At 29.8% G+C, this 72089-nt stretch overlaps 2 protein-coding genes and 4 long non-coding RNA genes across 8 annotated transcripts in view; 3 read left to right on the top strand and 3 right to left on the bottom strand.

Moving 5' to 3' along the window:
* Window positions 1–1952: 1952 nt before the first annotated feature.
* Window positions 1953–2408, bottom strand: LOC126265523 (uncharacterized). Its single transcript, XR_007548013.1, has 3 exons — window positions 2389–2408; window positions 2106–2325; window positions 1953–2054 (listed from the first exon to the last, which is right to left on the bottom strand). It is a non-coding gene; the product is annotated as an uncharacterized LOC126265523 (long non-coding RNA).
* A 15466-nt stretch (window positions 2409–17874) lies between these two features.
* On the bottom strand, window positions 17875–21010 carry LOC109607459 (uncharacterized). 2 transcript variants are annotated; one of them, XR_002192190.2, is made up of 5 exons: window positions 20791–21010; window positions 20657–20738; window positions 20520–20590; window positions 18558–18743; window positions 17875–18118 (listed from the first exon to the last, which is right to left on the bottom strand). It is a non-coding gene; the product is annotated as an uncharacterized LOC109607459 (long non-coding RNA). The 2 variants fall into 2 exon arrangements; XR_007548003.1 differs by having other exon boundaries at window positions 17877–18118; window positions 20520–20603.
* A 2938-nt stretch (window positions 21011–23948) lies between these two features.
* LOC126265583 (E3 ubiquitin-protein ligase SIAH1A-like) lies at window positions 23949–24939 on the top strand. Its single transcript, XM_049967468.1, has 2 exons — window positions 23949–24540; window positions 24905–24939. Exons 1-2 carry the CDS (start codon window positions 23949–23951, stop codon window positions 24937–24939), a joined length of 627 nt encoding a protein of 208 aa, XP_049823425.1.
* Window positions 24940–25554: 615 nt separating this feature from the next.
* LOC126265517 (uncharacterized) lies at window positions 25555–35261 on the top strand. Of its 2 annotated transcripts, XR_007548004.1 has the most exons (5): window positions 25555–25624; window positions 25676–25738; window positions 30304–30501; window positions 30706–30896; window positions 30952–35261. It is a non-coding gene; the product is annotated as an uncharacterized LOC126265517 (long non-coding RNA). The 2 variants fall into 2 exon arrangements; XR_007548005.1 differs by lacking the exons at window positions 25555–25624; window positions 25676–25738 and adding an exon at window positions 28840–29042.
* A 6835-nt stretch (window positions 35262–42096) lies between these two features.
* On the top strand, window positions 42097–51423 carry LOC126265533 (uncharacterized). The gene is made up of 3 exons (XR_007548026.1): window positions 42097–42209; window positions 50165–50380; window positions 51283–51423. It is a non-coding gene; the product is annotated as an uncharacterized LOC126265533 (long non-coding RNA).
* A 20407-nt stretch (window positions 51424–71830) lies between these two features.
* LOC126265581 (uncharacterized) overlaps window positions 71831–72089 on the bottom strand; it is a 1131-nt gene continuing 872 nt past the window's right edge. The window contains exon 1 of the mRNA XM_049967464.1: window positions 71831–72089. This exon is cut by the window's right edge and continues 872 nt beyond it. Coding sequence (XP_049823421.1) covers window positions 71831–72089 — 259 coding nt within the window.

The raw sequence follows: 72089 nt of genomic DNA, 5'->3' as shown, positions 1-72089 counted from the left end.
GAACAAAATGATATATCAATATGTTTCGTTCGATTATGAACTCGTGAACTCTCTGACAACAATTTTGCCCCAATATTATCGCAAAATATTGTTTTGTTACTTAGGCTATCAAAACCTATTTCCTTTAGGAATTGACTTAAGTAAATGCTTTCCTTTACTGCTTCTGTCAATGCCATGTATTCGGTTTCGGTGCTGGACGTTGCCACAGTAGCTTTGTTTCTTTGCCTTCCAGCTAATGGCAGTTCCATTCACTAAGAATACGTACCCAGTGTAGGATTTTCTGTCTGTCAAGTCACTTCTCCAATCTGCATCCACATAACCTGTCAATTTCTGTTGTCCTTTTTAAGTATCTTTGACCTTCAATTTCTCAGCTAATTCTCTCATAATTTGATTAAACAGTTTATCAGAGTTTGACAGGATGAGTATGTTGTCTACGTACATTGTGATCAGAATTATCTTTCCATCCCCCTTTGCTTGGAACACGTATCCGTCCGAAGTTGTCCGTAATAATCCTATTTCTTCTACAACCTCTGTTAATTTCTTGTACCTCAATCTCCCATATTGTTTTAGCCCATAAATTGCCTTTTGAATTTTGCATTCGCAGTTTCCATCCTTTAATGCTTCAAGAATTTCCATTGCTCTTTGACGGGTAATGGAGTCTTTAGTAAACTTTATAACTTCTTTAATATATTCGTCTAACCTCTCCGAGCATTGCACATACAGTTCTTCATCGATATCACTGTTGAGATACGCTTTACGTCCAACAAATAGAATTGCAAATTTTCCAAATGTAACCGGATGCATTGACTGTACCTTCGTCCCTATAAAAAACCCAGGGGGGCCCCATGCAGAACTCTTTCGCAACAGAAAACGCACTTTTTCGATTAACGTCCAAATAGGAGGTGGTCCTAATTTGGAGGTTTACAATATTGTCGCTCGGTATCAATTAAGTTACCACGACAGTCACATTTTTAATAGGAGTTCTGTTAAAGGTATGTTTCAGAGAAGAGAACACCCTGGGTATTTATTGGGAGACGGGGGGATATCCTTGTTTACCATATCTGTTGACGCTCTCTCTCCCAAAAAACTAGGTAACAAAATATAGACGTTTTGCTCTATTATTGTTGCCTGTGCAGTCTTGTATAATATAGCAATTATTCATCAGCGTGATGTTATTGACGATTTGGATGACATGAATGATATACATAATGATGATATAGACGTCAGAGAATATGCAAGGAAGTGCAGTAATTTATACAACCAATTAATTGAAACACAAAAGATTAATCAACAAAAAGACAGCTACTACTGAGTTCTTGAGCTGTTTCTCTCAAACTAAACTCTCACTGTTTTTGATCACCAAGGTAACCTTGGTCGCCTTCATTTGTCAGTTGTTGTTTTAACATACTTAATTCTATTTTATTGTTTATATTAACAAGACGTACCTATGCCCGTACCAAACGATGGTTTAGGTAATTTATTTAGACAAAATGTTGTAAATAATTACTTTAACTAGAACTTTTAATTCTAGTGAATTATAATTATAATTTGTTCAATCAATTACTTAGAAAATAAAATATATATTAATTTTAAATTTTATTTTGTTAATTTACTAATTACCAATTTTTATCTAGCCTACGTTTTGCCTCCTCCAAAGTTAACCTCGTCTCCTCCATTCTAAACGTTGCCTCCTCTAGTAATATTTTTTTTTATATTTTTTGCTTCCTGAAAACTGTATGAGGCCTCCTCTGCTTTTGTCTTTGTCTCCTCCAACCTGTACTTGGCCTCGCTCAACCGTGCTTTATTTAATTCTTGAAGTTCTTCATTCTCCAGTGCAATGATCTTCATTTGTTCATTAGTTAAAAGTTGATAACATTTTTGGTTCTCCGCGTTTCAGGAATTGAAAAAACAATTTATTTAAAATTTACCCAAAAACAATGAATTTATTAATAAATTACCTCTATGTTTCCTACTGGATGATCCAACACCACTGCCCGTTGATGTTTCACAGTCCTTGGAAACTTCTCTGCTGGTACTACAAGTTGTCCCATCTTCTAAAATTATTTTGATATAATTTAATGATTAAATATAAATAATTTACATACCATACGAAATTTGACTTAAAACTAAGCCATCGGAATCATATGGATTTGAAATTTCGAAATCCATATGAGAGAGGAGATTGTCAATTTCTGGCTGAGGTTTCGGAGACAATGAGGCTCCTCCACCGCCTGTAGCCATTAATTCCCTCCTTTCCTCCGCCAATTCACTCTTTTTTTTCCTCTTAACTTTATCCCACAACCTCTTCAATTGAATGATTGTTCTCTGTAAATATTTTAATTTAATAAGTTACCATCGATTTATAATAATAATATATATATTACTTACCTATTCATCGGCCGCCGCATCTTCGGGCAGTCCCGCTCCACAAGCCAGTGGTGGCGGGAGGCCGACGGATCAACTGCAAGCCCAATCCTCACCCAGGGAGGTTCTAGGACCTTCCTCAGATTGGGCTTGTTCTTCCGGGAACCAGTTGACAGGGGGCTGGCATCTTTGTCAGTCCCGTCTTCTGGTTCAACTTCACCCGTGTATGTATATACACGCCCTTTCCCCCATATGTGCTAGCACATATGGTTTCCAATTGGTTATGATCTCCGGATCGGTGCCCGGAGGGGGGTTTACACTTTCCCCTCTCTGTCCCCAGAAAAAAAAAAAAAGGCCGCCGCAATAAACTCTTGTTCAATTTTTGCCCATGCCTTTTTTTTCTTTCAATATTAAATTGATCGGTTTTTTTATCCTCAATAATGGGATGACTCGCCAAAATCTGGAGAAACAGATCTTTGTCGTGAACTGAATATTTCGTTTACATTTTAAAACTTTATTTTTTATAATTTACACCGCTTAGATGTTAATTTTTCAAAAATTGAGAGACAGAATATAATTAATTTTGGCCTACTGATTCAAGGGGGTTTATATTTAATAAATCCACCCCAAAGTTGATTTTCTTTATTGATGATTTGAAGTGTTTGATTCACGCAGCCATTTTAACTGTCTTAATTGCAAAAAGGCCGACACATTTTTCGGGGTCATTGTCTATGCTCTCATTGGCTGCTGGTCACGTGCTCTTGTACAGCTGTACCGGCAGTACTTCGTATACAATGTATAATATTTTTCTCTGTTGTTGTGAGCACATGTTATAAAAATTTATTTAAATTGTAACAATTATTAGTTACAGAATATATGGTAAAAATGCATGACAGCGGCCTAAGATTAAGTTGGCAATTCTGGAACCTCGAAATTGGATTTGAACGTTGCCGCTGTGACTTTTTATATTTTCATTCAATATTTCATTTCTAACCTGTGTTCGTGTTTGGTATTATATTAAATTTGTTGGTAAGTAAAAAATTAATTTAATTATATATTATATTATTAATCTTATTTCAACTATTTCCGATTGTGCTATAGCTTTAGTTTAGTATTTTTAAGTATTCATATTTTTATTTTAATTAAAATATTAGCTATGAATAATAATTTTGAAACGAAATTGATTAGTTTTTTTAAGGATTTGAATATAATGGCGCCAACAGAAATTGTTGACGAAGTCCTCACTATTGAGGAAATTAAAATTGAAAATCATAGATTAAGAGATTACCCCGAATCAAAAAAAGAAATGATGGCGTGGTTGGCCAGAAACTGGATTTTTTTTACTGAATCTTATTGTAAATTATTAATAATTTTTATTTAGACATGGCTCATTTTTTGCTAACAGCAAACTTAGTTTGCTGCAATCAATGATTATCATTTATTGTTGGGGCATAGAAATGCCACACGAAGACATTAAGAGGGAGGCACACCTTGGATCAAATTCCACCCACACGATAGTGTGGACTGGTGTTCGTTTTGCCGGGAAATTTGTGAGGTGGACCTCATAAATAATCCGGATGTTATTGGGGGTTTTGATGAGGAAACACTCGAGCCCAAAACGGTGGAGATTGATGAATCTAAGTTTTTCCACCTCAAATATAATAGAGGTCGGTGGATTGACGGAAAGAGGGGGTATTTGGAGGAATTGAAAGAGGGACAGGGAAATGTTTCCTTGTTGAAATTCCTGATAGGACAACTGCAACCCTCCACGAAATGATTCAGAGGTTTGAATGTATTTCTGATTAGGGCTTTGGAAATAGCTTAAAATTGATGAATGCATGCTCATTTCCAAATAAATCGCAGATTTTCCATGGAACTTTCTCGATTTATAAGGAAAATTGCACTGTAGTTACTATTTTTAGACAAAACAACACAATTTATGATAAGTGATGTTTTAAACAAATGCCAAGCCAGGAAGATGACAGGTAACACGTTAATAGTATTAAGATTTTAACATTTATGTTTTATTATTATTTTACAAAATACCTTTTGAGTTTATTTTATTATTATCTTACAGAATACCTTTTGAGTTATTTTTATTTATAGTTTCCTTTTTAAAATTAAAAGTGTCATGATTTAATATCTATATTTTACCCGGATGCGTATTTACATTCTATACGATTATACAGAAGAATACCGTTCTGTAACGTAGTATGATTTGTATATGAGACACACGCATTTGTATACTCCAAGTCATACTACGATACAGATGGACGTTATTCTATAACATAGTAGGATACGAAGTTACGATTCGTGCATATTTATACTCCAAATCATACCGCGATACAAAATTAATAACTACACAATCAAATAAAATAATTTAATTTTATTTTCTATAATCTATAACAAGGTATATTTCAGAAAACAAAACATATATAAAACTTAATGCGATTTTTGATTAGTTTGATTCAATCCAATATTCGCTTCTAGATTTCTCAAACATTTTCTTTTTTTAACGATGCCGCTTTCAAATATAATATAATATCTTTACACGATAAAAGGGGAGCTGTTTTAAAAATAATACCAAACTGATTCTCAACGCCGCATAAATGTTTACAAAACTTTCCTCCTTGACCATAGAGACAATCGCAAGTGGGGGTGTCTACATGTACAGTGTAAACATATTCTTCGGAAGAGACAGCAAGGGTGACATTATCACACTGCTTGACAATTAGATTTTTAGCTTTAAGGCAATGTTGGTTATAGATGATTTTATGTTTTGATTTTCTACAGTTTGAAAATGACAATATGTGACGTCTATGGTATGACTCAAACACTTTGCAAACAAAATCTACCAATGCGCAAGTGTTAAATGCCTTGCATCTCTGAAGAACTACGTCTTTAAAGATTCTTATCGACGCTTCTACAAAGTTATTTGTGTTATGTCCTCTGTTTAAAATGTTTTGCCTAAAGCAGATAGCCCATTCTTCTCGTCTATCCCATAAAGAATTCATATAGTTTTGAAGCTTATCATAAGATAAAACTACCTTATCCCTAAAGAATTCTTCATAAGCTTGATTCGTTTCTATCTCAGAATGCGCAAATAATATTTTTTGAAACTGTCTCATAATATATGATTTGTTTTTTGTTGCTATTCCATGGGTACTGTCCCATAGCCAGCGCCAAAATGCCTGACATAAATGAAAGGCACACAACAGAACAGTCGAATTTCCAAATACAATTTTCAAAGCGTTTCTTTCGGCTTTTGAGTCGTCGTCCAAATCCCTCTACTCCAGGGCTTCTTTTAACATACTGAAAACCAGCGTGTAGTTTGCTTCTGTCTGCTCAGGATGCAAAATGCAAGCCAGAGGTAATGCGCCAATTTTTGAGGCTGTGAATAAAAATGTGACACACGAACTGGTTTGATCACAGGAACCGCTAGAGTCAACGAAGACAATTTCATGTGAAAATTCGCGTTTATGCGTTCTTAACATGATGGGCGTCAATATAATAAAAACGAGAGGATTTTCTATTGCTATGATTTTCATACCGAGACCTTCATATATTTTCAATTTTTCCTGCAACACTGTTTGTCCCTTCCACCAAAATTAATTTGCCTATAGCAAGGAAACTCTGTTAAAACGTTATTAATAAATCGAATTTAGAACTTACCTCCATTGATCGTATAGATGATAAATCTGACGATCCGTAGGGTTCAACTGTGCGTTTGCTAATACTTCAAAAATGTTTGAATAATCATTTTCGTTTTCTAGCATAAGTTCGTGGTAGTTTTTTGCGGAAGATGGGGACATTCCTTCATCAAAATATTGAATAAATATTTCTTTGGTATGCTGACTCATGCGTAAGTAACTGTATGTCTCGGCAATTTTCAATTTGTGACTGTGTTTAAAATCGATCTGAAATGGATAAAAAATCGAAAATATTTTGACACTCAAATAATAAATTATCTCTTACTGTGATTACAATGTTGTATCCAACTTTCAAATGCGGGTCATTTTTTATAGTATTTGGATTCAATTTCTTAAAAAGAAATACAATTTTGGCATCACATCCTTTGTTCCTTATTCGGGTCAAAGATTTTTTCAATTCTGCGACTTTGTTGAAATTATTGTGATGACACTTAAACACTTTCTTGTACTCAAATTTTTTCAGTGATGGATATGTATATCTAACAATCCAGTTTGTTGTGGTGCCAGCGCTAAAATTGCGAATCCAGTCATCACACCATTCACTATTTGTCTTATTTTGATCTTGATTCTTGCTTCTTATAATAACACTATAGTCGTTGCAACTAACATAATTCAATTACATCGTTTTTATGGATAATGTCCTTCAAGGCATTCAGGTTTGCTTCCATCTCTAATTGCGATTTCAGAAATTTTTATATTCACTCAATTATTAAAATTGGTAACAATAAATGTAGCAAACTAAAACACACGTGACTCGCTCAAAGACTGTGTCCAAATTTTGTTTACATTAATAAAAACTGGAAAGCGCGTGCGTTCGTTCTGCTTTCCGTTGTATAGCGTTGCAAGAGCTCTGTATCGCGGTGTGATTTGGAATATAAATACGCACGTATCGTAACTTCGTATCCTACTATGTTATAGAATAACGTCTATCTGTATCGTGGTATGACTTGGAGTATACAAATGCGTGTGTCTCATATACAAATCATACTACGTTACAGAATGGTATTCTTCTGTATAATAGTATAGAATGTAAATACGCGTACCGGCGTGGTGTATGGTGATTCCTCGTACGTTCTCCTCCCACAACAACCATTGTAAAGCGATAACCGATTGATTATCAGCCAGTCGGTAACCACCACGGGGAATAACGGCGATTGTATCGGCTTCCAGATAGTTTCGAGCAAACACCTTATTACACGCTGATACTATTGTTGTTGCTTCGGTGAATGGACAAACCTTACACTCGTTAAGAAGCATCGACCTAATGAAAGACAGGCTCACATTAGTATTTCCACGTCCGACTTGCAATATGCGACGATTTCCTCCTGGAAATTAAAAACATCATTCTGATGCTCTTGATGCCAGTTTAAAAATGTATGTCGGTCCTCGGGTTTCATTTGATTCGGACCGTAAAATTCAGCAGATGATAAAGGACCCACGTATTGCTGATTTTCCAGGGTATTAAACAAGTGTGGAAAATACCCCTTCTTAAAGTTTCCAGCAAGACCGAAAGCTTTAGGTAGCTTTGCCAGAGCCATTGGAAAATAATTCAGCGAGTCCAAAAATCGCACATTTCCCACCTCAGCCAAAATAATTTTTGTCCTCCGCATAATTAAGTTTGGCTTGATGTCTGTTTTGGTGAGAATATAGTTCAGGATGAACTGATGCGCAATCACAGTCACTCTTTTGAAAATTTTCCTTTGATTCAGCACAAAGTTCATAAAATTTTCAATAGGGTTGTTGATAATTACGTGGGTCCTTACGCCGCATTTCCGTAATGACTTGCTACCAGGTTTTATGTCGACCGATTTTAAAACCTTTTTATCGATTTTGTCAACAATGTCTTTCTTGAATGAAATTTTTGATTGGTGTTGTGTACGATGGCCCATTCCGAGCTTCCTTTTTATTTTCATTCCCGTTGTTACAAGCCACGCGGCTGCTTTTTCACTCAAATTAGCGTTCTTGGATTTTACACGGTTCCACGCCTCGTTTTCCACAACCAAGTTTGCCTTGTGTCTGTCCTGCAACGATTTATTTTCCTCGTAGGCAATGTCGTGTCGTTTACAGGCTTTGTCCAACTCGTTGATACCTGTATCACCTCTCGCAAGTCGTTTTTACAATTTCGTACCAGGATCACAGTACTGATAAAATGGTAGATGTAATTGTAACATTGAAATGAAATTTCAGCACTCTGTACATCATATTTATCACCGATGTTTCCAAACAGTGAGGTAATTGGAAAAAAAAATTATTTGTAGCGTATATTTTTAATATTAATTTTTTTTTCTCAATACAATATAAATAATAAATAAAATATTATTTATTTCGTCTTTTTGCATCGAGGACTTAGCCACCGCCTCTGCTGCCACCACCTCTGCGTCCTCCGCTGCCGCATCTGCTTCCGCCTCCCTCCTTAATCTTTGGTGACGTTCACCCTCGCGACGTCTAAAGGCCTTTCTTTCCCCACGGTGGATACCGGATGATCGGCAGATTCTCCGTCCTTGTGTAAAAATCGGTGTCAAAAAAGGAAGGGCCGCCGCAATCGTCCCAATTTTCCTATACAAGAAAATATATGTTTAATAAGTAAATTGTAATAATATAATAAGCTAAAAACTCACCTCAATCAAGTTTGTCCTGGCTGCCATATTGCCAATGATTTTAAGAATTAAATAAAAATCGTAGACTGACTAATTTCAGTGCTATTTGAGTTTAGTGTGATTTAGAAGTAAGTTATTTGTATTAATATTTATGTTAGATATAGTTTGTATATTAGTTAAGCAGTAATCTTATTTTTCTAGTGGTTCAGGCATGGTAATGTTTTCGTTCACTAATTAAGAGTATCTCTTAATGGGGTTTATGTAAACATTCCCTATTTTAAATGGGCCCATCCAAAAGGGTGGACAGCACTCACTTTTTCACGAGAGGCCGAGCTGAGTGGATCACCAAAGAGGACACCCCCAGGAATACCAAACAGCTAACCAAGTGAAAACCGTGAATAAAAAAGCGATTCAAAGTCGATGTGCAAACATCAGCCTAAAAAACGCACTCCATAAAATAGTATAACCAGCGTGCGTACTTCAGACCTACGCGCCTTGTAATCAGCACACGTGCGGGCACAATAAACGCCTCCTGTGCAATATTTAACACACATACTAACTCAAAAGATAATCCTAGACTAAAAACCACTAACAAGTAGCAGTACTTAACAATTACACACGAATAGACACACAGAAAGAGCAAAAAGGACGCGTTAGCACAATCCGCGATACACGTGGCCTGTGCGCGCGAACCCAAAAAGCGCCCATCTGTGGTAACGGTACTTCGTGCCCCCTTTTCTCCCTCACAGCCCAAGCAATCAACGTAAATCCATCACACCACCACAAAAGAAACAGTGTGGCGTCAGCCACACGCAAGATAACCCCGAAAAACAACGCATAACCCCAAAAAGTCCGCCACGTGGCCCGACCACGTGGTAACCATAAAACAAGGCTAACCTCAAAAGGCAAGATGAGTAGCCTAAAAAATCTCTCTGCGCAAGCAGAAAAAACCAAAGCGGAGAGGAAGCTGGAAAGGCAAATCGCGAAGCTGAAAAAAGAATACGAGGAATCGTTCGAAGAAAAACAAAAACAAATCGATGAGCTCATAAAGATGGTGAATGAGCTCAAGGCAGCGCAACAAGAGGCGCAAAGAGTACAACCCCCCGCAACCCTAACCAACTCAGCACTCCCAAAAGAAAACATTCAAAGCGTGGCGTCTCCATCATACGCCAAGGTTACAGCCTCGCCAGCCTACCACCCAAAAATTCCCCCAATTGTGGTGGAAAACAACGAGGACTGGAATAAAACCAGAACCATAATGAAAGAAAATGAAATTAAGGTGGCAAAAGCCAAAAACATTGGCCAAACCACCAAAATTTACGTACAAAGTTCGGAGGACTACAGAAAACTTACCAGAGTTTTACAAAACAAAGGTAAGTCATTCTACACGTACAGACTCCCCGAGGAAAAGCAAATCTACGCAGTCATCAGAGGACTGCCAAAAAATACTGAAACCGAAGAAATCAAAGATGACCTGGCTAAGCAAGGTATCGACGCCCACTCCGTCACCAGGATGACGAACATGAAGACACAACAACCAATGCCGCTGTTCCTAGTCAAGATGAACAGCAAAGAAGTCTTCCAAATAAACAGACTCCTCGACCTAGTGGTAAAGGTCGAGTCAAAAAATAAGTCAACGGTCCCAAGCCAGTGCTACCGGTGCCAAAAGTTTGGACACACTCAGTCCAGATGCACATTCCCGTAGAACGAATGCAAGATGGAAAAAACGCAAGAGGGGAGAAATGCTAAATACATCAACTGTGAGCAGACCGGCCACCCGGCAAACTACAGGGGATGCCCAAAATACCCCTTAAACATCAAAAAAGATATTCCCAAGGAAAAAGGGAACAAAAAAGAATCGCCCACAAAAACCAGGGACCCCCAAAAGAGAGGAACAGACCCTCCAAAACCAAAACCAACAAGTCAACCAAAGAAAAATAAGCAGCCAGAGATGGAGACCATCCTAGCAGAGATCACTCAAGAAATCCTACCGGAAATTCAAAAAATAATCCGGCAAGCCCTGGCCAACAAAATCCAAAATGGAAAATATTCCTGAAAGTATCAACATCAAAATAGCTGTTCCAGGTTACCACACATACAGGTTCGACCGTGACCAGTCTGCCGGAGGAGTGGCCATCCTAATCAAGCCAGAAATGCCCCATAGTTTCCAGGGAACCAGCCAAAACATTTCCATTGACAATGTAACAGTTAAAATCCACACAAGAAATGGACCTATCAACATCACCAGCGTGTACAAGTCGCCACAGCTCCCCCTCATCAGAGAGGAATTACAGGTATTACTGGATCAGGATACCCCCCATCTGATTGTAGGCGACCTCAACTGCATCAATCAACTCAACTGGCCGAATGGACTGAAGCTATGGGCGCAAGGGTGATAGGACCAACGGAATCCACATACATCCCGTACACCACAGGTCGACCTGATGTCTTGGACATAGCTATCGTGCAGAACCTCACAGGAGAAGAACTGGACAGCACTAGATACAAAATGAAAACCAACTGGAAAAACTTCCAACAAGACCTTAACAGGACTCTGAGCAGAATCCCAAAAATCGAAGAAGCTGACGAAATAGACCAGGCAGTAGAAAACTTCCAAAACCAAATCCTTGAGGCTGCCGGAAACAACACCGCCTTACACAGAAGGACCCAACGGAATTTCTACGACACCCCTCAATGCGTCAGAAACCTCATCACCGAAAATCGGAGACTGAGAAGAAGATATGCAAGAAGCCACCGAGAAGAAGACAGAGTTAGCCTAAACGAGCACAGTAGACTCCTCAAGGCGTCTCTCAAGGAATTCGGACAAAATATCTGGGACAAGAGACTTGCCGAACTGCAAACAATAAACCAAACCGCATGGCAAATGCAGAAGGCCCTCAGAAGAGAAAAAACCATGATCCCGCCGATCCACGGCATAAATGGCATAGCTCATGAGGACGACGAGAAAGCAGAATCCTTTAAATTAAATCAAAATAATTTTAGAAGATGGGGCAACTTGTAGTTCGAGCAGAGAAGTTTCCAAGGAGTGTGAAACACCAACAGGAAGTAATTTATTAATAAATTCATTATTTTTTGGTAAATTTTAAATAAATTGTTTTTTCAGTTCCTGAAACGTCAAGAATAAAAAAAGAAAAGTGTTATCAAGTGTTAACAAATGAACGAATGAAGTTCATTGCACTGGAGAATGAAGATCTTCAAGAAATAAATAAAGTACGGTTGAGCGAGGCCAAGTACAGGTTGGAGGAGGCAAAGAGAAAAGCAGATGAGGTGCTCAATTTGGTGCAATCAGTATACCAATCTAATTCGGCTGGCGTGAACACTGAAACTTTTCAGATAAAAGTGACGAATATTAAGATGCCGATGGATATGGGGCGTGCCCAGAAAACAAAATATAATAGTTTCGAAGAAGAATGTGCTGCAAGAAGAGGATTCAGGAGTTGCAAGCCTTCCAGAGGGCTTTACCCAAATACAGAATTACAGTGTTCAAGTACGTTGCCGGTGGACGAGAGGTGATTTTTAAAGGACAAAGTGAAGGACCAACCCTTAATTTACTACTCCACAAAGGACATTACAACGCGATTGTATCGTTAACCTCTGCGTTTTCCTGCGATTACTACTGCGAAGAATGTAATCTCCCATTCAATACACGCGTCAACCATCGTGGCAGTGGAATTTGTCTGTGCTGTCGTGAATCACCACGGTGCGAGGATGAGGAGAAAATAGAGTGTGCGGATTGTCATCGTCACTTCAGGAGCCGGAAATGTTTGGAATGTGCCGACTAGCGAATGTGTCAAAGGTGCTTTAAAACTGTCGATGGAAAACGTAAGCATGAATGTGGTGAAATTTTTTGTAAGATCTGTAAAAAACGCCATCAGATAACTCACCAGTGTTATATTCAGCCAAACACAAAGGAATCCTGCCTTACTGATTTATTATTCATATTTTACGATTTGGAAACACGACAGGACACCATTTAGACCGACGACAGTGCAGTGCATGAAACCACTATGTGTGTATTTAAAGTGTGTTGTTCCAACTGTTTAGATACGGAAGTGGAATTTTGTGAAAAATGCGGCGTAAGGATCCACGTAATTATCAACAATCCTATTGAAAATTTTATGAACTTTGTGCTGAATCAAAGTAAAATTTTCAAAAGAGTGACTGTGATTGCGCATAACGGGCAAACATACGACCATCAGTTCATCCTGAACTATATTCTCACCAAAACAGACATCAAGCCAAACTTAATTATGCGGAGGAAAAAAATTATTTTGGCTGAGGTGGGAAATGTGCGATTTTTGGACTCGTTGAATTATTTTCCAATGGCTCTGGCAAAGCTACCTAAAGCTTTCGGTCTTGCTGGAAACTTTAAGAAGGGGTATTTTCCACACTTGTTTAATACCCTGGAAAATTAGCAATACGTGGGTCCTTTACCATCTGCTGAATTTTACGGTCCGAATCAAATGAAGCTCGAGGACCGACGTACGTTTTTAAAGTGGCATCAAGAGCATCAGAATGATGTTTTTAATTTCCAGGAGGAAATCGTCGCATATTACAAGTCGGACGTGGAAATACTAATGAGAGCCTGTCTTTCATTTAGGTCGATGCTTCTTAACGAGTGTAAGGTTTGTCCATTCACCGAAGCAACAACAATAGCATCAGTGTGTAATAAGGTGTTTGCTCGAAATTATCTGGAAGCTGACACAATCGCCGTTATTCCCCGTGGTGGTTACCGATTGGCTGATAATCGGTTATCGCTTTACAATGGTTATTGTGGGAGGAGAACGTACGAGGAATCACCATACGCCACGTCGGTACAGGTCGAGAACACGTAGTAGGAGGAGGACTCAAAGTTGACGGATTTAATGAGGAGCAGCGGCAGGTATTCGAGTTTCACGGTTGTTACTTCCACGGATACACCAGCTGTTTCAAATTTCACCGAGACACATCGATTGGAAGAGGTAAAACGGATACCATGCGAAATCGTTACGAGGCCACCACCATTAAAACGGCTCGACTTCGCAACTTAGGATTTGAAGTCATCGAAATGTGGGAATGTAGCTTCCGCACATTATTAAAACAGAGTTGTGAAGTGCGTGATTTTGTCGAAAACCATCCCGTGTTGAAAACATCACCATTGAATCCTCGTGACGGTTTTTATGGAGGACGAACCGGAAACACTGTTACATACTACAAATGTAACGAGGGTGAGCGCATCAAATACATCGATGTATGCTCGTTGTACCCTTTCGTGTGCAAGTACGGCCGATTTCCTCTAGGACACCCCACAATTCATGTAGGATCTGCAGCCCAGGACATTGATTTATCCACCGTAGATGACATGGTGAAATGTAAAATTTTACCACCCACGCAGTTGTACCACCCCGTTCTCCCTGTCAGGATGAAGGGAAAGTTAATGTTCGCCCTTTGCAACAGCTGTGGCGAAAGTTCACAACAACGTGAGTGTTGCCATTCGGAGGAAGAACGGTTGTTCACTGGGACATGGGTAATTGCAGAAGTTCTTAAAGCATTGGAAAAAGGCTACAGGATTGTGGAAGTGTTTGAAGTGTGGACATACGAAACGCGTCAATACAACCATGCGGCGGGTCAGCTGGGTTTATTCACAAAAATGATGAATAAATTCATCAAAATTAAACAGGAAGCCTCCGGCTGGTCCGCGAATTGCGTAAACGATGTAGTGAAACAGCAACAATATCTGGTGTTCAGGCCCGCCTGAAGTTGTACGAATATCTAGAGATGTTGGATACTCGTGTTTTATACAACAATACTGATTCCGTCATCTATGTGACAAACAACAGTTCTTCAGATCCTCCAACTGGAAAATTCATTAGGGATATAACCGATAAGCTGGAGACATACGGTATCGGTTCCAGTGCGCAGCACAAAGTTTAAAAGAGAGTTAAGAAATTGCTTAGCTCCCAATAGAGAGGTTTTGAAGGAATTAGAAAAAAAAGGCTACATTCGAAAACCAATGTGAAGAAGAACCAAGTGAGGAAGACATTTTGCCCATTAAGAGAAGACGAGTTAGGCGACTCATGTCTGACAGCGAGGATGAGTGTTGAAAAATAAATAATTTTACAAAAGTTTTCTTGTTTTTGTTGGAAAACAGTCGTTTAGTTTAGTTTTTGTTTCATTTTTTTATCAATCCTTATATGAACTCTTCAATTCAATAAAAATAATTCATAATTTATCTTGTCTTTTGTATTTATTGGTCTCTATATAACGTGGTACGAATATTGTACTCAGTGTTGATTTATCCTTCAAACCGACAATTTGTATTTTGTCTTCATCAAATAAACAGAACACAAATCAGGTTAAGAAAAGCAGCTATAACGAAACTATACCCACTACTATGCAAAAACAGTAAAACGGAGCACTCAGTCAAGCTTCAAATCATTAAAACTGTTTTTTTCCTCTCCTACGCAGAGAACCCCAAGATCAATGGCGTAAACTGTTGTAACGAGTCTTTCAAAAAGACTTCTTGTCCCAGGCTCTGAGAATAAAGTATGTAAGTTGAATAGAGCTGTATATGGCTTAAAGCAATCATCCAGAGCATGGAACAAAAAACCTGACGAGGTCCTCTTAGATCTTAAGTTTAAAAAGTCAGAAAATGAACGGTGTGTTTATATCCAAAGGGAAAATAATCATTTGACCATTATATGTGGCTCATTTTCTGATTTTTTCAAATGATCCAGATAACATCAGGAATGAAGACGCTCAAGAGTCCAAAATAGATGAAGTCGATAAATCTAAATGTTTTCATCGAAAATATCATCGTTGATGATGGACATTACTTCTTGGTGGAAGCTCCTGACAGAACTGCAGAAACCTTATCTGTTTATCCTAGTCCTTTTTTTGTTTATAAGTTTAAAATGGCTATAGATGGAGGGCATATGAAATATCTACCGAATTGGCGGAGGAATTTATCACCACGAAGTGATTATATACAAAAATAACTTTGTGACTCCGAGAATCAACTGATTCACACTCAAAACAACAAAATATGTGGATGAGGACGAAAAGAAAACTCCGCTGCCAATTTGGTACCTCAGAAGATCTATTTCCATCATACCTCCACGAATTTATATGGAGAAACAAATAAAAATCTCAATGTTTATGAGCATTTTAAATTATATCAGGGAAAATTTTATATTTTATATTTATATTTTATATTTTATATTTTATATTTTATATTTTATATTTTATATTTTATATTTTATATTTTATATTTTATATTTTATATTTTATATTTTATATTTTATATTTTATATTTTATATTTTATATTTTATATTTTATATTTTATATTTTATATTTTATATTTTATATTTTATATTTTATATTTTATATTTTATATTTTATATTTTATATTTTATATTTTATATTTTATATTTTATATTTTATATTTTATATTTTATATTTTATATTTTATATTTTATATTTTATATTTTATATTTTATATTTTATATTTTATATTTTATATTTTATATTTTATATTTTATATTTTATATTTTATATTTTATATTTTATATTTTATATTTTATATTTTATATTTTATATTTTATATTTTATATTTTATATTTTATATTTTATATTTTATATTTTATATTTTATATTTTATATTTTATATTTTATATTTTATATTTTATATTTTATATTTTATATTTTATATTTTATATTTTATATTTTATATTTTATATTTTATATTTTATATTTTATATTTTATATTTTATATTTTATATTTTATATTTTATATTTTATATTTTATATTTTATATTTTATATTTTATATTTTATATTTTATATTTTATATTTTATATTTTATATTTTATATTTTATATTTTATATTTTATTTTTTATATAATTGAAAAACATCCTTCAAGAAAGAGGTAAAAGTGGTGGAAAATGTCACAAATGCAACAAGCCAGGGCACTTTATAAAAGACTGTTCAATAATAAAAAGAGAAAACCAAAACAAGGGTCAAGAATCCAACAAGAATAACCACCAGGAAAAATATTATTGGTTTGGAAAAACGTTCAGCGAATGTGGTCACAGTGGAAATAAAAATCATCCTGAAGACAGCTGCTACGGGAAAAAAAAGAAGAAACCACAAAACAAGAAATCTGTGTATTTACTCGAAGTAGAAAAGGAATGTTTTAAAACTGGACAACTTGACAGTAAGTTTGTGGTGAACAGTGGCTGCACCAGTCATCTAACATACGAAGAGGATTTGTTGGTGAATAAAACCAGAACACTACCACAGAATATAAAAGACTCCAACATCCTATTATGCTCTAAACTCAACGTTCAGGTTTATGATGGGTATTCCACTGCAAGTCAAACATGTTATCAACATTTTTCCCATCCAAAAGTTAATTTTGATAAAGAGAATATATTTTTATATATGTTTTATTATGGTTAATACGTGAAATTATGTTTTTGAATATGTTCTATATCCAAAATTACAATAATAAATCCTGTGAGTTTTGATTTTCTTGACAAATTTATAATTTTTCTAAAATTAAAGAAAATATATCAATTCAAATCTCTGATAACGGAAAACTTACGGAATAAGATTAAAATGGAATCTTCAAAAAACTTTGAAAATTGTGCAATTATTCACAAGAAAACTAAATAAGAATAAAATATTCAGTCATTTATGCCGAATTTTGACAAACGGACAAACTCAACAGTTTACCATCCCAAGTATATTTGTTGAATTAGGTAAATGTGATGTTTCAACCAATCCACAAAAAGTAATCTAATTATAAAAGTGAACCTCAGAAATATCCAACGAAATGAAAAAGCAACCATTGGCCAACTCAAATTAATGAATCAACATCAGTCTGCAGGTTTAACATTAAATGAACATTTTAAGACAAACGTCCAAGTTGTAAAAGAACCAATAAAAAATATAGAAAAAGAACATTCTTTCAACAACCTCAAAGAAATTGTCAAATTTATCAACACTAATTTTTTAAATGCAGTAGGTTATAAACCTTAATAAGACAATTATCAATTGTAATTCGATGTACACAAATTTAATAAGCAAAATTCGCAATTTCAGTTGTCTGAGTGTAGAAGGCTGTGATGTGATGTCTTCTTAGTATTTTATCTCCTTGTCTTTTGATCAATTCAATCGATTTTTACCAAAAAAACACCTAAAATTTTATATAGAATAGAATATGTATAGAAACTTCTATACATATAAATAAACAATGCCCAAAGATGTTGGTAAGAAAGTGAGAGGAAAATTTATCTTTGGGTACAAGATATTCGGTCTACATATGGTTTAGAAATGTCCAAAAGAATTAAAATAAAGCATCTGTTTTGTTGTAACTACTTCAACAGATCTCACATTTGAATTGGCAAATCTGGACGCCTTTATTGAATATAATTTCGAAGTACCTAAAACATAAATTAGATTAGGCCAGTTAGTCCAGTAAAAATCAAAATACAAACTAAATTTTATCACATAGATAGTTATAATCAATATTATTTAGTTATACATCCTTTCAAAGACGACAAAGTTAAATAAATTAATTAAAAAAATGTCATATATACAAAGAAATCGTGTATTATCATAATAGTATAATTAAGTGTTTATAAATATAATTTAACATATTAGAAACCAATTCATTTATAATTTCTTTTTTGATCCTTATATTATTTCAAAATTCATCAATTATCTCATTCCAAATAATATCTTTCAATGAGTAAAAAGGACTTTTGACAAATTTTGGCGATGAAGATATAGTTCTGGTCAGAAATATCCAAAAAAATATTTAATTACTAATTTTCACATAAATAAGAGTTTTTATGAATTAAACATTTTGTATATTCTTACCTTCCTTAGTTCTGTTAATGATTTATATCCATATCGAGATACGATTGTTTTGAATTTCTTCTTTCTTCTTTCATTCTTTTATGTTATGTTATATATATTATGTGTTGTTTCCTTACTTCTTTACAGACTGTCCACTCTTCATTAAAATTGAGTCTTAGATCTTCCATTTTAAATATCGTCATCATTCTGTATAAACAAAAATAAATGTTAATACTTCAATAGTTTACAATTGTAACAATACTGTAACAATTAAGCATTTCACTATTTTTAACAACAGTTTGTCTATTATGTATAAAATAATAATAGTAACAAACTCTAGGTAATGCATGGCTTAATATTTCTATTTCAGCAACAAAAAATATATTTATAAAAAAATGTGTATGCTTCTGCATAGAGTAGTAAATAAAATATTATTGATTCTGTATGTCGTATTTAAAATATTTAAAGAATAAAATGAGAAAATCTGCTTTATTCTACTAAAACAATTCAGTCAATTCCAAACTTGTAGAATTATTTATATAATTGTGTAATATTGTAAATTATCTTAAATCTATAAATAAAATATTTTAATAAAAAATATTAAAATTAGACAAAAATTTTCTAATAAGATAAAAAATGTAAAAAATATTAAATTTATTTTAATTAAGTTTATTTAAATTTTTATAATTATAAGAAAAGCATCTAAAAAAGTGCTCCAAAAACTTTTTATATATAATTTTATAATAAATTATCATAAAGCTATAAATAAATAAGATAAAAAATTATTTAAAATATTAAATTTATTTTAATTAAGTTTATTTAAATTTTTATAAATATAAAAAAAGTATCTAAAAAAGTGTTTATAAAAATATTGAGGTGAATACTTTAATGAAATATGAAGTCTTTGTTGCAAAATTGTAGAATTATTTATATATAAAATTAAATATATATATATATATATATATATATATATATATATATATATATATATATATATATATATATATATATATATATATATATATATATATATATATATATATATATATATATATATATATTAATTCTGTAAATAAAACATTTTAATAAAAAATTGAGATTAGTTTATAGATTTCACAAGAAATGGTATAAAAATAAAATTAATTAAATTATTAAACTTAATTTTATGATCTTTTGTCTCTACTTAAATTTTTATAAATAAATATGTAGAAAGGCATCTAAAAATATTTAGGTGAATAATGAATAATGAAGTTTTTACTCAAAAATTGTAGAATTATTTATATAACATATAATTTTATAAAAAATTATCTTACATGTGTAAATATATATTCATAAACAATGGATATATACCTCTCTCAATTTACGTAAGAGACATTATGATACAGATGATAAGAGATTAAAAGTGAGAAATTATTTTAGTTAATCTAGTTTCGAATTTTTGGATTTATAGATTCACTTTTAATATTGATTACTTTGATCCTTCTAGCATTGCACATCTAAATCTTCACCAAACAGTAATTTCAGTTTCCATTAAACATTCTCTCATGAACAATATAAATAAGTATTTAAATAAATACTTCAATAATTAACAGAAAATGACATAAGAAACAACTTAATTCTGAACAACAATTCTCACATAATAATTTAAAATTAGTGAACAAAAATTATGGCACAATATCATAAATAAATTGGTAAAAACTATTAGATGTCTAAAAACACTGCTCTCATCTATGTCTCCAGAAATCTATGCATGAGAAAAACAATCGTATTGTTTCTAAATAAACAATAATAATAATAATAAAATGGTTAAAAAGATTATATGATAGAAATTCAACACAAATTTAACAAAAATGTGCTATGAAAGACATGAAAGATTCAAAATTAAAGAGAAAACTTGACATTTAAACAAATAGAACAAAAACAGATATTATTACAATGGGAAAATTTTTAAACAAGAAATATAATAAATATAAATTTTCATACCCAGATTTTATTACTCTTCTCGATGGTTTATCAGTTCAACAGTTGAAACCAAAGAACAAATTGTACTACTCCTTCAAAGAAAACCTACAAATATAATTTCATCATCTTAACAACATTGACATTATTTATACTAATACCAGTATAAAGAGCTGCTGCATCCAACCCAATTAATACCAACAGACCCTATGGCAAAACTATTCAAACCTAATGATTTAGGGCCTAAAACATTCAAATTATTTATTAATTCTTCGCCTAATTTATTGAAACTTACCCATGAGTGTTTCATTAGATTTTTTAGATCATTCATTACATCTGCTCGACAATTTACTCCAATAAGTGTAGCACTAATTTTATTTACCGTTTATTAATACTATTTTATAAAACAAAACTAAAAAATGATAACCTTTACTGAGAAATGGCGCGCAAATTGTTGAATGGCGAATTTCGTTTGGCATTGTCGCCAACCTTATTTATTTTTCATAGAAAACCTATTTTTTATTTATTTTTTAATACACTAACTTAAGAAAAATACACTACACATTGTATTTATTTATTAAAAAATATTTAATTAATGTTGTAGGTCTAGTGAATTCTTAGTAGTTCATCTGTATGTAGTTCTAATAACATTCAATCACACAATTAATTGTGTGCCATATATTAATTTAAATTATCAAAGTTTAATGTGATTTCATTTATATTTAAGGTAAAGCACATCTCTTAAATATAAGTAAGAAAAATTTCTCATAGATTTGAAACTGAAAGGATTATAAAATTATTATTAATAATATAGTGATATAATGTTTTACATTAGAATTTTAGTTTCTAAGTTAAATTATGTTCAAAATACAATATATTTTATAATCAATCAAGTTTTGTTAAATCTGTTGATTGGAGCTTTACTTATATATTATAACATACTTAATAAACTGCACAATTATATAAAATAAGTTTAGCTAATTAGCTAATGGGATGTTTATAATATTAATTTTAATGTATTCTTTTGGTTATATTGAAGTTAAAAATGCTTCATTCTTTATATTTGATCGAGTGGCAACAAGTAATGATTTAATTATACTTTGTTTGTAATTATTTTCCACTACAAAAAAAAACCTAACAATAAATGTGTGAAATGTTTGTTTAATAATATTACATCTAATTATTTCAATTTCTCACAGATTTGAAACTGAATGGATTATAAAATTATTATTAATAACATAGTGATACATTATTTTACATTACAATTTTAGTTCCTAAGTTAAATTATGTTCAAAATACAATATATTTTATAAACAAATCAAATTTTGTTAAATCTGTTGATTGGAGCTTTACTTATATAACATACTTAATAAACTACACAATTATAACATATAAAACAAGTTTAGCTAATTAGCTAATAGGATGTTTATAATATTAATCTTAATGTATTCTTTCGATTATATTGAAGTTAAAAATGCTTCATTCTTTATATTTGAATGAGTGGCAACAAGGAATGATTTAATTATACTTCGTTTAAGTGTGAAAACTTATTTAATTTGTCTTGTAAATAATAAAAAGAATTATTTGAAGTACCTAAAAAAATATTAATTAATCTGGATTTCCTTAAAATTAAAAGGATATGTAAATACAGTAACTTTAGAGGATTGTCGTTAATATACTTTGTTTTTGGTTACAGTCAGAAGTATCCCATTACATGGTTGTTCTATAGATTTTAAAAGTAACTTAATTATTTAATTAATTTACTTAATACGAATATATAATATTCGTAACCTTGCCATATCTCACTTTTATTTATATAGATAGCTTTGAGATGTATTAATCCTGTAGTTCAGATGTCTGTTATTTAAATAACTCGAGAAAGTTAAATATCAATGCTGATAATTCACAATGCTCTTTCAAATGTGATAAAGCTGGTCTAGACACTAGCATAAATCGATTTCCGGTATGTATTTGTATGCCCTTTCCCTTATACAAACACACGGCTTTATTGCCGACTAAGTTTATTTAAGGAGATTGTGTTACAGCTGTTAACAGATCAAAATGTAAAATATTATTATTAACCTAGCATAAAATAGTTATAAGCATTTATTGATATTTAATAAAATTTCTTAAAAAAATTATATTTCGTTAATGACAATTGATAATAAATGTTGATATGTCTTTGATCCCACATATCTAAATACCCACCAACAGGAATTTTAGTTACAATTTTAATAAAAAATAAAATTATCAAGAAACAAATTAGTATAAAAAAGCAACATTAAAGGACCTTACACCAGGAACTATCACTAATAGTTAAACAATGATCTAAACAGTAAAAAAAATTACTATTACTAATTAATTAAGAAAATATTTTAATAAAACAATGTTTTATATTTCTGGTAAAATTTCTTATTTTACTTAGAAATATCATTAGAATAAGGTTTAAAATTGTTGATTTTTACCTAATTGATTTTAACATATTAACTCATATTTAATGAAACATAATAAATAAAATAAATATAAAATAATAAAAATAAAGGGATATGAAAAAATTATTTATTATTACAAAGATTTAAAGTAAGTTGTTATTGAGTAAGAGTTACTAATGAATAAAATTTATTATGTTCTATGTATACTACAAATTTGTATTAAAAAAAATTATCTGACCTAAATTTGTAGGGCAATCTGTTCCTTCTGGAATTTGATATCGTTCCTGTTTAGGAAAATATACCTACATTTTTATTTATTAACGAGAAATTAATTGGATTCAAGGACCTCTGGTACATTCGGCAATGCAAGGTATTGCTTAACCATCGAAATGGTCTTCTCTGTAGGGGATCAGTGACTAAATTGGAGTTAGGTTATTATCAAGGTAATCCCTCAGCTTCAACTTCTTCTCAACATGGACCTCCAGCAAACAGACTCTCCTATTTTGTTATACACTTCTTAGCGTTTTCTACATTGTCTTGAGACACAAATGCTGTCTAGTCTTAGTTAACAATTTAATGCCCTCCAAATAATTGTGAGAAAGTCACTTCTTAATTTGTTACTAATGTCTTTGACACGTTTAAGGATTGTGCACAAGCGGTATGATTGATGACAACATAACATATTTCTTCCCAGACAATATAATAGTTGTAATCAAATCAAATGGCTTTAGTAAAGGAACATAATCTTTTTGTCAGTATTTCCTAAAATCTCCCTTAGTTCAGAAGCTACTTTTGGTAGTATTTTAGTTTTAACGATAGGTAGTAAATATTTGATGAGATTCATTGTATGAAGCCATGAAACAGGTCACAATAAATAGAATTATTACCGAAGGGTTAACAAAATCCAGAATTAAATGAGATAAATAGGTAAACGTTGACAAATTTGTATATATTAAAGGGAAACAGTATCTGCGACCCAAACGATCAGTCAAAGGAAACATATAAGATATAACTAATCACCATGTCCCAAATTAATTACGATCTGATCTGCGAATTCGAATGCTCCATCTGCTTCAACTACATGCAGCCCCCAATGAACATGTGTCCTAATGGCCACTTATATTGCTGCTCATGTTTCAACAAGATCGACCGATGTCCCATGTGCAGAGGTTGCAAGCAGGGAGCTCGTAATTTGCGTCTGGAGCGACTGTTCGAAAAGTTGTTCTTCCCATGTAAGTATGCGGAGTCGGGATGTACGTTTGAGAGTTTGGGTTCGGTGGTAAAGATGCACGAGGTTGAATGCGTAAGGAAGCAGTTTCCTTGTCCTATTGCTCTTATGTATGAGTGCACGTGGCATGGTTCGCTCTTGCAACTGGAACAACATGCGAGGGACGACCATCGCTTGTTGGATGACTTAACAAGGAGTTACTGGGTACCTATTTTAATTCCAGAGCGTTGCTGGAGAGATATCATCAAATTCGACGAGGCGTTGTTCTTGTTGACGTTCTGTGGAGATGTGGATGTGCTGTATGTAGGAGTGTATGTTTTGACATCTGCCTCAGACAAAACGTACAATTATGAGTTCACATTCAATGGGAACGACAGACAGACGAGTGTGGCTGGGATTTGTTCCAGCTTCAATGAGTTTGCAATACATAAAATTGATATCGATAATCGCATGTCGTTTCCACTTAATGTGCTCAAAAAATTAAAAAATAATGGAAAACTTTTTTATCGTATTAATATTACAAATAAAATGAATTTAATCTAAGTTATATCTAATATATTTTATTATTACCAAACATAATTAATTAGGATTTATTAGACCAAGCGTGCCACATAGAGTTAATACAAACATAGATAAGGCAACGTGTATCTTATACTAATCATCTAATGTCGATATAATAACTGATAAAGTCAGCAAATTTTGTTAGATGTATTCCCCTTTTTGGATAGGTACCATGTCGTTTGTTCCAGATGTGTTTTTCTTTGGGTATGATCCAGACATATAGAGTGACCTAACACTCTACAAGTACAGTTCCTTGTAAAAGAATGAGTATTTTTAGAGAAGCCGATGTAATAACATTTATCTATATTCAGTACCAGACACAAATCAGTGCCACAGGAATCCTTGATACTATTGTATATTATGACATCATCAGCATAGGCCAGTGCAGGACAATTTAACTTAGACAACACGTCATAAATAAAGAGGTTGAAAAGAAGAGGACCAAGGATGGATCTTTGTGGTACTCCAGAACATATCACTTTAAGGAAAGAAAGACATAGTTTTTTCCTCCTTTGAGGTAAGATTCAAAGTATAATGATATGAGGTGAAGTACAGAATCAGCATAAATGTAATCCATCTGAATTCGTCTGTCAAGGGCTTCACAAATGCATTGACAATATAATTGGGAGTATTTAGTTCCAAATTATTGAATGAATATAGTTCCACCGCTTTGAAAGATTAGATTTCATATGTTACCCGGTTTTTTGTACGTTGGCCCTGCATGCTCTAGAAATTAAAGGCTAAGGCTAGAAAATTCAGTATAAAAGAATTACTTAGTACCCCTCTTGCATTATATTGACGCACTACTTAGGCAACCCAGAATACTGATTTATTCAATCATAACCTCCATGTGTCAATAACGGCTTACTGTTATGTCATTCCATCTGATAATATTCTTGTTATAACAGGTTAGTAACTTCTTTATCTTTTTTCAAAAACTTATTTTCATTATGTTGCAGGCATATCTGAAATGGATGAGCATGAAAACGATAAAAACATGATGAAAAACTGTACACCCACACGTAAGTCAGTGTTTAAACAATTATGTTCGTAGCAAAGATTAAATATATACGTTTAAGGAGAAAATATATTTAATCTTTGATCGTAGATAAGTTTTCCTTTGGGCTTATATATTTTATCTTTTTTGTGCAAATTATTTGTCACTTTTGGCTAATTATGTTTTTTAATACCTCTTTCGTTGTTTATTCTATAATTCAAATTAGGTCTAAATAATTACATTTAAATGAAATGGTTATTAGAAAAAAGATTAATTATTTGACATTATTTTTACAATGTTGCAAAACTTATTGCTGTATTTAATTCATGTATAAATAATAATAATAATTCTTTATTACACAACAGACAAACATCAACTTACAGTACATAAATTAAAAGGAAACATTTAAAAACAGTATTATCATAAATAATTATTATCACTTATCAATTACCAAAAGAAATAAAAAATATTTAAATAAAACTTTATAATAAATAAAACTATTAAGACCTTGATTAGTAAGTTGTCGTAGTTATTTCTACAAAATAAAAGCATTTTTAAAATATAAGGAACTAAAGTATTATTAGCATTTAATATTTCTTTAATAATCGAGAGATGCAAATACCACTAAAAAGGGAACACACAACTAATTGGTGAATTTGCTGAAGAGTTTATTCAAGATCTGTGACAATAAATTGTTTTTAAAATTTAGATCTTCCAGCAACCATACTGGGCAGTCAATTAGATAATTTGTGTAAAAATATCAAATAAATGTATATTCTACTCTTATAAAGAGGTGTATGGTTAAATTCAGTTAGTAAAACTTGGTAACCCTGAATTGGATATTAATAATAAACACTTTAGAAATTGAATTTTGAACAGTTCAAATTCTTAATTGTTATGTGGACTGGATAAATTGATAGATCACTCTGTTTGATTATTCCATTGTTTCACATATGATTGTCTTTCAATGTTAGGGAGACTCATATGCTATAAATTTTATCTAAAATAAAACACAATTCATTGCATATTCAAGTTACAATAGATAAGAATATATTTATCATACCGATAACAATTGTTACTTTATTTTTACATTCAATAAAAAATCTTTTTAATGCTTTATTTACACATAATAAATATATAAAATGTTAATAATAATTGAAATTATTAAATAAATAAATTTATTTCATACTATAATATTTTAGACTGAAAATATAAACCATTTTAAAATGTATAAATTATTTTCAAGAGAAAATGAAAATTATTAAAATTTTCTTCATCATTGGACGTGTTCTAACTGCTCCCAAATTTTAATTACCCATTTTAAAGACAATTTTCATAAAGTTTTATGTACAGTAAAATTACATAGTTTGGATGATAAATTTTTTTATGTTTAAAAACACCTAAAGGTACGATAAAATCAATGCTAACATAATCTATAATTATACTTACTAAATTATCGGTACAAAGTTTTTTAAAATAACAATTTAGTAAAAAACAATTCAATTAGAAATGTCTAAAATTTGATATAATAAAGTTGGTATAGACAAATCGATATTTATTTATGTAATAAACAGCTCTTATTAGTGGAATGAAAATGGCAAAATTTTAATTTAAACTATTAATTTATATATTTTCAACAAGAAAATAATTTAGTGAACTTCTTATTGCTTTTATAAATAGTAAATTCATAAAAGTATTGTTGTGTTATTATTATTAATTAATAATTAATGTTTTCTTCCAAATTGTGTAAAGGATGTGAAAAGCTGAATAGTTTTAAAAATATGCAATCCAATCTACTCTACTGTACATTTATGGATAAAGTTGGACATTGAATTGTAAGAATGTATTTTAAGATAATAGGTATCACATTTAAACACAATTGGACCAAATGTTACGGAAATATGAAAAAAATTTAAAATCCAAATTTAAGAGGCTGAAGAAATATAAAAATTGATAATAATAATGATAATGAAAACAGATTTATTCAGATTTTCTTCATTATGGAAGGTGTTCTAACTACTCCCAAATTTTGTACATCTTGTATTATTATATAAATAACTTAACACATTTTTTATCGTTATTATCAAATCTTGAGCTAGAGCAGTATAAAAATGTATATGATATTTAAATATTTGCAAGCTATATGCTATTTATAAAATCGAGACATATTTATTACTTTAGTATTATTTTAGTAAAAAGTTTTACTGTGCTTTTTTGCTATATTTTCACACAATGTAAGGAGATAAAGTAAAGAAAATGCAACAAAACAAAAGTAGCTGTACATGGACAAAGCAAACATTTTACCTGGATTTTTGCTTGGGCCTTTTGTCGGTTGTGGGACTGTAAAGCTGAGGGTAATCTACTCTAAATAGTAAATAATATAATAATAGTAATAATAAAATTATCTGTTTTTTCCAAAAATCAAATTAACATATCAGATTGGATAAAATATTTTAATATTTCTGAAGGTGTTTAAGTAAATAAAACAATTTAGATCCAGATCTTGAGATGGAAACCCAATTTTGAGTTCAGAAAAAGGACAAAAGTGTTTAAATCAATTGAATTAGTTAAATGTTACTAGAAACACACAAATTTATAATCAAATATTTAATTATTCAATTGAATTAGTTGAAAATTACCGTAAAAACATAAATTTATTAGTAAATTATTTAATTTTAAGTTTCAAATATTACCAAAATTTATAATTAATTGAGAAAAAATAATCATTAATTGTCTAATAATGAATTGACAAACAATAGTGTAATAATAATAATACTAATAATTAAAAAAAAATTTTATATTTTCCAAAAATCATATTAACATATCAGATTGATATATTTTTTAATATTTCTGACCGATATAATAACAATATAAATAAAATAAAAAACAAAAATGTTTAAATCAATTGAATTAGTTAAAGATTAGTGCAAAACACATATTTATAAATTTAATTTTGTAAATTGAGTTTAATTTCCAACCGTCCCAACTGACAACCGTGTGGTGTGGGACGCAAGTTCAATTCTCATTGGCTGAAAGCAGACGGTTGGGCACAGACGGTCTGTGACGGACCGCTTTATCCCCCTTTATCTTTATGTTCAGCGCATGGCTTTATATCTTCTCTTAGTAAGGGACCCTTACTCGAGGCCATTTTCATTATTTCTGATGCAGTTTAGAAGGAAGGTTGTCCAAAGTAATCGTAGACTTACAAGGAGCAAGACCATTAGTGTAATGTACCTTTAGTTTGTCAATGTGAGTCAATGTGTAAAAACCACGTGGTCCAACATGTGCCATCTTAAATTAATAAATTGATTTGATCAATAAATTCAAAGGTTAGTAGGTAATATTATTACATTACTATTCAATTTATAGTAAAAACTTTTAACAGTTCATATCTAATACCTGTGTAAAATATTATTTAGCTATTTTAGCGTTAGTTATCGTAAGTTCTTTGCTGTTAATTTCTTATTCTTGGATTATATTTTGATAATTGCTTTTATTATAATGAAACTGAAATAAATCACTGTTAAGGGGGTATTACTACATATGTAAGTGATGTATTTATTTTACTACATAAGAATTGTTTAAAAATTTGTATAATCAATATTACTCAAAATTAATAATGAATAAACCAATGTTACAAAGATTGGCTGAAATTGAATTGTTTTAGAATTTTTAAATAGAGTTTCCTATTTTATTTTTTAAATATTTTGTAGTTTTTCAATTCATATAACACTCTTTTCGATCAGAGATATTGATAAATAAGCTTAATATTTTTAATAATATTTGTCCCTAATTGTTAATACAATCTTCATATTATAAGAAAAGGTATTCAACAATGAGTCTTAAGTATTAAGTTTAGAGACAATAATAAAAATAATTATATTTAATCAAAATGTAAAATTTCCATTAATTTTGAGTAAATATAATTATTAATAACAACAGTAATCAACAAGAAGTATTAGTAAATATTTAGTTTGATAATATTATTTCGCCAAATTTGGATGACCCCCGGTTTAAATTTATATTACCCACCTTTTTTTGCTGATATATATTATAATAATAAATTTTATGTGATATAATACTTAACAAATGTTTCTTTTTTGTAAAATTTATGTTAATTATTTAATATTTAGAGCCCTAAGCTACAAATTTTAAAAATTGGTTGGTTATAAAGGGTAGAACAAAGGAAAATTTTATAGCCACATTAAACCTTCGATTGGCAGATGCAACCCCCAAATTTTTGAGTGAGCAAAAGGGACTTCATTGGTACATCATTTAAAAGGAGTATTTCTTCAAAAATATTTTTAATTTCAAATATGTCGCAAAAATGACATTGAAAATGAAATAAATAACAATTGTCTGATTTCATTTGTAATCTAAAATTTTTTTATAAACTTGCCCAGTGGTAAAATAATGAATTTATTTTATTTGGATGTTCTATATTATCTATTGTAATATACATAACTTTGTTTATTATAATATAGTACTGATAATTTTTTTTAAACCACCTATTTTGTCGTGTTTTTTAAAAATATGAACAGTACTAATAAATATGTTAAGAATTTATTAATTTTTTATTTTTGTTTTTAGGGTAAGGTAAAGACGATATTTAAAATGGAAATCCTTCTAAGTCTACCATTTTATAACTCAATTATAATGAAGAGAGGATCATTATCAAAAAATAAGGAGACAGCACGGATTGAATCCAAGATCACATAGAATATCATTCAGAACAATTTGAAAAGAATCGTGGCTTCTTCATTATGGATATGAACCGTACTAACAAAGGTAAGAATATTTCTTATCTTTTATTATGTATATATGAATGTATAAAATTTCATATTTAATGTGGATCATTTTTACAAAATAAGATATTTTAAAAAAAGTTATACGAAGAAAAAATAAAATATAAAATATAAAATATGAAATAAAGTATAAAATATAAAATATACAATAAATATTCTAATATGTCTAATCTAACCTATGTTTCAGGTGATTCGAAAACGTATCCAATAAAGATGTGAGTTGTCAACTCGGAGTCGAGGACCTATGAAGAATATATATCCAGTTTTTAACAGAAAAATTGCTTCTTTTTCTAGGGTTGGTTGCTGCAAGCCGCAATTTAATAATAATAGACATGTCAATGAAAAAAGATGTTGGAAAACTTTTAATTCTTTTAAGAGGTAAAATTTTCTTTTCTTGATGATGATTCGTAATATTTAATATTAAACGTTGTAGGTTCCTTTTGACATAAGAGAGAAAACTTCCACAAACTGTAATTGACCAATGGACATATTAAGAAGTCTCTTTAAACAACATCACACCACAGGATACCACATCAAATCACATTACCATCACATTCACATGAGATTCAGATCATAAGCATCTTTATATTTTAGTCTACGTTTAGAGATACGAAATTATGATTTCATAATTGTCTTATGAAGGTTTATACCTGCTGCACTGAAAACATTGGTGCTGATAAGTTTGACAATTATGTTGTCTTTAAATAGATAATATGTACATCTAAAAGTTTATATTGTTCAATAGTTTAAACTTGTAACATTATTGTGGTTTACGACAGATGTTCATAGATTTGTTATAGTTAAAAATCAATTTGTTGATAACTGAAATGTTTTCTCTTATGGGAACGAGTGATTATCTAAGGGAGGAATGTATTTTCCGAATTTTTCTCTGATTCACCTCAACAATTGTTTCCTTCAGTCATCCAGTTGATTTGGATTAGATAATAGAACTGAGTTTGAGCTTTAATATCTTCATGATTGTCTTCCTAGTTGTTAATAACTGTTCCCCTATTTACAGGGTCGATTATTTTGAAACAATTTGGAGAATCTTGAGTATTCTCACGTTGCTCATTGTTATATACACATCACCACTTTCGTGACAAATATTTTTTATCGTTATCTATAAAACAATACTCATCCAAATAAGAGAAGGGTGTTCCAGAATGAAGATATACTTCATTTTTCAGTCTATATTTCCAGAAGTACTATGGAAGCTATGTTCAGAATATTCTTATATGCTGTTCCTCCTATGGTGAATATCAGTACTAATCTCTTGACTTTCTCTTTTTGTGTTTCAAGTGATTGGTCCGTAACCGATTGAACTTCCACTTATGTATAACTCAATTGGACTGGATCAAAAATTATCAAAAGCGACTCGTTAGTTAAGACTGTTACCATTTTTAATCCGATATCTTCGTGGGAGGATTTCCACTATATATCGTCTATATAAATAATCACAAGTTCACTTAAAGTTTTGGTGATTCGAGAATCAAATGCAACTGTTAAATACTGGTATTGATAATAAGGTGCAACTAAAGACTATTAAATATGGGTGGACCAGCGTTTGTCGTCTTTTGGTGTGAAGATTTAGGTCAGTCGTCGTTATTACCACAAAAATTTATCTGAATTCTAATCATATAATCCCCGAATAGGTGATTTTCGATAACCAAGAAGATGCTTGACCCTTCAAATCTATCAGGAAACAACCTCCTGTCGGCATTATCCGTAATGCATATATCAGTCGTCAAAATCCAAGCTTGTGTAATTGCACTTTCCCCAACCAGATTAAATTTTGTCGTAGTAATCTAAGTTGGGCGTGGCTTCAGAGCTTGTAGTAGAGCCATGCAGTTTCTGTTTTGCTGTTTAATGCAGCTTTCCTCCTTTCCTACATATGTTCAGAAGCTGCAAAACCTAGAATTCCAAAAATACTATTATATAAGGTGCTTGAATAAGTTCTCGCTGTTATTTTTGTGAAAATCAATGCTTTATTTACGCAATGTGGTGCACAACACGTCACTCAAAGTACAGCCCATCACAAGACACTACTTTTTCCCATCTTTCTGGCAGCAAATGAATGCCTTGTCGAATTCATTCCTAATGCTTTCAAACGTTTGGAAACTGTTGAGTCATCCACTCCTAATGATTTTCCAAATTTTAGTTTAAGTAATGCCAAATATTTTGCCCAAATTTATCTTTCTTGTGAAATCTGCTAAATTACTTCTCACATTAGTGGATTTTTTAATAGCAGTCATTAATGGTGTATTTCCATTTTTATCTTCATCAATTCCACTTATTTTACCTTTATCCAGAGATGATTTAAGTACATAAGTAGTGCCAAATATTTTGCCCTCGTTTATTTTTCTTAAAAATACACACCGTGTTCGATTAAATCATAGCCACCTTCAACTGTCTTCTATCCTTATTCCGTATATATATAGGAAGGAGAAATTGTTGTTAAAGCTATATTTCCGCTCTTAAGAAGTCTATTTAAACTTAAATGATGTCAAATATTTCGTCCTAATTTATTTTTTTTTTGTGAATACTTTTATCACTTTTAACAAATCCACCAGTGTCAATAATACTTCGAGAATATCAGGTTGTATTTGTTAAATAGTATGCACATAAAAATTCAGCATATGTTTTATGTACAAATCGAGGGTTATTGTAATTATCAAACCCAGTTTTTCCGAAATTTAAATGCTTTCTTAAAGAAATAAAATGTCAATTTAATTGTTATTTATGAGAAAGTCGTTTATGTGAGGGAACAGATCAACGACGTGTACTATCTTCAAAGGTACCCTCAGGAGGGATTTTTTAAATGTCTTAATTTTCATAAGACAATTAGCAAAACATAATGGAGTAAAATACAAACCATTACAATTTCCACAAGCGATGGTACTTTGTGTTCTTCTTGAGTTTTCGTATAATAAACGAATACTTTATTAAATTATATATTAGCCGTTCTGGTCCAACACCTTTTGCCATCTTTCTGGTAAAAATAAAATTTTTGGTCTTTGCTGATCGAGGTGGTTTTTGACCTCATTTGAGGTGAACGTTTTACCGTCTCAAAAAATCTTTGAGTGACCGGAACATTATTAGTTCTGGCCCTTTCTGTTGAAATCTATCATTTGGTCCAGCTGATGACAGTAGACGTCCGAATTAATCGTTGTTTTATCCGGTAAAAACTCAAAAAAACGATTCCTTTAAAATCCCACCAAACAGTTACTTCATCATCTGTTTTACTGTTTCTACATAGTAATAGATATAGTTTTCCTATGGCCACTTTTGTCTTCTTCCAGAGTTCCTCGGTGTTCCTCTTCCTGGTCAGCTTAGAGTCCAGTTGGATTCCTAAATATTTGGCCTCGTTGGCCCATTCTACCTTATTTCCTTCGATGATTACGCTGTCTGGGGTTGGTGATCTTCTTTTTTGTGTTTATTTGGATTTTCCATTTGCGACACCATTTGAGTGTGTCTTTCATGGCTGTCTGTAGGAGTCTTTGGATACTTCCTGTGTTCCTGTGGCTTGTTAGAAGTGCAGTGTCGTCGGCGTATTGAGCTATAATTTTGTTAGGTTGTCGTTGTATCCGTATGTTTTCATCTTGTGGATGGGGCTCAACTAATGGTTTCCCCGAGGCGAAGCTCCCACTCCAGTTGGATGTTCACTAGTGGTTCCTCCGATTGTTTCGTCTCCTGGTCTGTCAAGGTCATTTCTATGAGGGTTTGTCCATCGTTCAACATGGGTTGACCGACATTTGTTCTTCTGTGGTTTATTCTGCTTTTACTGTATACGTTAATGGGATTTTCAAGTTTGGTACGGACGTCTTGTATGAATCTTCGCTAGTTCAATATTTAATTGTTTTTGCTGTTTAAAAAATAGTGTCATGGCAGATGAACTTCTTTTAAAAAATGTTACATTCCCTTTAATTTTTTTCAGCGTATTTTAAAGAATTCTGAGCAATAAGGTTTAAGGTATGTGCATAACATCCAAAATGCTGTAACTGAAGTTCTTCTTTTATTGCACTCTTAGTATTAGGAGCGTTTTTCCTGAAATAATCATTAAAATTTTAATTTTTAAATTCCAATCTTCAATAATATTTTTAATAAACTTGGCAAGATTGACACTAGTATGTCTTTCACCAAAAACTTCGCATCCTAGTACTGCATGTTTAATTTCTAAGTTACAATGTTATTTAGAAAATGTGCAGTAACTCCCAAAAAATTGTCTGTTGTAGATGATGTCCAACAATCAGTTGTAAGAGTAACTTTATTTACGTTGTTCATTGCTTCTTTAGTTTTATTATACACTTTTTCATATTTAGCCGGAAGTACGGTACTTGTTATTGTTGTTCTGTTAGGTAATCGGGATGATGGATTAAGTATCTGTACAAACAATTGAAATCCATGATCTTCTACCACCGAAAATGGCTGAAAATCATGGTTAAAAAGTAGCATGAGCATATCATCAATTTTATTTTGCGTAGTTCCTTCAACTTTTTTGTTTTGGCCATTACAATATTTGATCACTCTCCCATTTGGTCATCCCCGAAGTAGATGATAGATAAATCCTATCTAATACAACCCTACAAGAAGAAACTAGAAGCTATTTTAAATATAAAAGAAATATTTTTAATATATGCCATCTTCAATTAGGGCCCCGATTTGGGCTACTTAATGCCGTTGTTGCCGTTGTCAAATGTACTGTACACAAAGTATTTTAAAATAAAAATAAAATTGTTCATAGTATTTCTGTTTTGTTTTATTTATTTATGCTTTAACATTTCAAATTGCTCATAGATTCTTATTTGTGATCATTTATGCTTTAATGATCCATATATAATTTAAATTATTCTTTATCTTCTGAATCATAAAATAACCGTATCATCAGTCTTGACATTCTCTTTTAAAACGAACAATGCTAATCAATATTTACACAACAACAAAATTTTAGTAATTGATCAATTTATTTTTTTTACATTTTAACAAGTTGGAAGTTAAGAATTTAAATATCGTGCTTTGTTTACCTTCTAATATCTTTCATGTACTCACTCATTTGAGTTTAATTTACAAATTAGATCACTATTAATTTACAAATACTATAAATAAAAAATTAAAATTATAAAGGCAGGGAGTTGTAGAGTAATACAATCAATTAAACAACACAGTTTCGGTTACAACATACCAAATAAATGGACGGATTTACCATTATTAAATAGTAATAGTCTGGGAGTAAATTTTCTAAGGTATGTAAAAAATTACAATTTATAAATTTCTCTTAAGTAAAATATGAAAAACTAACAATTTAAATACCTTGTATTATAATTTCATATTTTAGTTCTCTATGAATTAACGAATAAATGGGTACATTCTCTATTTTTGAAATAAAGTATAATTAGCTCTTTTAATACATAATTTTATATTCTATGGTATGTGTATGTACAAATAAGAAAAACTAACAATTTTCTTTTAGTTCTTCATGAATTATCAGTTAGGTGGGAGTAGTTCAAACTTTGAACTTTTTACCTGTGGTATTTTTAATACAATAAACGTTAAATCATTAAAATCGTTTTGAGAGGACAGATTAAGTGAAATGCTTTTTCTTAAATTACCAATGATGTACGATTATAAAATTTCTACCTAATATCTTGAATTTAATATACCTAAACTTTCGTAGCTTTTCTTGGGTAGATCATTGAATTTTTAACACATAATATACACATCTTTCACAAATTTCCTTAAAGTCTGAATATATTTATAGATAGATAATAGGAAAATATAAATTAGGGAAAATCTGATAAAACAATAAAAAGTCAGATTTTTTATAAACTCTGCTTCTAAAAAGGAAATGAATGAAGAACATGGTTGAATGAATCAACAGTTTTTTTTTTATTTCTTTCATTTTCAACACCCATATTACATGGTATTTTAAAAATTAAACTTCAATAATTAATATTAATTATTAAATAATTCAATAATTTATATCCGTTAAAGAGTTATTAAAGTTAAGATATTGATCAAACTGGCGCATTCGCCATTTTTTAATAATAATTACCCGATTGTTTCGATTGTTTTCGAAGGTTTTCTTTCGTAATCGAGTCAAACGGCCAAGTGGACAGTTTGATTCGATTGTGCTGAACCATTGTTACTCAAACAATGATTTTGGAATCCTCGATCTTTATATAAAGTTCTTATTAAAGCAGATTCAAATAAAACTAACCAACATATCACAAATAAGTATAAAATATACTTGTAGTATATGTTTTCAATTATTTTACTCTATTCTTTATTAGCCTTCGTGTCTAAAATTGTGGCTTTTGCTACATCAGTACTAGAAGAACTTCTAGAAGAGTTAGTTTTAACTATTTGTTGGAAAGCATTTCGATATTTCATTTGTTATTTTGATTTGAAGATTTAGGATAAGGGAAACAATTTGTGTTATCAAAATATATAATTTATATTTAACAGATGCTATGCAGATTTTGCTATTTTTTAATATTTTATTAAAGAATACCCAAATTATTAATTATTATCTTTAAAATATGAAACGTTTGGCCCTAGATAAATGGTCAAATTAAATATTAATTATTAGAAACTTTTATTACTATATAAAACTTGAAACCGAAAACAACATTTCATTAAAATATCTTGTATTGTTTGAAAATTTTGTTATTGTTGAAATTTGAAAACTGACAAATAGTGAATCAAAGTAAATTGGGAAATAATATTGAGCATAGAGAAATATATCATAAAATTTGGTATTGATTCTTATGTAATAACAATTTAAATTATTCAAATATAACTATTTGAAATTATTAAAATTAATAAAGTTTTAATATTAAGTGGTTTTATTATTCCATTATTTCATTCTCTATTATGTTATGATAACAATTGATAGTTTACAAAATTATATATAACTTAAAAGAAGCACAAGAATAATATTTCAATAAACTAAATCATAAAACTTGGTACTGATGATCACGTAATAACAATTTAAATTACCCCAATAGTTCATTTCTTATTTTGATTTCACATAAACTGAAATTAATAATCAAAATGAATTTGTATATATTTCATTAAACTCAATGTGGTATTTAAAATCAATTAGTTGTTGGTTTTACATATATTTTACCAAAAAATAATGATTTCAAATTCTTTATCTGTATATAATAAGCATATAAAACTAATTGAATGAATGATATTATTAAAATGCATAAATTATTCATTATTTTATTCTCTATGATTTATGATATGATCACAATTGTTAATTTGTGTACAGTTCAACATAAGAAAATGAAAATAACATTTCATTAAAATATTTTATTTTTGAAAATTTTGTTATAATTAAGATTTGAAAGCTGCCAAATAGTGAATCAAAGTATATTGAGAAATAGTATTGGACATAGAGAAATAAATCAGGAAATTTGGTATTGATTTTTATAAATTATTTTAATATAACTATTTGAAATTATTAAAATTCATAAAGTTTTAATATTAAATGGTTTTATTATTCTATTATTTCATTCTCTATTATGTTATGATAACAATTGTTAGTTTTCAAAAGTATATATAGCTTAAAAGAGGCACAAAAATAATATTTCAATAAAATAAATTATAATATTTGGTACTGATTATCATGTAATAACAATTTAAATTACCCCAAGGCTTCATTTCTTATTTTGTTTTCACATAAACTGGAATTGATAATCAAAATGAATTTGTATATATTTTATTAAACTCAATTTGATATTTAAGATCATTTGTAACAGAGCTAGAAAACCGTTAATAAATGACTTCGTGGGAGAATTTTTAGACCACCACTTTGTTTAGATTCTCACGAATTTTTTCATATTTTTATGGGTTTTCTTAAAATTAATCTTACATTTGGTAATCGTAAAATAGTCGTAAAATACAAAATTTATTTTAAAAATTACTTATCTTAATCTAAACGTTCGTTGATTTTTTTTTAACACATGTGTTCTTTTCGAACCCTTATCTAGTGTCAGGGTGTGGTCGCACAGTGGGTTCGAAGTTTAAATAGTGATATTTCTATGTAGAACTTATTCAGTAATTAAATTAAATTAATTAAAGGAAAATGTAATAATTTACCCCAACAGGAAATTTTAGAGAATTGTAACTTTGTTCTTTTATTTTTGTCTTATTTAAGTTAATGAATTGATTTTTAAAAAAGATTGAAAATGTTTGTAAGTACAATGGTTTTTCCTTATGCAAATAACATCAGAATTGTAATATTATTGAAACAATGAATTGTATTGTATTTTGAATTGCATTAAGGTTTTTTAGACCAAGTACATTATTATTATTTAGATTAGGGTTTCATATAGAAAAACTCTTAAATTAATTTGGCAACAATGTTGAGAAAAGGAACATTTGTTTAGTTCATCTGATTGGTTGAAGTAGGATCGTTGTTGGAGACATTCAGATTCTTAAGGGTCTTAAGTCACCACCTACTTCACCCCTTCCTAGAATCCGAGTTTATAAAACTCTGGGATTCATTTATTTCGGTAGATTTTTACCCGAATTTTTCAAGTGTCGAGATCGAAGTTCTTTTAGTTGTTTTTACTTACTGTTTGTCAAAGTTCAACCTTTTTGCCAAGAATTTAAGTAAATTTAAATCATTCAATTTTTTTCTATTTATATTTATTTGTTTTTGTTTTTCTTATATTTATTTTGTTAATATAGTTAGGTTGATTAAAATTGAGTTTTAATTAATTCCGAACTAGAAATTAAAGAACAATAAAACAGTGAGTAGAAATTATCTAATATTTCGGTTTGGTGAAAGGTGTGAGTATTGAGTGTAATACATCACCTTAGTTGAAGAAGATCTGTTCAACAAAAACAAAGGTTAGTGATATTGAAATTAATTATAGAGTAGGAATTGTATAGTCTAACCTCATCAATATTTTGTGTAAAATTAAATCGCTCCCTTTAACCTGTTGTAACGAGTCTTTCAAAAAGACTTTGGTTATACCAATTGAATTATCATCGGTAACCCGTTACACATTAAAGAAGGCGAAATTGTTATATTTGACTTGTTTTCTATCATAGCTCAGTTTAAAATAAATGATTTTCGACACCTCTGAATTATCAACGTGTGAAATATTTTTTATAAATAATAGTGCCTATGTTTGTTCTGGTTCGTGCCTCTTTGACATCTGATTAACAACTTGGACAATTAATGGAGAAATACAAATCCGAACAAATAAAGAGACTTAAACAATGGTGACAAAAGCTGTATGTAACCTTTACATTATCCAAATTATAAATGGATACCTGGGGCAGAAGAATTTGGAAGACGGCGGAATTAGGAAGGTTCGGGATATTTTTTATGAGATTTAGGCTCCAGGCGGACAGTTTATATTATCCTTATTTTATGTTATCTTTAGGGTGCAGTTTTTAAATATTTTTCTTTGTTCTTTTAATAGATGAACCCTTAGAATATTTATTATTTTCTTTATAAGAATTGTAACCATTTATTATTGTTGTCTAAGTCACCTCTCATAAAAGTAGACAGCCAAGTCGTGTATTCGATTGTCACTTAAATTACAGATTAAGCATTTTAATTTTACTTTAAAATATGTACTGTATACGAAAAATGATTATAATATTGAATATTAACAATAATTTACTGTATGTAGTCAGTCAGAGATACATAGTAATAAATATTTCGTATGACTAATAAAGTATATACTGAATATCTTATTGAAAATAAATAAATTATTATGCAAATTATTCTGAAAATATATTGAAATTAGCGAAAAACTAAAATGAAGTGATAAAAAATCAGTCAATTATAGAAATGGTGAAGATGCACAAATATGTTTTCCATCATAACAAAATAAAATAATATTGATAAATTGGTTATAATATTAAAAAATAACACACACAGTTCCTTTGTAGCTGTGTATTTAAAAAGAAAGTGATATTCCAAAACACTTCGATGTCGATTTCTGAAATAATAATTAGGATTAAAAAAAGGTTTTTTCTTAAAAGTGATGTGTTTTAAAGTTCTTCAATTCTTATATGAAGAATATAATTGAATTAAATAGTAATGTAGTATATTATACAGCGAGTTTCATAATTTATCCGACAAATTTTTATCACATACTCACTGTTGCATAAAAGTCCAACGGAAAACGAGATTTTTTTTTGATAAATTGACATGTAAAAGTGACTGTGTATGACAGATAAGAACGGCCAATGACCATAATGAAATTTCGAGAACATCAGTTGTCTAAGTTATCATTTAGTTGTCAATCAAATGTCAAAGTGACACGTACCAAATCAGACTTCTGAAGATCTCAGCCATTAGTAATAGCGAAAGCCTTATCTTAACTCAAAATGTTTTAATGAAATGTTATTTTCTTCTGTGTAACTGTCTCAATTTTTATCATATAAAATTATAGAGAATGAAAAATAGAATAATATTAAAACTTAATGAATTTTATGTTTATTATGTATAGATAAAAAATTGAAAAGATTTTTTATTGAATGTAAAATTCGTAAATTAAATTTTTAGTAAATTTAAAACCAATAAAGAATTGTTTCTTATACCAAATTTATTTTAATTAAATACATACAAATTCATTTTGAATATTAATTCCATTTTATTCCATTGGAGTAATTTAAATTGTTATTATATAATAATTAATACCAAATTTTATAACTTGTCCAATATTATTTCCTAATTTACTTTGATTTACATAAAAGTCCATCAGGAAAAGAGAAATATTTTTTTTGATAAATTGATTTATTATGTAAAAGTGAGTATGTGGTATTCCGGAACACCCTAATTTTTTTTATATAATATATATTGTATACATTTAATAAAAAATACAACCTAAAAAGGTTACCATCTGTCCCTTTCTTATCTGGTGCCCAAATGTCACCAATGTGTCCCCGTTACAGAAAGACATCTGGACAAGTGGACCTTCTAATAATTTAGCATCTCAAATAAACTTGGTTTAGGTACCACAATTTCCGGTGCACATAGACTTGTATTCTCAGATTCTCATGTAAAATAATTCTGGGTGTTCTAAAATTTGACCTTATGTTAAAATTGGTTGTTACCTATATATAAAGTTAAGTTAAGAAACTATTTTTAATTTACTACTTTGAATTTAAATTTATATAATAAACTTTATTAACTTAATTAATAATTTCAGTCATTCAATTAATTTTAGTATTTTATTTTGTCTACATAAAAAAAATTAAAAGATGTTTTTGTTGAAAGTAAATTTAATTGAAAAAAAATTATTAAACACACAACTTTACTAATTTCAGTTGTTACGTCTGTTTGATTTTATCTATTAATATATATTTGTTAAACAATTTTGTATATTATTTTTCTAATAAAATTAATAAATAAAATTTTATTTTAATAATTAATAGTGAAACATAAATTATTTAATTAAATTTGGATCGTTATACATAAAATTATTTTAACAATTTAAGTGAGAACTTTATATAAATAAATTACAAAATTTCATGTCTGTCCAGTATTGTATTTGACATTTTTTATTGACTTTTTTCTCGCGACGTTTCATGACAGTCACTTTTGTTTGAATTTTTAACAGAAAATTGTCGCATATTTCTGTGGGGGTAATTTTGTTGTCTTATGTTTCAGGGTATCCTTAAAGAAGGGTTAAACTGCGTTTCACGAACTGGCTAATTAAGGTGAGTCCCTTTTAGACATTTACTAACAAAAGTCATATTTATTTTAATGGTAACAAACATTTTTATATACTTATACAAGAAATTCTATTGAGCATCAACAAATGTGAATATTTAATATTTAAAAAATTATTTTAAAATACTTCAATAGTATTTATTTGTCTATCTATCTAACATAAGTAAAAACTTCGTATTTGTTGAATTGTTAAAATATGTAAGTTTAATTAATAAATAAATAAAAAAAGTAAGATAACTTTATGCATATTTCATAAATTTAAAGTATATTATATTATTCAATACCTTTTAGTATGTTTATTACAATTTAAATTTAAATTGATGATTTAAAAGCCATTCTAGAAATAATGATAATAAAAATGATATATTAAGCTTTCGTTCTCGATCATATAAATTTGATTATCAAAGCTATTTAAGTTTGGTCTAATTACTACAATTTAGACGTGATTTTGATCAATTTTGTTTGTTAATTAATTAACAAGGAGATAGATTAACATGAGATATTTCAGTTTTAATGGTTACTTTAATATTCTTTAAGCATTAAAACTCGTTGTGTTGTGAAATACAGTTGTGTTACCCAAAAAAATCAAGAGCACCTTTGTTTAAAAAAGGATTTAGTGGTGTAGAAATTTTTAACAATATGGAAAAAAAAATTATTATATAAAATTTTTCCTTTTAAAATCGTGGTATACAAACAGTTTAAATCAAAGAAAACACGTTATCTGAAATTCTACCTGGGTAGTTTGTCGGTGCATTATGTGGGAGCAGAGGGTTGACTTTTATGGGGTCTCCGAAACGTGACAATAAATAGTTCTTTGAAGAACATGATTAAAAATTTATTTTAAATGGTAAACAATAATAATTTAATTTTAAGTTTCAAATATTAACAGAATTTTAATTAACTGAGAAAAAATTAACATTGTAATTAATGTTAATTACTATTAATTATTTAATTCTTAATTTTACTTTAATTGGATTGTCTAATTATTTCCGTTACCTAGTACTAATTATAAATTTATTTTAAATGGTAAACAATAACAAATAATAGTAATAATAAATTAAAAAAATATAAATTTAATCCAAAGATATTTTTATTAATACATCTGGACGTGTTTAATCTAATAAAAAGAAATTGGATCCGATTCTTGTGATGTGAACCTAATTTTAAAAGATCAGAATTCATCAAATTTATAGTAAATTATTTAATTTTATGCTTCAATTCAATGTAATTCTTAATTTTACTCTAATTGAATTTTCTAATCATTTCTGTTATCTAGTACTGATTATAAATTTATTTTAAATTGCAAACAATAACAAATAATATAGCAATAATAAATTAAAAAAATATAAATTCCAAAAATATAATAACGTATCAGATTGATATTTATGATTCAATAATTCCATTTTCTAATTATTTCTGTTACATATTATAAATTTGTTTATAAATTTATTTTAAATGGTAAACAATAATAAATAATATAATAATATTAATAATAAACTATTTTTTTTAAATCATTTTAAGGTGTCTGATTAATATTTATGATCATATTTCTGATCGCGTTTAAACAAATAACAAAAATTAGATCCGGATCATGCAATGTGCAACTAATTTAAAAAATCCGACATAATTTGAATATATTAAAAAAATGTGTTTCTAACTACTGAATTAGTTAAAGGTTTCTGAAAAAATACAAATTTATAGTAAAAATTGAAAATTAGCGTAGATATTAATAGAAATTCTTAAATTTACTTTTAAATGAATTTATATTGAATATCAATCAATATAATAATAATAATATTAAGTAAAAAAAACTATTGTTATATTTTCCAAAGTTCAAATTAACTTATCAAATTGTTATATTGTTTAATATTTATTAACTTTAGGGTCTTATTATTTAATTCATAATTTTACTTTAATTGGATTGTCTAATTATTTCTGTTACTTAGTACTAATTATAAATTTATTTTAAATGGCAAAAATAACAAATAATAGTAATAATAAATTAAAAAAATATAAATTTATTCCAAAGATTTTTATTAATACATCTGAACGTGTTTAATCTAATAAAAAGAAATTAGATCCGGATCTTGTGATGTGAACCTAATTTTAAAAGATCGGATATAATAATTTAAATATATTAAAAAAGACAAAAGTATTTCCAGCTATTGAATTAATTAAAGGTTATTGTAAAAACACAAATTTATAGTAAATTATTTAATTTTATGCTTCAAATATTAACAAAATTTTTAATTAATTGAGTAACATTTATGAGTCATATTAATAAAAATGTAATTCTTAATCTTACTCTAATTGAATTTTCTAATTATTTCTGTTATCTAGTACTGATTATAAATTTATTTTAAATTGCAAATAATAACAAGTAATATGACAATAGTAATAATAAATTAAAAAAAATATAAATTTGTTCCAAAAATATAATTGACGTATTAGATTGATATTTATGAATCATAATTCAATAATTCAATTTTCTAATGATTTCTGTTACTTAGTACTGATTATAAATCTATTTTAAATGTTAAATAATAATAAATCATATAATAATAATAATAAACTATTTTTTTTTTCAAAAATCAATTTAATCAGTCAGATTAATATTTTTTTCATATTTCTAATCATGCTCAAACAAATAAAAGAAATTAGATACGGATCATGCGATGTGAAACTAAATTAAAAAAATCCGACATAATAATTTAAATATATTTAAAAAAATGTGTTTCTAGCTACTGAATTAGTTAAAGGTTTCTGAAAAAGTACAAATTTACAATAAAAATTGAAAATTAGTATATTAGATATTAATAGAAATTCTTAAATTTACTTTTAAATGAATTTATATTGAATATCGAGTAATAATATGATAATAATATTAATAAGTAAAAAAAAACTATTGTTATATTTTTCACAGTTCAAATTAACTTATCAGATTGTTATATTGTTTAATATTTATTAACGTGCTTGATTAATATTATATATTTCACTTTTAATGTAAAACTGAAATATGTTAAAAACAGTTATGTAAATCAAAATTAATGAAGAAAACTTTTTTTTCTTCGAAATTATACAAAAAATATGACTTGTTCAAAGTAAAAAAATGCGATATGGCATTAATAATAATAATAATAATCTCTACCATTTTGTTGGTGTGAACCTAATTTTATAATAATTTAAATATATTAAAAAGAGAGTTTCCAATATTATTGTTTGCCTTATAAAATAAAAAATTCATAAATTCAATTAAATTAAGAATAACATGTTTATTAATATTAATCAATTAATTAAAAATTAAATAATTTACTATAAATTAGTGTTTTTACAGTAATCTTTAACTATTATAATTCACTTAAATATTGATTGATCCGCGGTATGATAATATAAATAATACATTTGAAGAAAAAAATCAAGATTATTGTGAAATCAAATATTTATAATTAAGAAAAAATGATTAAAACAAAAATTTTGTATTAAATTTAATTCATAAACTACCCGAACTGACAACTATGTTGAGTGGGGTGCGAACGTTTCATTCTCATTGGACAAACCGCTTTGTTCCTTCTCTTATTCAAGGTCACAAGCAGGGCAATTTTCAGTTACTTCGACAGATTCCATGGAAGCTTTGAACGAACATCGTGGAAACGTACCAGATTTATTAATATAGTGCACGTTTTATTAAGACAAAGTTGTGAGTGTGTGAAAAAACCAATTCATACCAACATCTTAGATTACCTAATAGGTCAACAAATTCAAAGGTTTGTCAGCACAGTAACTTAGTACTTATTCAATTTATAGTAATATGCGAGGTTAGACTGTTCACATCTATAATAAATAGAATTCCTGTTATCTTTATCTACCATATATTTTCTTAATTATAATACTGTTCTGTTCTGTTACACATAAAATATTATTTAACTACTTGTGTTGATTATGGTATGTTCTTTAGTGTTAATTTTAGTCTTGGACTTTATTTTAATCATTTTTTCATTACAATGGTGACTGAAACAAATCATTGTTTAGAGGGTATCCTTAAGAATTGTATATTATATAACCTAATAAATGATCTCTTATGTTTTGTTCAATTATAGCCTATAATACAATGCCCATTACTTAAATATCTAGACATGAATAAAGCAGGTGTTTGTACAAACAAAGGAAATTGAATTGTTTTAGTATATTTAAATATAATTTCAAATTATAAAATTTATTTTTTAAATATTTTCACTATTAACACAATCAAGAATATTTTAATTCATACATTATATAAAATTAAATTTTGTACATAAAAATATGATCCTTTCTGATCAGATATATTAATAAATATATATTAAATTTTATTTATAATTGACTTTACAAATAGACAAATTATGTTTAAATATCAATGGAATGTTTATTCCTCTCAGTTTAGTCATAGTACCAATTCATGTTTATTTAACGTATTAGTAGATAACACTATTTGCTTTAAAACTATATTTATATTTCAAGAGTTGGAATTAATATAAAAATTTTATAAAAACGGTTGAAAGTGTAACTATTTTAGCCTTATTTTATTTATTTCAGAAAGTGTTTCTAATAATATTTAATTGATACTATTTGAAAATTAACAAGTAACTAGTTTGACACTGTTTTAGTTAACAGAAAACAAACAATATATTTAAATTTAAAATCCAAAATTAATGCTATTTTATTAATGTTTTCTATAAATTATACGTGTTCATTTTACCAAAAAAGAAAGAACAACAGTCAACAACATTTTATAAAGTAGAATATGAGTGATAATTATGTAAATTTAAAATATATTAAATTTTAATAAATAAACACATACTTTTTGAATAGTCTCAATAAATTATGTAGCATATCTCTTTAAAAATTATTATGCAATTATTCTAATGAATATTTTTAATAACGTTTAATTCTAATTATTAATACAATCTACTTATTGTAGGAAAAAGTAGATTGATGTATCAGTTTTCTAATTTTTTATATATTCACACTATTCAGTATTTTTAGGTAATTAGGTCGTATTGTTTATATTTATTTTTTTAACAGCATAAATTACTATAATATTTATGTACATGTACAACAAAAGTAACTCAATATTTTGCAGAATGTACATATTTATTTTACCAAAAAATAAATCAAAGTTATATTTTTATTGTTAGCCAACAAATATTTTATAAAAAAAGGAAAAAGAAGATTGATGTATCAGTTTTCTTATTTTTTATATATTCACACTATTCAGTATTTTTAGGTAATTAGGTCGTTTTGTTTATATTTATTTTTTTAACAGCATAAATTACTATAATATTTATGTACACGTTCAACAAAAGTAACTCAATATTTTGTAGAATGTACATATTTATTTTACCAAAAAATAAATCAAAGTTATATTTTTATTGTTAGCCAACAAATATTTTATAAAAACATCTGAAAGTGTAAAATTTAGCCTTATTTTATTTATTTCAGAAAGCGTTTCTAATAATATTTAATTGATACTATCTGAAAATTAATAAGTAACGAGTCTGACACTGTTTCAGTTAACAGAAAACAAACAATATATTTAAATTTAAAATCCAAAATTAATGCTATTTTATTAATGTTTTTTATAAATTATACGTGTTTATTTTACCAAAAAAGAAGGAACAACATTTTATAAAGTAGAATATGAGTGATAATTATGTAAATTTAAAATATATTAAATTTTAATAAATAAACACATACTTTTTGAATAGTCTCAATAAATTATGTAGCAAATCTCTTTAAAAATTATTATGCAATTATTCTGATGAATATTTTTAATAACGTTTAATTCTAATTATTAATACAATCTACTTATTGTAGGAAAAAGTAGATTGATGTATCAGTTTTCTTATTTTTTATATATTCACACTATTTAGTATTTTTAGGTAATTAGGTCGTCTTGTTTATATTTATTTTTTTAACAGCATAAATTACTATAATATTTATGTACATGTACAACAAAAGTAACTCAATATTTTGCAGAATGTACGTATTTATTTTACCAAAAAATAAATCAAAGTTATTTTTTCTTGTTAGCCAACAAATATTTTATAAAAACAACTGAAAGTGTATCTATTAGTTTTACTTTATTTATTTCATATAATGTTTCTAATAATATTTAACTGATATTACCTGAAAATTAATAAGTAACTGGTTTGACATTGTTTTAGTTAACATGTAACGGGTTACCGATGATAATTCAATTGGTATAACCAAAGTCTTTTTGAAAGACTCGTTACAACAGGTTAAAGGGAGCGATTTAATTTTACACAAAATATTGATGAGGTTAGACTATACAATTCTTACTCCATAATTAATTTCAATATCACTAACCTTTGTTTTTGTTGAACAGATCTTCTTCAACTAAGGTGATGTATTACACTCAATACTCACACCTTTCACCAAACCGAAATATTAGATAATTTCTACTCACTGTTTTATTGTTCTTTAATTTCTAGTTCGGAATTAATTAAAACTCAATTTTAATCAACCTAACTATATTAACAAAATAAATATAAGAAAAACAAAAACAAATAAATATAAATAGAAAAAAATTGAATGATTTAAATTTACTTAAATTCTTGGCAAAAAGGTTGAACTTTGACAAACAGTAAGTAAAAACAACTAAAAGAACTTCGATCTCGACACTTGAAAAATTCGGGTAAAAATCTACCGAAATAAATGAATCCCAGAGTTTTATAAACTCGGATTCTAGGAAGGGGTGAAGTAGGTGGTGACTTAAGACCCTTAAGAATCTGAATGTCTCCAACAACGATCCTACTTCAACCAATCAGATGAACTAAACAAATGTTCCTTTTCTCAACATTGTTGCCAAATTAATTTAAGAGTTTTTCTATATGAAACCCTAATCTAAATAATAATAATGTACTTGGTCTAAAAAACCTTAATGCAATTCAAAATACAATACAATTCATTGTTTCAATAATATTACAATTCTGATGTTATTTGCATAAGGAAAAACCATTGTACTTACAAACATTTTCAATCTTTTTTAAAAATCAATTCATTAACTTAAATAAGACAAAAATAAAAGAACAAAGTTACAATTCTCTAAAATTTCCTGTTGGGGTAAATTATTACATTTTCCTTTAATTAATTTAATTTAATTACTGAATAAGTTCTACATAGAAATATCACTATTTAAACTTCGAACCCACTGTGCGACCACACCCTGACACTAGATAAGGGTTCGAAAAGAACACATGTGTTAAAAAAAATCAACGAACGTTTAGATTAAGATAAGTAATTTTTAAAATAAATTTTGTATTTTACGACTATTTTACGATTACCAAATGTAAGATTAATTTTAAGAAAACCCATAAAAATATGAAAAAATTCGTGAGAATCTAAACAAAGTGGTGGTCTAAAAATTCTCCCACGAAGTCATTTATTAACGGTTTTCTAGCTCTGTTACAAACAAAAAACAAACAACATATTTAAATTTAAAATCCAAAATTAATGTTATTTTATTAATGTTTTCTATAAATTATACGTGTTTATTTTACCAAAAAAGAAAGAACAACAGTCAACAACATTTTATAAACTAGAATATGAGTAATAATTATCTAAAGTTAAAATATATAAAATTTTAATGAATAAACACATATTTTTAGAATAGTCTCAATAAATTATGTTGTAATCTCTTTAAAAATTATTATGCAATTATTCTAATCAATATTGAATATATTGCAAAAAAACTTAAATTGAAATAAATGATATCATTTATAATTTAAACTGGCGTATTTCATATACACACATCATTTTGTATAAATATATTAATATACTGATATTATTTATAAACCACATAGTTTAAAATAGTATGAACAGTGTAATACGTACTAATAAATACATTACAAATAAGTGTAATAATTTTGTATTTTTGTTTATACAGGGAGTGCAATGGCGATATTTAAAATGGAAATCCTTCTAAACCTTTCATTTTATAACTCAGTTATAATGAAGAGTGGATCGCTATCAAATAGTAAGAAAACAACACAAAATGAATCCAAGATCACATAGAATATCATTCAGAAGAAATGCAAAACAGATAACTCATCGGTTTCGGTTCTTTTGTTATGGAAGTGAATAATATACCGAATTAAAATGGGTAAGAATATTTTTATTTTATGCTTAGTTTATCGTTTATTGTTGTCGCATACTTGTAATTTCACATTTAATGTGGGTCATTTTTTAAAAAAATTATTAATTTTTTTATTAGGCATTTCTTAAGCCTCTCAAATGTACCACTAAAATCTAAAATACTTTGCACATTATACAAATTAATACAAATACACATTAATTTATTTGAGAATTTTATAATATATCTCAAATTAACTAATTTTCTGGTAATTTAACTTAGTATAACTAAATATTTCTGAAACAATGAATAAACTTTCTTACACAATGAAAATGTAAAAATACACTTTTACGTAGAATGAAATTTTTAGAAATGATGAACTTTAACAAAATATATGGAAACTTTTATTAAAGAAAGTATAAGAGAAAATTTATAAACATAAACAAACATGTTGTATGTTTATAATTACAGATATTTATTCTTTTAATGTTATTTGGGAAAGATTATGATAATTTTTTACAAGTAACTTTTAAATTATATCGAGGTATTTTAATTGTGTGACTCTAATATGAAAAAACAATAAATTTCTTCATATGATTTTATTAAAAATGAAACATCATTCCGTTATCAATATAATTTATATATAGATTGTTCACCTCAACTTATAATTTAATAGAAATACTTGAATGGTAATTTTTAATTAATTATAATTAATAGTTCTTGTTTAATGTTTTTTCATTTCAAAAACAGATGTAACAAAAATATAATTGTCTTTTACTATTTATGTCATATGTTTTTTTTTTTTTTTAATTTTAATTTAAAGAGATTTACCAACAGTTACATCGACTTATAAAAGTAAACGATAAAATTTACCAAAATAACCATTTATTTCTTTTACTCTTCTAACTTGTCTAATCTAACCTATGTTTCAGCTGATTCGAAAACATCCAATAAAGACGTGAATGGGCAACTCGAAATCGACCACTGATGAAGAAGATATTTCCAGTTTCTAACAGAAAAATTGATTTATTTTTCTAAAGCGTTGATTGCTGTACACCGCTATTTAATATGACTAACAGTAGTGGAGATATTAACGAAAGGAGATGTTCTTTCACACCACACCACATCACATTACACCGCACCGCACCATTTTACAACACACCACACCACACCACATCACATCATATTCACATAAAATTCACATCATTTTAAACACATGAACTTCATAATTGTCTTATAAAGGTTAATACCTGCTGTACCGAAAACATTGGTGCTGATAAGTTTGACAATTTCGTCGACATTGTGTTTTCTTTAAATAGAGAATATATACATCTACAGTTCTACATTGTTGTCTCACAGTATGTAATATTGTTGTGGTTTCCAACAGTTGTTCAGAGTTATTAGAGTTTTTGGATCAAAGATCAATTTGTTGATAACTGAAGTTGCCTTCTCTTATATTAACGAGTGATTATCTAATGGAGAAATGTATTTTCCAAATTTTTCTGTGTTAGACTCATTTAAATCAACAATCGTCTTCTCCCATCCAGTTGTTTTGGAATGGTTAATAGAAATAAGTTTGTGCTTTAGTAGGTTCTGACAGTCTTGTTGCAAGACCGATTGTTTTGAAAAAATTTGGAGTGATGTGACTTCCCCACGTTTCCCAACGCTGATTATTGTTGTGTATTACATTAACAGATAATGTTGTGGTCAATTACGTGTCATTGTTCAAGTCTCTGAACTTTGTAACACTTGACACAAGACTTACTGCTAACATACGCTGATAATTTTATAAGATCAATTTGTTTCTGGTACACGTGGTGAACTACTTGATTCACTCTTATCGTTATTAGATCCACAGGTGAAGAAGTTAAACAGAGAATGTACTTTCAAACATGTTTCCACCATTAGTTTTTGTCCAATTTGGAAACCTTGTTGAATGTTAATATTTCCAATTTTATGACCTCGTGTCGAGTATGGTCTGTCGATTTCGCAGTATATAAGTGATCGAGGTTGTATTGTACAATCATTCTTCATTGATACTGTCGGACCAAACAATGTTTTGAGAGAATTTTCAACGTTTTTCGATGATGGACATTCTGATACAGAAGCAGTATATGTTGTATTAGGTACAGCCGTGCATGATATGGTAGTGGGGTCACTAGTTCTTTCGTTTTTTGCGACAATGAAGATTGTTGCTTACACAATCGACGAAAACTGTCGTCTATTCCTTCGACATCTTTAGTATCGATAATATCATTTCGGCTAAAACTGTTGTAGTTGTCGTTAGTTTCACTTTGAAACTCAAATTCTTCTCTCGAATTTGTTGGGGTGTTAAAATATTTTTTCATGCTGATGGATTGTTGCTTTCAATTGGAACGGTTTCCTATCCAAACCGGACGAATTTGAACAAGTTAAAGTATTATTTTTTATTTTTTTATGCTGTTCACATTTTTGAAGGATAGGCAAGAATATCGAAGCACTTCTGTGGATCGTTGATGATGCCTCCCCTCTCAATCTTTGATGACGTTCACCTTCCCGACGTCTAAAAGCTTTTCTTTCCCCCCGAGTGAGACCGTGAGGCGGTTGCCGGATTCTCCGTCCTCGTATAAAAGTCTATGTCGAAAAAGGAAGGGCCGCCACAATCACAGTCACTCTTTTGAAAACTTTCCTTTAATTCAACACAAAGTTCATGATATTTTCAATAAGGTTGTTGATAATTACGTGGGTCCTTACGCCGCATTTTCCACAGAATTCCACATCCGTATCTAAACAACTGGAACAGCACGTGTTTCCAAATCGTAAAAGATGAATAATAAGTCAGTAAGGTTGGCCTCCTTTGTGGTTGGCTGAATATAACACTGCTGATTTATCGGATGGTGTTTTTTACAGATTTTACAAAAAAAATCACCACACTCATGCTTACGTTTTCCATCGACCGTTTTAAAGCACCTTTGACACATTCGCAAGTGGGCACCACTCCCATCCATGATAAAAATCCCCCGACTTCTTCTGCTGTAGATCTGGCTAGATTCTTGAATTCATGTGGCGTTAAGACGCGTCGTATTCTGCCTAACGTTGCGAGTGAGCTGCTCTAGGGAGTGGTGCATCGCGGAAAGCTGGGCAGTGAAAGTGTGGTCCACTGCTGCAGGTTGCTTCCCGGCTTTTTGTCTCCAAGCTCAATACTCGTGATGAGTTTATGGAGTTGCGCGTCAGGAGAGTCCAGAAAAGGCGCCAGAAGAAGAATCTAAAGAATCCAAAGAATCTAAAAAATCTAAAGATTCTAAAGAATCTAAAGAATTTAAAGAATCTAAAGAATCTAAAGAATCTGAAGAATCTAAAGAATCTAAAGAATCTAAAGAATCTAAAGAATCTAAAGAATCTAAAGAATCTAAGTATATAAAGAATCTAAAGTATCTACTGAATCTAAAGTATCTAAAGATTTTAAAGAATCTAAAGGATCTAAAGGATCTAAAAAATCTAAAGAATTTAAAGAATCTAAAGAATCTAAAGAATCTAAAGAATCTAAAGAATCTAAAGAATCTAAAGAATCTAAAGAATCTAAAGAATCTAAAGAATCTAAAGAATCTAAAGAATCTAAAGGATCTAATGGATCTAAAGAATCTAAAGAATCTAAAGAATCTAAAGAGTCTAAAGAATCTAAAGAATCTAAAGAATCTAAAAAATCTAAAGAATCTAAAGAATCTAAAGGATCTAATGTATCTAAAGAATCTAAAGAATCTAAAGAATCTAAAGATTTTAAAGAATCTAAAGGATCTAAAGAATCTAAAAAATCTAAAGCCTGGATGAACCAGAGGTCCGGGTTCGTGCGCTAAAACGTGCTAGATTCTTGAATTCATGTGGCGTAAACACATTAGGCATGAAAAAGCTGTCTGAAGTTTGCTTCCCAATAATTCTCCCTACAATCGTGTTGGCCTTCTTTTTGTTTGTATATAAAAGTGTTTGTTGGAACATCTGCATCTCTTCTTTCGTATATATACCATTGGAACTTATCGGTGTGATGCCACTCATTTCTTCATTGGAACTAAGGACAAAAGCTGGATCAGTTTTCTGGATTCTTGGTGTCATTTCAATCCATTTATTAACGACGAAGAAATTTGGAGGAAGTAGAGGTTTGCAACCGAATTCGGTTCCATACGATGTCATGATGAGTGTCATCGATATCCTGAACATGAGGTATTTGTAATGCAACAGTAATTCTATTTTTTTAAGAGCTTCTCCCTAAGACGGCTCCTCTGGACTATGCTTTCGTAGACTAACTCAGAATTGCTTCTCAAAAATGCCAGTTCTAAATATAGCATTTTACTGAGATATTGTAACAACATATACAGGTTTTTGCTTAAATTATCAGATGGTTTATAGTAAATCTCACGGTTATAATCTCTAAATAGAACCAAAACTTCATTATCCTCTGTTTGCCGTACCATTTCGGAACATAAGTCTTGTTTCTTCAGCAACTTGAGAGTAAATACACGACATTGGGTATTTTCAATGATATAATGATTGATTGGATTCTGTGTTAAAGTGAGAAGAGTAGCATTACCTTCATAGAATACATCAACATCATAGCTACTGCATTTAATTTTCGGGATGTTCTTATATGCAGCTTCTACAACATCGTCGAAACAGTATTCATCAATGAAAGGACAAACAGTGCCAGTTTTTAAATGTACGTCGTTTCTATCCACATCAAACGTTGTATTTTAATCGTTTAAAGTAATAGAAATAGCTGATGATACTACAATATTCTTGAAAGTTGTTTCTTGAATTGTTAAACTTTCTCCCAGATATTCACTTCTTAAGTTCAGGCTTCCTCGAAGAATGATTGATACCTCGGATGTTCCGTTTAACAGTACTTGTGAAATAAGTAAGTCATGATAAATGTTCAATATATATGGTTTTATTATTGATGGTACAACCAACAGATCATCAAATCTAATGTTTTCATTTCTTTTGTGCAGTACTCCATCAATATCGTAATAAAAGTCATTTTCTAGATTCTCTCTGATCGTTTGGATAATTGATTTTGAATTAGGATTTGTATGTTGATATTCTTTAATCCGTTTTCAATCCCCGATTGCTTCTCAAAATTCCTTTGTGTTTATATTACGAAGAACTTTTATTGTTGACTGTGCATCGTTATTCAGTACCCCTCTGGTTCGTTCGTCATATCTCCGATAAATTTTCCGGTATATGTATCCGGGGAACGGCCGTTTGATCAGAAATTGAACGAGTCCTCTTGTGGACGATATTGTTTGGAATTTTTATATAAAATAAACAACACTGTTAAAACCCCACGTTCAAGTGTAAAATCTAGTGACAAATTTCCACTATAAAATTTTTAGCGGCTTATCCTTAGTTGCGTGAGTTATGCAGGGATGTTTTCAAACAGTATTTTATGAATTTGTGTCCCGTGATCGATTAAATATTGTATTAAATCTATTGAATCATTTCTAGCTTTAATAGCAACAATCATTAACGGTGTATTTGAATTTCCATCTACCTCATTTGTTAACATTAACATTTTTCATTCCTTCATTGTGTAGTTTTACATTAAAGCCTAAATAATTTACTATTTTGGCCGATTTTATTTATATTGTAAATTTGAGCTCAGTAAATGAAATATTAAATTCTATTGAATCATTTCCGACAAACAGCAATCATCAAAAGGGAATCCCCATCTTCATCTACCTCATCTATTTTATTTGTAATATCATCAAAAAAGGACAACATTAGTGACATTTTTTATTGCTTCGTTGTTTAGATTTGTATTATAAATTAAATACTGTCAAATATTTTGTCCTCTTTTGTTTTTTTTTTGTGGATTTGTGTTGAAATCTGTTGAATCATTTCGGTCTCACTAATTTTATTTGATCCATTTTTAGGTATTTTTTTTAAGTACGTTTATGTTTAATATAGTTGTGATGATTCTAAATGTCCGTATTTTACTGCCAACATTAAAGGCGTTGCTCCATCAATTTTGAGGCATTAATATAAACCTTGATTGTGTAACGACGGAAATTTGAAATGATTAAATTGTTGAAATCATAACCGATTTTTGGGGCAAACTTGTGTAGGATATTTTCTTCACCGATTTTTTTTACAAATATCTTTAGCTCCATTCTTAATCAATATTGAAATTAACGAAAGCTATTCATCAACTGTTTCTAAAATAGTTAATTTAGATATTTCTGTGTTGTAACATATATTTATGTTAAATAGTCGCTTTTCTAAAAGTATTTTTACTATTTTTTGACTTCCATTTCGTGCACAGAAATTTATAAGAGAATACTCTTCGTATTTGTTCTGCTTTAAATTTAAGGAAGTTGATACTTCTTTTTCAAAATCTTTGGTTCTGATAAATTTATATATATATTTTTTAAAAAATATTAAAAAATATATATGATTTATATTCAAATATATTTTTAAATATAGTTCCATAACCACAAATCGCAGAAATAATTAACAATTCGTTTATTTTTCTTTCATTTGACCATGGAAAACATTGAGGGAAATAGAAGAAAAGGTTTTCGTAATCTAAAGGGAATTTATTCCTGTTGTCTTCGGAAAATTTAATGTTTTTACTTACTGTGTTTAACAATTTTTTAAATTAATATTTTTTCTGGAATAGTGAAGTCTAAGTAAAATTTATTTACATGAAACTGTAATGAATTATTTCGGAAATGTATATTTGAGAGTGACGATGTCCATATGATAATGCAATATGCAAAGCGTTTCGACCAAACTTATCTTTTTCCTGTAAACATTTTTCGTAATTTTAATTCTTTGCAAAATAAAAAATAATAAATACTGTTAAAACGAGGGTTTGTTGAAATGATAAAACGATACAAGTCAACAAGGGTTTATTTGTGAACAGGGTGTCAATCGAACAAAGCAACGGTCAGGGTAAAAGTGGCGTGTCCCTCCCGGTCCGCGTCCCACGCCGACGCGCCCTCTTGTGTGGGTGGTACCTCCGCCCTCTCTCGGATTACGCGTACGGTACTGTCCGTTCTACCCTCCGGCTCCCTCACGGATTCTGTGCGGCCTCCCTGATCAACCCCTCCGACGTCGAGATGGCGCAAATTAGTAACGGACCGCCGATCCGTCAAGTTTTCGTAACAATACTTATTCTTGGTAAGAATTTTGTAGAAGAGGAAGTTTTATGCACAAATCGAGTATTATCGGAGCTATCGAATCCTTTGATAATAAAATTTATTTTATTATTTCCTTCAAAGTCACATTTCACTTCGTTTAATTCAGATATGCGGATTTCAGGTATATATTTTAGTATCGTTGAGCCCAATAAAAATTTATATGCAAATCTTTGTAAATATATTTTATTTTCAGAAGAAAATAAAGTTGAAAGTTATACAAAATGTGGTGTAGCAGTAACCACAAGTCATAAACAACTTCTTGGAATTAAGCAAATCCAAATATTCCTTCTTTTCTGTCTGTCTGGGACCCTCATGAAACAACTATTCAGATAATTTTTTTCTGTTTCCTTCCATGGTATCAGGATTTCTACACTTCTAGACCTGTTGAACTCGTCTGGCCTTCCTTTTTATCCTTGGAAATGATATTTTGGGATAATGGATCATTGATGTTGATAGATCCGTCATCTCGATGCTGATGATTTTTTCAACACTTAAAAGCTTGGTGGGCAAAATAACTAAAACATACAATAATTAATTCTATTCTATGAACACATATTTTAAAATCCTTTTAAACTTTGAGTTTATCTGCAAAAAGAAAATAAAAATGTGGCTCTTCCTTCTGTTTTCATCTTTGCCCACTTCTTCTGTAATGGCTCATGAATGAGAATTACAATATCAAAGTTCTTTTTGTAAACAATGCTACGTTTAATACCACTTATGAAAATAGAAATTTTCAGTGTTTCTTCTTAAATTTTACAAACCCTTAATTCTTCTTTCATTTATTCGTTTTTCCTTTCAATTTTCTTGAATTACACATGTACATCTTTTACATTCTTGTACTGATACACATTTTACAATGACTGAAACGATAATTAAGTCTATCATCACCTTTTTGACCACACGTATAACAAAACTGATTCTTTAACTTACTTCTAACTTTGTGATCTTGTTACATCAGGTTAAAAGCGAGCGATTTTATCCTATATTTTTGCACATGACTGACTATACATTTTTATAATAGTTTAAACTATAGTGTCACTAACCTTTGTTATTGTTGTACTTCGACTTCTTGGTGAGCTGGGAACTGTGTAAAATGATATACACACACAAACTCGCGTTCGCGTACCGAGCCCGGATAATGCAAATATACTTACTTGTCTTACTGTTTATGTACTTATAGAAAATAGCAATAAAACTCGAATTAACAAAAATAAACTATCTATTTATAAACAACAAATATAACAAGGAAAATAAAGAGAAAGGAAAGAACAAATAAAAGTTTAATTGTAAATGAATAAATTTCGTTAATCGAAATTTGGCAAAAAGGCTGTTTGATTTGAATTTAAACCTTAACAGGAGAAATAAACAGTAGGACTTACGTAAGTATGCACCACACAAAGAAAAACACAAAACAATAACAAGTAATTACTGTACGTAAACGGACAGAATATACCGTGTTGAAAGTTTCGAATAAAATCTACTGAAACTACTGAAATTTAAGGTTTTATAATTTCAGAATTAAGTTGGGTTAGAAAAGGTTAGTACCGAAGTACTTAAATCTCCCCCACAGAGATTCTATTCCAACCAATAGGGTTGTTTGTTAAAAACATACTTTTCAGTCTTGAACAACATTGTTGCCAAATTGATCGACATGTTTCCCTGTCATGTCCCTACTTGGTCTAAAAAAAACCTTATGCAATTCATAATTCAATACGATACATTATTCCAATACAACTACAATTCTGATGTTGCTTGCATAAGAAAAAAACATTGTACTTACAAACATTTTCAATCTTTTAAAAATCAATTCATTAACTTAAATAAGACAAAAAATAAAAGAACAAAATTACAATTCTCTAAAATTTCATGGGTAAATTATTACATTTTCCTTTAATTAATTTAATTTAATTACTGAATAAGTTCTACGTAGAAATATCACTATTTAAACTTCGAACCCACTGTGCGACCACACCCTGACACTAGATAAGGGTTCGAAAAGTACACATGTGTTAAAAAAAAATCAACGAACGTTTAGATTAAGATAAGTAATTTTTAAAATAAATTTTGTATTTTACGACTACCAAATGTAAGATTAGTTTTAAGAAAACCCATAAAAATATGAAAAAATTCGTGAGAATCTAAACAAAGTGGTGGTCTAAAAATTCTCCCACGAAGTCATTTATTAACGGTTTCTTTAAGTGACAACGTTAATGAATTGGTTTTATCAAAACAATAAGTATAACTCGACCTTATACAGTACGAAAAATGCTCTTCGTGTCTGGATGTTGTAAGAGATGGATGCACGACAAAGAGAGTAAAGTTTTGCCCGGTAGTAAGAATCCCTACTCTCAGAGACAATGCGCCGTGCTGGTGCGCGCCGGCGCACAATGTAAATTAATCTTTGCGAATGCATTTAGTAACTCCCCGTATGCGTAGGGATGTAGTTCGAGTTCTTCGGATGCTCCATTTAAATTCCGTAACTTTGTATAATTTTCAATCTGTAAAATGAAATATTTTTTGAGGGTATATCAAAAACAAAAATAAGTATTCTAAAAATAAACTACTTTTTTCAAAATAAAAATGTATCCCAAAAATTAAATAATGCGGAGACGAACCGCATGCTAAACGCAGCAAAACCAAATGATCCCCTCCAGTCAGTTCGGCCCGCCCACATAATTGCATGTATATCCTTCCTTTTTGTTTACAAAGGGGTATTGATGTTCCGTCTCAATATGCGAGTAGACACGTTCATCATTTTTGATACGGTATAATTTTACAAAATCTTAAAACTAATGCACAACATCATTCACTTAACTACACAGTCTTTTGGATGGTTGTCTTGGTAGATGAGGGTAGACATGAGGTTCATTGGTTGGAATCGCTGGATGATGTTTTTCCAGAAAAATGTCCTCCTCTTTCGATGCTGATGTAATCACTTCCTCGAAGAGTGACTGATACTTCAGTTGTTCCGTTTAACAGCAGTTGTGACAAAACTCCTGCTCCAATCCCGCTTAAGTCCAGTGTCCGGAAACGATGGGCCTTGATGCAGTTTTCATGCCCAACTAGATGTACTTGTTTCCCAAATCCACCGTCAACAATGCTGGTATGAGAAAACATTCCGCAGTGTTGCACTATTTGTCTAACGACAACGAGGCACGTGTACACATGGACGGACGTATATTTTCTCCTTTGTAATAGTTGAATTCGTTTCGGTTCCTCGAATGAATTTTTCTTTGGGTCCACACATGGTTTTACGTCTATTAGAGAGACCTTCGTTAATTCCGTCGATTGGTCCTGGCAATCATATGCTATAATGTCTCCACTGGTAATCCTTGCGAGGGTAATCAATAGCCAAATGTACAAAACCATCTAAAGCACAATATTAATTATTCGTATCTCATTTACCTAAATCCTTTTTGATGACACCCATGGTAAATCTGGAACAGAACCTTTGCTTCTAGTAACCATCCCATGACTTTGAGCATTCCGTTGGCTACTTTCTTCATTAATGGTTCTTCCACTCGTTCCAGTCTCGATGGATTTACCTAAAATATCTGATTGGGTTGTGATTGGGTTTGATTGTGACGAGTTACGCATGGTTTCAGTAATTAATGAACTGCGAGAAACCTTAGAAAAATGAGATTTGATACAAGAATCAGATGATTGACAATCACTATTGATGTTAGGATGACTTATTGAATGAGTACTTTTTAAAAGGAAAAAATCATTAGATTCATTTTTTTTCTTGGTCTTCTTTGGAATATTAGCCAGTTGATCTATCTTATCTTCACTTGTTAGGCATAACTTCAGTCGATTCACATGCACTTTGTCTGTTTTTCTTCCATGTATTTCTTGAATATGAGCCGTAACATCCTTAAGATCCGTGATCCTGTAAGGTCCTTTCCATCTTTTCATTAGTTCTACTTAATCTTTCCTTATCTGAAGGATCATACACATATATTCTATCGCCAACTTTAAATGTATATTCTACTGCTTTTTTATTAAACACATTATGTGCTCTTTCAGTACTCTTACTAATATTCTCCATGGCATTTCTGTGCGCGACTTTCATTCTAGCTAGAAACTCTGAAACATAGTTGTCATCGTAATCATACCTCACTCGCAGAGGTTTGAATATTTCATCGTACGGGTAATCCATATCCCGTCCAAATGACAAATAAAATGGACTTTCCCCTGTGGCAGTGTGTGTCATGGAACTATAAGAGGCAAGGGCAAATGGTAACCAATCATCCCAATCTTTCTGATCATCTCTGATGTAATGAGAAAGTAAATCCTTCAATGTCCTATGAGATCTTTCTAGAGCTCCATTGCATTGTGGTCGATATGCCGTCGTTTTGAGATGTTTAATTTGTAAAACGTCACAGACCTTTTCAAATAGTTTTGAAGTAAAATTGGCACCTAAGTCGGTAAGTAATTGTCTAGGTGTTCCATGTCTTAGAATAACACCCGTCACAAATGTTCTTGCTACTGTATCTGCTTTCTAATCAGACATTGGAAAAGCTTTAAATGTAGTAGGCAAAGGTCCCATAACATCCATTTCTATTCTGTAGAACGGTCTAGATGGAATACTAAATTTTTGCAAAATTGTAGGTTTCAAATGTGACGAAGTTTTTCTTTTAGCACACGGTACACATGCATTCACATACGCATTGATATCTTTTATCATTTGTGGCCAATAAAACTTTTTTCTTATCCTGTCAATTGTCTTATCTATTCCAACATGTCCTGAAATGGGTAAGTCATGATAAATGTTCAGTATGGATGGAATCATTATTGATGGTACAACCAACAGATCGTCAAATCTATTGTTTTCGTTTCTTTTGTATAGTACTCCATCAATATCGTAATAAAAATCTTTTTCTTGATTTTTCCTGATCTTCTGGAAAATTGATTTTAATTTAGGATCTTCATGTTGATATTGTTTAATCCGTTCTCTATCCCATACATGTTCCCAAATTTCTTTAGTATTTATATTACGAAGAACTCTTATCCTTGACAGTGCGTCTACATTTAAATGTTTTTTCCCTGGTCTCTATTCAATTGTGAAATTATACTCAGACAATGCTAACGACCACTGCATTAATCTATTGCTCGGATCTTTAAGGGGTTGATTTAAGGGGTTGATGATCACAATAAACTACAAATTTTGTTCCATATAAATATGTTCTGAAATATTTTATTCCCCAAAGTAATGCTAAACATTCTCTCTCGGTTGTTGAATAATTACATTCCGCCTTAGACATTTGTCTAGAAGCATATGTAATTGGAAGTTCTTTTCCATCATGCATTTGACATAAAATAGCTCCCAATGCAAAAGATGACGCGTCTGTCAATAAAATAAATTTCTTCTTAAGATCCGGATACTGTAGTATCGGTTCCTCAATTAAACAATTCTTTAAAGATTCAAAAGCCTTTTGATGTTGTTGAGTCCAGTTGAATTTAACTTCCTTTTTTGTTAGTGAAGTTAATGGAAGTGCTGTGGCTGCGAAATTATTAATGAATCGTCTATAATACCCTGCCAATCCCAAAAATGATTTTATTTCAGTGACATTTTTCGGTACCGGAAAATTTTTAACACAATTAATTTTTTCTGGATCCGGTTTAAATCCAGCACTAGTTATTATGTGACCAAGATACTTAATTTCTGTTTTCAAAAATTCTCATTTGTCCCTATTTAATATCAATCCTGCATCTCGTAGTCTGTCGAAAACAAGCTGCAATTTTCCAATGTGCTCTTTTATGTTGTTTTTGGAGAATACAATTATATCATCGAGATATACAAAACAATGGGTTCCATGTAATCCAGTCAGAACAGAATACATTAATCTTTGCCATGTTGATGGTGCATTGACTAATCCAAATGGCATTCTATTACATTTATAATGACCCCAAGGAACAGAAAAAGCTGTCTTTTCCTTATCTCTTGGATGTACTTCTATCTGCCAATATTCTGACTTCATATCCAATTTGGAGAACAATTCAGCTCCTCCTAATGAGTTAATAGTATCGTGGATATTCGGAATAGGAAAGTACTCTCTTTTTGTTACAGCATTTAACGCTCGAAAATCTATACATAATCTATATTTTGTTTCTCCGGTTTCAGATTTCTTCTCTACCAACACCACAGGCGCGCTCCACGGACTTGTACTCGGCTTAATAATTCCATCTTTAAGCATGTCCTCTATATGTTCCTCTAAAATCTTTCTCTTTGCCATCGGGACTCTGTAGGGTGCCTTCGTTATGGGTTTATCCGTCTCAATAACAATTTCGTGTCTAACTCCGGCTGCCAGGCTCACATCATCCGTTCTTGAAGCAAAGATATCGAAATTTCGTTCCAAAAATTGGTTCAACAAAGAATCTATCTCCACTGACTTTCCGACCACCTGCGGGCAACCTGTCAAATCCTGTACCCATCGAACAGGAACTCCGCGCGAAGCATTTACTTTTCTTTCCTTATATTCCCAAGGAGCACCAAAATTACTACCCTTATCACTAGAAGGCGTAGTCCTACCAAACTCTCTACCTTTAAAGAGAGAGCGTAAAAAATTACCCGGAAGTGCCAAGTTTGTTATTGGGGTATGTCTTTTAATTGTCTGAGGTATTGAAGAAACATTAAGAAATCTAACAACAATAGAACTATTTTTACTGTTTGTTTTTTCTGGTATTTGAACTATTGAATCAACAAAAACAATGCCTGTTGGAAGATTCACAAATCATAATATCGCAACCATGAAATGCTGGAATAACCAAGTCTTCAGATAATCTCACCACATTCGGGTGCTTGGAGCTAATACCAAATGTACAGGAATCAAGATCGGCCAAATCTTTACCAACATGAGAGTCTCGAAGAGAAAAACTATTATTAAACCTGATATTGTTAGATTCTTTTGGGCTATTGAAAACCAGATTTTTACTGTGTGGCACTTCAGAAGACTTTCTAATTAGAGAAGATTTTTGCTTGATCTTCTCCCCGTCAAGAAACAAAGACGCTGAACGTTCATTGAACAGATAGTCTTCTGTTAAGTTACAATTGACTGTAACTTCCCGGCATAACCGTGACGCTTCCTGCAGGTGTCTTTTGTACTCATGCAAACCAAACAAATTCCTCTCGAAATCCAGAACAGGCTTGAACTTTTCAATAAAATCCATTCCGAGTAATTCCATCTGTTGGAAACTTTAAATTCCTATCACAAATTATAAAAGTATGACTAATTTCAGAATATTTACACTTTAAATCAAATCTCAAACTAAGTGTAGTTTTTCCCAATTTATTTAACTTTTGACCAGAAATATCTGTAATAATTGAACTATCTTTTTCTATTTTATGGTGAAAAGTTTTTAACAAATTAATTTTTACTAAACTAACGCAAGCACCTGTATCAATTAATAACCAACTAGAAGGTTTATCATTAAGGAAAAAAGTTATATATTTAGCATTTTCTGGGTTTAATTTTAAAATTGTGTTATTAGTTTCTATCTTCTTGTTCTTCGATTGTGGCCTTTCCTTAAAAAATTGCAATTTTGAGTCTTTTGTCTGGTGCTATTACACTTTTTACAACACTTTAATGGACAATCTCAACTATAATGACCTTTTTCACCACAATTGTAACATACATCAAATCGATTAGCAGGATGTTTATGGGAAAAATCTTGATGTTGATTATTTTTATATTGCATTGTATTAAAGTTATTGGGTGGATGCTGATTATATGAATGTTGATTGTGCGAATGTTGATTATTTGAGTATTGGTTATTCGAATACTGATTATGTGAAGATTGTTGAAGTCTCGGATTTTGATCAATAAAATTAACTTTTTTATTATTGTTATAATTATGATTAAAATTTATGCTTCGACTATTATTTTGTTCTGATATTATTCTTGTTCTAGACATATTATCTTCATAATCATCGTTCTCTTGTTCTTTTTCGAAACTACTCATTATTTCTTCTTTTTCACATGCAATTTTGAGAGCTTGATCAATGTTTAATAATATTCCTTCAGCTCGAACTTGATTTGCTATTTTAGTTTCTATTCCGTCTAAAAATTGTTCTGCAATTAGTGCTTTTTTGTAATAGGCGAATTCTTGGACCTCAGTGTTTGAATTAATATCTTCAGCTAATATTTTTAATCTATTAGTACCTATATTTAATTTCGAAACAAATACATTTAATGATTCGATAGCAGCTGTTTTATCTGCATTTGGTTCTGTTATAGGATTTAAATGAGTTGAACTGTGTGGTGGATTATCATCGGAATTTATGGATATATTGGGATCTTCATGATAGTGAAATGAGTTTCTACCTGTAGCTATTATTTTTAAAAAAAATGAAACAAACGAAACTAGAAGATATTCAAGCTGTTCAAGACCTACAACAGGAACTCGCTTTGCTCACTTATCTCCTTCAACTTATGTAAGTTGAAAAAGAGAGTACAATGGAAAATCAATCCTCTTTGCTTCAGAAATTGTTACTTTGGTAGATTTTCGCTAGATTTTTTACTAATGACCTTACGCAATAAAAAAACGCTAGTACATGTAAATACGCCAAAAATTGAATTTTTTAAGATGTTAGGAGACAGACGACAGATAATATCACAACAACAATAAAAACAATATATATATATATATATATATATATAATCCAATCAGATACAAATATTCACTGAAATAAAATATTAATTAAACAACCTGAAACAAACAAATTATTAAGGTTATAAAAATATATATATTTAATATATATTTAGTAACCCAAGGCTAGATGTGCACCTGAAATAAATATACAATTTCATATATCTGTCTCCTTTTCTCTATAATTTACGAACTTATAAATTGCCTGTTATTCCTTTAATAAAGATTCAAGATGCATATAATTTATTTTAATGAATATTCAAAATAAACATTACCGCAGAAGTGACTATTTTGTTTTTTAATTTTTAACACGTTTTACCTGAAGGGTCGGTCATAAATCTTATCAACGGCACATTGCGTACCGTACTACCTGCGGTACAAACTATATATTTCCTTTTTACTAGAATCAAAACATGTGTTCCAACATATAAATTCCGTAAATTATAAAACACTTCAATTATTAGAAATTATGTTTTAACTCAATAAAAATACAGTCATTTATTAACGGTTTTCAATTCATTCAACAATTCTCTAATATTTCAAGTGGGGGTAATTTATTAAGTCTTTTAATTAGTTTAATTTAATTTAATTTAAGAATATTTTATTTAATAATTCTACATAAGACATAAGAAAATCCGTCCATTTAATCTTCGAAACCACGGTGCGACAACACCCTGGCATATAATAAGGGTTTGAAAGGAAATCCGGTAAACGTAAAAACAAGTAACGTATAGATTACGTTAAGAATATTTTAAAATTAATTTTGTATGATTTTATGACTTTTATAATTAAATATGCAAGATTTAAGGAGACCCATTAAAATCTGAAAAAAATCGTGACAATCCAAACAAAGTGGTGGTTTAAAATTCCCAGAACTAAACCATCTACAACGGTTTTTTTAGCTCTTATTACATAAGCAGAGCTATTTTTTAGATCCAGAATGTTCTTCCGCATTAAAGAACTTAACAGGACTTTAAGGGACAAATCTATCAGCAAAAGAAAATGGAAAAAAATTGTTTCATTGGTTCAGGTTTTATGTTTTTTGTTGTGTGTTTACCTATGAAAATATATTAATAAAATTTGTACAATCGGATCATGGAAAAGTTTGTAATTTGTAATTTTCGCAGCATTTTGGGTTGTAAAGATGTAATATATATAAAACTCAAATGTTTATTTTATAAATATATTTGATGATTAATATCATCAATTGATAATTATAAAAAAATTGGCAGTTATAGTTATAGAGACTGTCGATAGAAGTGAAAACTTGGAACCTAGTATTACAATTTGAAATTTGAATTAAAATTATCATGCCAGTCATTAGCATGTCGGTGACGCGAACCCTTAATATTTTCCCCTACCAAAAAGTGCCGATCACGGCTAAACAAGTTGTCACTTAAAAAATCATTCTAAATTTTAAAAAGATTGTTATGATATAATAACAATTGTTATTTTGCCAAAATATATACAGTTAAACAGAAGAAACTAAAATAACATTTCATGTCATGATTGAGATTTGAAATCTGACAAGTAGTGAATTAAAGTAAATTCAGAAATAATATTGTGCACAGAGAAATAAAATATATATCATAAAATTTGATATTGATTTTTATGTAATAACAATTCAAGTATTGTTTTGGTATCACCTAAAGTTTAATTAATAATCAAAATGAATTTGTATATATTTCATTAAAATCAATATAGAACAATTAATTATTGGTTATATAGTTACTAAAAATTTTATTTCTGAATTACATATTCAATAAAAAATCTTTTCAAACTATTTATAATAAACAAATTAAATGAATTGATTAATTGAAAATTCATAGTTTTTAAAATTAAATTATTTTATTATTTCATTATTCATTCTCTATGATTTTATAACATAATAACAATTAAATTATTGTATTTTAAATTGAAAATATGAACTATTAAAATGTATAAAAAAGGGGGCATTGTTTTATTTGATTTAGTTTCCGTTACAGCTTTAATAAAAATAGAAAAATATGCTTTTTTGGCCAAAATGCTTGGATGTTAGGGAATGTGGAAAAAACAAGCGAAAGAATAATTATATTTTTATTATAGTTATGAAATAGTTTAAAACGTTCACATATGTTTATTCTAAATACAATGAAGTATAATTGTAAATGTATATAGACTATATCAATAAATATATTAAATAAAAAAAGAGTTTTATTCACATATCCTAATATTGTTAAAGCAACAAAGTTAGAAGTTGTAGAATACTTTTTAAATGTATAACAAACAACTAAATCCTTCCCAAAAAACATACCTACCATAATATAATAACCTACAACGTTTAATATTAAAAATTATGAAATATTAAGAAAAGAAATTTTTACCACTAATAGAAGAAAAATAAAGCAATTTTTCTGTTAGAAATTTTACACACTTCACAATTTTGTGTCTTTGTCATGTTTAAATCAATCTTAATGTGATGAAACTGACACAGATTAAAGTTGGAACAGAGATCTTAAGTATTCTATAAAACTAATAGAACGAATGTCTAAACAGACACCAAAATATGAAGATGCTTATAATGTGAATCTTTTGTGAATGTGATGTGATGTGGGGTGATGAAATAACTTACAACGTTTAATATTAAAAATTATGAAATATCAAGAAAAGAAATTTTTACCGCTAATGAATAGAAAAATAAAGCAATATTTTGTTAGAAAATGGAAATATCTTCTTTATCGGATTTCGATTCAATGTTGACAACTCACGTCTTTATTGGATATGTGTTCGAATTACCTAAAACATAAATTAGATTAGACAAATTAGCAAACTAAGAGAAATCAATGGTTACTTTTGTACATTGTACATTGTTGGTAAAATTTAAAATGAAAGACATTTATATTTATGTTGCGTCTGTTTTTAAATGAAAAAACATTGAACGATAACTTAAATTAATTAAAAGATTCCATCAAATATTTCTGTTAAATTATATGTTAGCCTGATCTAATTTTTAACAATTTTTATATATAATACCCTCAATAGTGTCACACAATTTAAATACCTTCACATAATTTAAACGTTACTTGTAAAAGATGATCAAAATCTTTGATAAATATCAACAATTTTTGAGTTGAAAATTTTAATACTTAAGAGTTCTAAAAATATCTCATATTATGTAAAAGTGTGTTTTTCCTAATTTTCATTGTGCAACAATATTTATTTCATTATTTAAGAAATTCAGGTGCTGAATATTTTGTTATAGTAAGTTAAATTTCCAGAAAATTATTTTTTTATGAGACACATTGTGCAATTCTCAAATAAAAAAACATTATTTATTTTGTACAAGGTATTGTAGATGTGAAAGGGCTTAGGAAATTTCTAATTGAAAAAAAAAATAATGTCAATTTTCTTTTTCTAAAAATGACCCAAATTAGATATTGAATTATAACCATACCATAACAATAAAAGATTTAAGACATATTGTACAATTCTGAAATAAATAAACATATATATATTTTGTACAAAGTATTATGGATTTCAAAGGGCTTAGGAAATTTTTAATTGAAAAAAATAAATATCATTTTTTTTTTTTTTTTGTAAAAATGACCCAAATTAGATATTAAAATAACATACGCTGATAATTTAATTTTAAAAGATCAATTTGTTTCTGGGACACGTGGTGACCTACTTAATTCACTGTTATCATTATTAGATCCCATGGTCTAAAAAACCTTAATGCAATTCATAATACAATACAATACACTGCACTGCCGTCACCCAAAATAGTGTCCTGTCGTGTTTCCAAATCGTAAAATATGAATAATAAATCACTAAGGCTTTGGCTACAGCGGCCTTAGCCACCGCCTCTGCTGCCGCATCTGCCTCCGCCTCTCTCCTTAATCTTTGGTCACGTTCACTTTCGCGACGTTTAAAGGCCTTTTCTTTCCCCACGAGTGAGACCGTGAGGTTGATACCGGATGATCGACAAATTCTCCGTCCTTGTGTAAAAATCGGTGTCAAAAAAGGAAGGGCCGCCGCAATCGTCGTCTCAACTTTCCTATATAAGAAAATATATGTTTAATAAGTAAATTGTAATAATATAATAAGCTAAAAACTAGCCTCAATCAAGTTTGTCCTGGCTGCCATATTGCCAATGATTTTAAGAATAATAAAAAGTTTATAATTGCCGTCTCCATTGAAATCTTCAACGTAGGCTAAATTCGTACCTGCAGTTGTATCAGCATTTGGTTCCGTCACATGATTTAAACGAGTTGAACTTTGCGGTGGATTATCATCGGAATTTATGGCACGTAACAAATGTTGCAATCATTTGCTCTTGTCCTTGGACTCTATTCTTCATCCGTGTCTCCACTTCCTCAAAGCCAGTCACAAAATTGCGTTGAGGGAGAAGGGGTAGTACCATTGCAGTAGAATACACATCTGAATAGGCAGACAGTTGTGACGTCACGACATTGGCACCGCCCCTCTGTTCGGGCAGGTTTATGATCTGACTTTTCTGGTTCAAACTTTTCGATGTTGGCCTCCAGTACTCGGGTGACTCGATTAGGTAGAAACGCAACAGTTTTTTCCAATTCGACCAAAACACTTTTACCGAATGTGCCATTCACTATCTTCATGTTGTGTATTAAATGGCCTTCTCCTTCCTGTAGACTGGTCAACTTGAATACGCGTTTTCTGTTCTGATTTTTCTGACTTGATACTGTGTTGATTTGTTGCAAATCCATGTTTCCGTTGACTGCTTAGAGAAATATTCACATAACATACATATTTATAAAAAGGATATTAATTATTTAAACTTACCCTGATCAAAAATAAAAGTCACCGCTTAATGATGATGATTATGATGGTGTTAGTGAAATGAAAGCTGCTACTGATGGAATGGTATCGAGGAGAATAAAAATATAAAAAGGAAAGCTCACTCGAACCGGCCCAAAGTGGTGCTAGTAAGTGTGGCTTGGCAGAGTAAATCCGACTTGTCTATACAAGTTAACAGGTCAAAGTAGTAGAATATGGGGCACTTGAGACAGACAGCATAGTTGTGACGTCACGAGTGTATGATATGCGTACATTTGTTTACTTTTCCTCGTGGGGCACTTGAGACCAAAAACGAAGGAAGACGCACATGCGCACATTTGTTTATTTTTGTCCGGTCGTGGGGCACCTCAGACCAAAAGTGTAGGAAGACGCAAGAGTGAATGAAAATGCAATTAATTTATAATTATGATTTTATTACATATTAAAAACAAAAACATATCAATAAGTTAACAATTTATTATTACAATTATTATACAACATTTATATTACAATTTATTATTGTACATTTATATTACAATTTATTATACATTTTGTTATTTCGATACATGAAAAAGAGGCGAAAAAGTTCTGTCTTTCGTTGTTGCTTTCGTACCGTGTTTCTAAAGTAAACAGAAAACATATACATATACAATATTAATTATTCAATGGTAATTTTATAGTGATACACCTTTTTTGTGACTGATTTTTTGACTGAGACTCCTAAGGATAGTTGTCATGGCGGTGATGTATGCTGAGTGTACAAGTCCGTTTCTCACCAAGTTGTACGCGTTGAATATTAATAATTCAAAGTTACCTTTTTTAATATTATTATATTAATTTTTTTATTTCCACTTAATCACTTCCATTAATCACTTCCTGGGACCTTGTATCCGAATAATCGAGAACTGTTGTCATCCATGAAGAGTCTCTTTGTTGAATTCGTTCTGTATGTCTTTGTCTCTTCTTTGGTTATTACGCGATGATCTTTTGTCCGCACAAAGTTCATCGACGTCAAATGAATGGGCTCTGTTTTTTTCAGAACAATTTGTTTAATTTCCTCAAAATTAATCAACTGAGAAGCGCTGTATGTTAAGGCGATCCCTTTCACCTTACAAACATGTTCG

This window comes from Aethina tumida, chromosome 5 (genome assembly GCF_024364675.1).
Source record: "Aethina tumida isolate Nest 87 chromosome 5, icAetTumi1.1, whole genome shotgun sequence".
In the NCBI taxonomy this organism is placed as follows: domain Eukaryota; kingdom Metazoa; phylum Arthropoda; class Insecta; order Coleoptera; family Nitidulidae; genus Aethina; species Aethina tumida.
This window is presented reverse-complemented; position numbering and strand designations above follow the sequence as displayed.

Bases quoted from the DNA above. Each gene is read 5' to 3' on its own strand.
- LOC126265583 (XM_049967468.1), top strand. From the start codon at position 23,949: ATGTCCCAAATTAATTACGATCTGATCTGCGAATTCGAATGCTCCATC. The intron at 24,541-24,904 runs GTGTGGCTGGGA...CGTTTGTTCCAG, and splicing joins TGGGAACGACAGACAGACGA to ATGTGTTTTTCTTTGGGTAT.